Source organism: Quercus suber, unplaced genomic scaffold (assembly GCF_002906115.3).
Source record: "Quercus suber isolate HL8 unplaced genomic scaffold, Cork oak 2.0 scaffold_463, whole genome shotgun sequence".
Taxonomy (NCBI): Eukaryota; Viridiplantae; Streptophyta; class Magnoliopsida; order Fagales; family Fagaceae; genus Quercus; species Quercus suber.
The window spans coordinates 109,588-181,676 of NW_027069914.1; the positions used below are offsets into that span (position 1 = coordinate 109,588).

At 35.6% G+C, this 72,089-nt stretch overlaps 2 protein-coding genes, 2 long non-coding RNA genes and 1 pseudogene across 6 annotated transcripts in view; 2 read left to right on the plus strand and 3 right to left on the minus strand.

The window, feature by feature from the left end:
- Positions 1–1,087: 1,087 nt before the first annotated feature.
- On the plus strand, positions 1,088–29,126 carry LOC112007415 (B3 domain-containing protein Os07g0563300). 2 transcript variants are annotated; one of them, XM_065762551.1, is made up of 8 exons: positions 1,088–1,521; positions 11,671–11,752; positions 11,942–12,037; positions 26,348–26,483; positions 26,943–27,234; positions 27,434–27,485; positions 28,006–28,180; positions 28,956–29,126. In XM_065762551.1, exons 1-8 carry the CDS (start codon positions 1,361–1,363, stop codon positions 29,045–29,047), a joined length of 1,086 nt encoding a protein of 361 aa, XP_065618623.1. In that variant the 5' UTR covers positions 1,088–1,360; the 3' UTR covers positions 29,048–29,126. The 2 variants fall into 2 exon arrangements, with proteins under 2 accessions (XP_065618623.1, XP_065618622.1); XM_065762550.1 differs by having other exon boundaries at positions 27,386–27,485; positions 28,956–29,124.
- Positions 21,098–23,119, minus strand: LOC136062885 (uncharacterized). The gene is made up of 3 exons (XR_010624621.1): positions 22,875–23,119; positions 22,204–22,258; positions 21,098–21,636 (listed from the first exon to the last, which is right to left on the minus strand). It is a non-coding gene; the product is annotated as an uncharacterized LOC136062885 (long non-coding RNA).
- A 14,807-nt stretch (positions 29,127–43,933) lies between the features above and the next one.
- LOC136062881 (uncharacterized) overlaps positions 43,934–72,089 on the plus strand; it is a 72,754-nt gene continuing 44,598 nt past the window's right edge. The window contains exons 1-4 of one of the 2 annotated variants that reach the window (XR_010624617.1): positions 43,934–44,143; positions 44,256–44,854; positions 45,055–45,129; positions 45,964–46,735. This is a non-coding gene — a long non-coding RNA (uncharacterized LOC136062881). Of the gene's footprint in view, positions 44,144–44,255; positions 44,855–45,054; positions 45,130–45,963; positions 46,736–72,089 lie in introns of those variants that run through there. The other variant, XR_010624618.1, reaches the window with a different exon arrangement.
- Positions 65,095–65,525, minus strand: LOC136062886 (extracellular ribonuclease LE-like). The gene is made up of 3 exons (XM_065762554.1): positions 65,447–65,525; positions 65,297–65,340; positions 65,095–65,211 (listed from the first exon to the last, which is right to left on the minus strand). Exons 1-3 carry the CDS (start codon positions 65,523–65,525, stop codon positions 65,095–65,097), a joined length of 240 nt encoding a protein of 79 aa, XP_065618626.1.
- LOC111988625 (pentatricopeptide repeat-containing protein At2g02980, chloroplastic-like) lies at positions 66,095–68,284 on the minus strand (annotated as a pseudogene).

A 72,089-nucleotide genomic window follows, 5' to 3' on the forward strand; every position in this document is an offset into this window, starting at 1 on the left:
GTTAGTTCACTACAGTCCATTTAAATATACATTTCAATTAATTTGCTCTGTACGCATTTAGGAATTTGGACAATGACCACTTGCTACAAATTCATCTGTTATCATGAGTTGGCAGCCATGCATGTCATGGACCGAGTTTGGATGCCAAGCGACTTGCTCTTCATGCATGTAAGGACAAACAAGTGACTCACATGCCAATTTTGGGTGCCAATTCAAATACAATTTGACTAGATTTAAGACATTTAAATGCATTTACTCTCTCATTAAAGAACATTATATTGAAAAACAAAACATTATTACCTTTCCAAACATGGACAGGTAAGAGAATCACAATAGTTTTTAATAATAATGTCACAACATTATGACATCATTTATTATAGTTGTAACTGAACATAATATTAAGAGGAATACTGTCTGTACAACATTTTTACAGAGACATTTTTACAATAAATCTTATGTGGCAAGTTGTTATTTATTATTACTAGTAGACAAAAAAGTAATTTCAGTGATAGATTCAAATTAAGAACCTGTAATAACTTACTAATTAAGATTTGTTATGAAAGTGGTGTGAAGATGTTATGTACATAACACTTTTCTAAAATTAAACCACATGCCATACAATAATTCAACTTAAAAATTACAAAAACTTGTGGTAAATTTTTTCTAGTTCTCATCACTGCTCACCACTTAAATAACTTTTTTCTTACCAAAAATCGCTTACCACATTAATAGATCGTAAATTTTTTTGCAAAATAGTTTGTTGTTCTAGCATTTTCCTTTCAAAATTCTAGTAACTTGTTTATTGCATTTTCACTAAAGCAAATATAAGGTTTCTATTATATTTTAGGTAAAATTGCAAATTACTTCCTTAAAATTTAAGGGCATTTAAATGCATTTAAATATTACATATGAAGTTTCAAATTTTGAATTTTACTTAAAATTTTTAAAAGAATATTATTATTATTTGTGGGCTTTTACTTAATGGAGCGTGCACGGAACGCGACGATAGGAGAGTGAGAGCAGAATCTGAGGGCCGTTGAGAAATGAAACTGAAAGACCTGTTTGAACGAGGAAGAGGACTAAACGTCAGTCCTTCCTTTTTTGTTTCTCAAAAAGGTTCAAAACGTACCAAACCATATTTCCAAATTTCTCCAAATCCAACGGTCCCAAAACCCTAATTCCCCAAATGGAATTCACACATTGGTCCGAGCAATCACACAGTAGAGTACCACTCCGAATCCCCTTCGTTGTCAGTGTCATATATATCTCTCTCTGCCTTCACTTTCACTGTCTCTTTCACTATCGCTTTCGCTTTCGCTTTCGTTTTCGTTTTCTCTCTCTTCTCTCTGTGGCACTGTAGATGAGCTTCCTTTGTGCAATGGCTGCCCCTGCTTCTCCTCCGTCTGCGTCCTCGTCTTCTTCGCCATTACTCTGCTTCCATTGCAGGCAGGAGACCTCCGAGTTCAAGAAAGGCTGGAAGCTTCGCGCTGGTGGCTACGCTGGCCTATGCATTCGTTGCGGGTTAGCGCTATTCTCGTATTTTCATTACTCTCTCTTGTTTTCTTATAAATGCATGTTTCTCATTTTGAATGTCTAGTGTTTGTATGGTAATTTTGTTTGGATGAATATTTCTGTCTATGTTATGCTATTTTGCCTTTTATACATATAATTCATTTGTGGTGTTTTTATTTTTCTAGTTTTGATGATTTTGTAATTGTTTATTGGGTGTTTGAACTGTTTTTTGTTATATGCCACCATGTGATGTGATGGCAGAGACACTCACTCACTTGTGTGAGTGAGTGTCTCTGGCGCTATAATAGGGAGCAGAGACTATACATTATTGTCTTCTGGCCCTTGTAAGGCGGTTAATTAGATGTGGGGCCGGGTTTTGTGGGGGATTTTTGCGCTTGACTGTCCTTGTTGGCTTCACAATAATGGGACCGAACTGCACCGGTGGGAGGGAGAGGGGGAAGCTGAGCTGGGTTGGCATAGCTGGTTTTGTTGGTCCTCATTCACAAGCATGTCAGGCACAGCAAATCAATCAAACTTAAGCAGCAAAGAAACTCACTGCGGGATTGAGAGGTCATCACTCATCAGCGAAGGAGCCAAAATGGAGGGGCAAGGGGAGGTCTATGAGAGACAGCCATTGAGGTCATTGGTGAAGGCAAATGACTTGTTCTTCTTGGTCGTTGTCAGAGAAGAAGTCATTTAGATATGAGCAAATTATGCACTTCGTAAAGCGTCAATTGGGGGAGGAGTCAAAGGATACGAGATGGATAGGTGGCGAGGATGTGGGGGCTTTGGCCTTTTGCAGGTGAGATGGAGCAAGAAGGGGAAAAATTTGGTAGTGAGAAGAGGGGGGGGGGGGGGTTGTGGCGGTTTTAAAACCCCTTATTGACTAATGCACCAACTAACATCAGTTTATGGTGAAATGTCACTGATGACCGCCATCGAGCATGGCGGTGGCTGTGGTCGGTATGTCTCAACAACATTAGTTCTGATTGTTGACATGGGTGACATGAAACACACATAAAATCCTTTTTATTCAAATTATTTGAACAGAATGCAATCATTGGTCATAGCCTCAACAACATATCTTGCTATTAGGTATTTTATTTGATTTATTAGGCAATGTTGTCTTGCTAACATGCAATAGGATTGGAGGAGTTGATTATCTATCTATGAGGGTTTGCTTTTGATGGTGTCAAGTTCGCGATAATGTATTTAAACAAACTTTGTTCAGGTCTTTGTATGATTGAATGACTATCTTGGGGTAGCAAGCATTCCTTCATCCTCTTTTCTAGAATTTCTTGAAACTTAGTGTGCGTTTGGCTTCAGATTAAAGAGCTAACTTATTTTACTATTCAGCTTATTTTTGTTACTATTTATGAGCCCCACTACACTTTTTTGTATTATTCATGAGTCCCACCGTACTATTTCAGCTGGTTTTTACCTTTATTTACACTACTTTTAACAAAAAAATTTTAGTTTCAGCAAAATAAGCGGATCCCAAATAGACCCTTAGATTGTAATATTTTAGGAGTGATTTAAAAGCACACATTGTGTATTTGAAGTCTCTCCTCTCCTGAATAAAATTACTCTTTTTACAAAAAAAAGGAGAATATGAAATAGAATGAGTGATATTTATTGAATCTTTTCTAGTTGATATACCAAAAAAACAAAAAGATTTATCTCATTAATTTGTTTCCAGTTATCTCTGTATCTTATAAGTTATAATTAATCTGATCCAGTTTGACATTTTTGATAATGTTATATTATTTTATGTTTTCATTGATCTCAATTTCATTTTGTATTCAGTCTTTTATGATATGTAAATATTCCATTCTTTTGTTCCTTCTACCAAATGGCATCTTGCCTGACAAATGTTTTTTTCTTGAGTTTCATCTCTTTCTTTGTATTGTAATCTATGTTGTCTTTAGTTTATTTCTCAATAGATTAATCATCCTCATGGAGCTAATGATAGGGTCTTGGTTTGGGGAAATTTAGATTATGCTCTACATTTGTTGATGTCATCTTTTTTTCATTATTAGAATAAGATGAAGAAGAAAGGGGCAAGAAGTCTATGCTACTGCTCTTGTTGTAGCGCCTTTTCTACTTGTCTTTTCTTATTGTCATGGTGGCAAAAAAATGGATTTGGAGCTTTCAAGAAGTTTGAAAGAAGATGTAGCGCCTTTTCTACTTGTCTTTTCTAGTTGTCATAGTGACAACAAAATGGATTTGGAGCTTTCAAGAAGTTTGAAAGAAGATGAAATGAAACAATAGAAGCAAGGGTGATATAAGTCTATTATCATTTCAAAGAAGAATAGAAAGGAAGGAGAGTAAGGCTTTGTTGTCATATTTGTTGCTGGCAACACTTAATTCCAATTCTTTCATTTCAATTATTAATGGGGTTGTTGAAAGCTTTCATCATATTTCTTCATCTTCTCTATTCCAAATTTTCAATTATGTTATATCTTAATGCTTCAAATAGAGAAGGGATTATGTATGACTTAAAGAGACAAGAGACGATAGGAGCTTATATTTTGTTTTTTGGATAATAAAGGCTAAATAGATCTTCTTGGAGGTAAGAATCAACTATAGACTTCAAGAAATGTAAGATAAGTTAGAGAAGAACTCCATCCAATTTGGTTTAGGCAATGCTATTTTTCCACAACATGACCTGAGGGTCATCTTCTCTATTGATTTAACTTAGATTGCTTTAGCAGTATTTATAGGGTAATGAAAATACAATAGGAATATTGAGCATAGAATTTGGTTCAAAGAGTTTATTATGAAATCCATCCCATGGATCAAGCAATTAATCTTCAATTAGCTCTACTAATGACTTCAATTAATAGGGCTAATTAAATCATTGCAATAAATCTTCAAGTTGGTGACTTGATGATAGAGTAGTTGATGACTGAAGTCCTGGTGAACAACGATCGTAACTATAATTGTGCTATAGTAGCGAAATACCTTGTTGGGTAAGTTCTTACCTGCACAAAAGGCGTAATGAACTGGGCACTATCTTAGAGAGAGATCAATCAACAATAGAACATGATCCATTTTGCATTGTATCTAAGCCGAAGAAGTAATGTCATTTGATCATTATCAACTGAGCTTATTATATGCTTCAATTACAATCAATCCTACAAATAATACTACTTAAGAAAATACTTTAAATAACACATGTCATTGCTTGTTATATTCCTTAACACTTTCGCCTGTAATTGGTGTACAGAGAATATAATGCATCTCAACTTAACTAAACTTCAATCCTAATTAATTAACTATTTGAAGATTAAGATGATTTGATCAAATTGCTAGCTCCTGGAAGCAACATCTTTTTAAAGAATAGAGTTGCTTATGAATGAAGGCTTTAAAGTTCTCAGAAGACTTCAATGGTATGGAAGCAACATCTTGTTAAGCAATAGAGTTGCTTATGAATAAAGGTTTTAAAGTTCTCAAAAGACTTCAATGGTAGTGACTCATCTGAAGATTATCTTGGAGGCTAATTTGTGGGGGGTTTTGGAGCTTCAACTCACAATAACATCATGGGTCCGTTTGGATAGAACTTATTTTGCTGAAACTGAAAACTGAAAACTGAAAATGTTGTAGCAAAATAATTTTTAAATGTGAATAGTGTCGTGAGACCTATTTTTAATGAAAAAAGTTGTTAAAAAGTGAAGTTTGTGGGTCCCGTGAACAGTACATGGGACCCACTGATATGCTTAAAAAAACTGAAAAGTCAAAATTTCAGCTACTGTTCATGTAAAGTGCATGAACAGTAGCCTTTGTCTCTTGAAACAGGTGTGCAAAAAAAAAAAAAAGAAGGAAAACGCAAAGAGGAAAAACGCAAACGCAAGTTAATTGGTATCCAAACCCCACCCATATGTCTTTATTAGAAGGAAAAGTTAACATAATTCTTTGAATTATGTGAAAGGCACAACACAAGTGCGACACGTACATATTGTTTTCATGAAGGATTTATTGGAACGTTTTCTTTTAGACACATATTTCATATAGCTAATGAACAATAAATGTACTCAAGTTGAAGTAATAGCTTTGAGAATATTAAGAAATAACAATGGTTTTTGTTTTAATAGACAAAGTCAAAAGTCTAAAATGTGTACCTTTTTACAAGGTTAATTCCCTCATTTCGACTGATTAAGGGTTTGTTTTGGATAGAGGGATATGGAAGGAGAGGTGAGGGGATGATGGTCGTAACCTTCATCCAAACACTGGGTTAGCTACTTTTGGCTACCTAGACATTGTCCACATCTTTTTCTAAAAGAATCTTGAGCCATTTTTAGTACTCAAGAAGATCGTGGATTCGGAGCCTTCATCCATTTGTATAGAGTCCTTGGGACTAAATGCTTCAACTTCTTTACAAAATACTCTAATCCCCCCAACATGGAGCATTCCTTTCTCTCTAGATGCACCACATCAAGCATAGAGGAATTGCCTTCCAAACTTTGGTATCTCTTGTTTGCCAAATTGTCTTTTCCAACGTGCCAAGGGTGCAAACTCTGATCTTGACACCACCCATTGAACCCCAAACAAGAAAAATACCAAATTCCACATTTAGAGCAATAAATTAGTGTGGTTAATGGCATTTATTATTACTTATAGTAAAAAATCTTGAGCTAGTGCTAGCCCCGACAACAATTTTAATGGTGATACAATATTGGACATGAGAGAGAATCCACTCTACATCTTACATTGCTGCTAGTTGCCAAAATTTCTCAACTCAACTAGGACCTTTTTTGTGGTTATTTGGCTATTTTTGATAGGCAAATGGGAGGGGGGGGGGGGGTGGGGTTCAAAAACTTCAAACCCTTGTGCCTAATCACCATAAGAGGTGTTGGAACCACTAGGGTATCCCTCAAACCTCTATAAGACCTTTTCATAATGCACATTAATCTTCAAACTTAATTACTTTAGTCAAAGAAGAATTGCGAGGGAGATAGTTATTCCATATTAGTATCATAAAGAATTAGGAATCATCTATGAAAAGCATGTGAAAATCTATGCACCATGAGCTTGAATCTCCATTTAAAAATCATAAAGCAGTTGATCCTCCGACGCTCTTGAAATTATTCTACATAATGCATCCATGACCCGAATGAAGAAAAGTGATAAATGATCTCCTTGTTTGGGACCTTTTGAACCACCAAAAAAAGACTAGTTGAACAACAATTGACTAGAACAAAATATCTAATTGAGTAAGTACATGTGACGATCCATGCCCCCTCACTCATCCACTCTAACAAACAAAAAAGGAAACCCTGATGAGCATGAATGTAAGCACTTTTGATATTAGTGCACAATACTCATTGCTTTTGCGTGGTCCTAGAGAGGTGGTTGGTTTACAACCTTATCCTTAATTTTTGGAGAGGTTGATTCTTGGACTTAAGCCTAGATCACATTGCTTTGGCAGAGGGCACTTGATTGCAAATTGCATTAAAAAATTTATATGCAACCAAATTGAAACTAGAATTTATCTTCCTTAAAAAAAGGCGTTTAAAAATTTTCACTATTTTACCTAAAATAGTTTCTGATCTTGTCACCAACACCTTTGGCCCTAATTTTTGCATTGTTTTTTTGTGATATTAATACTTTAAGAAACAATTTTTTCGATTTGGAATGCTTTTATGATATTTTGAAACATATATAAATTATTTTTTTTGATAGGTAATCAAAGAAATATTATTAATCATATATAAATTATATTTATCTACAACAAAAGAGGAATGATATACAGAAACAAGAATCTATTAGAATCTTATAAAATAATTATAGGATTCAGGTAAATAGCAAGGCTAGTACAAAGATTAAAAATTTTGAGGCAAGTTTGTTAAAATTGCCATTATTAATCAATGCAACAACCAGCCAAATTGAGAATGATGTAAAGTCAATATGGTCCTTATTCCTTGGGTAACTTACATTTGCTGTAATAGTTTGGAGAGAGTATTATTTTCCAAGGAGGAGCTAATTGTAGAAAAATATATTCATTTAAATTCTATGTTGCAAACTTGCTTTCACGAAGCTAGAATAACTAGTTCTCACCATTCCACCATGCAACTATGGATTCATTATTGAGTCTTGAACACGTTGCCAATTATGCAATGCCAATTATACTATGGGATTGGCCATATGTTTTTTCCTAGCCCTTATTATGACATTGTTATGGTTTACAAAGTCTACAAGGGCCAATGGCCATTCCATGACCAGAACTTTAGCCAAAGTCGCTAATGACATGAAGGTAGAATTATGTGAAGTCATCACAAGGTAGTCATATTGAAAACTGCAACTAGTTTCCCTTTTTAAGCAGTGCTACTTCTTTTGGAAATGTATATTGGATTTACATGGCTTCACTTTGACCTTCACCCCTAAAAAAGAAACTTATTTTAACTTTAATGAGGAGGTATTTTATTATCTTTATCTTTTAAATTTCTTGATGTTGAAGTAGGATTGACATTTAAGCTTGTCATCCTAGGTTTGAAAAAGTTGATGGTATCCCATTTTAATGTTCTCATAGATAAAATCTAACTAAATGAAATTAATCAATTAACAATAATAATGAATTGGTTGATCTGTCATATCAACAGAGCTTTGCAAAATTACAAATAATACATGTTGTTTGATCATTATCCAATATTCTTTTGATTCTTCCCCAAGGAATAATATAGGAATGTAAGATTTTTTTTTTGTTTTGTTTTCCTTCCGCACATGTGGGAGGGGTGTTTGGAGTCAGGAGGAAGCTGAGCTTAGTAATATAGAACAGGTATGACAATGTCTCCATTTCTTAGGCTTTTGGTATGTTGTCGTTTCTCTCTAATGTCCAGATGATATACTTTATGCTTAAATTTAGAACAGGAGTCAGAGAGGAAAAGATTTCATTTTTTATTTTTATTTTAATTCTTGTAAGGGAAAAAAAAAAAATCATAATTCATAGGTCAAAAATCGACATATTGCGAGAGAATTAAAGGTTAGTAATCCTAATTATATGTTGAACATCATAGATGTATTTTTTTGATAAGACATCATAGATGTATTTAAATTCAATTATTGTACTCCAATTTTATGATGATCACTGTCTTTCAAATTCAATCTGGCATCAAAGGTGGCCAAAAATAATGTGCCAGCCAAATATTACTTAAGGGTGGTGTCAGCTCAGTGCTAGATGCCAATTTTTTGAGTGATATGTCTAGAATATATACCTAAAATTGACATCAGGGTATGCTTGTGCAATAATAATAATTAAAAGAAAGTTGAATGTTATAATTAAAAATTAGTTGTTTGCTCTTCATAGATGTGTCCTCAATTTTGAAATCTCTGTGGGGAAGACTTGGCATGGTATTTCTTCAACAAAAATGTGATGTAGCTTCACGCCCACATTATTGACATTCAATTTATTATGATTCCTAGGTTTCTCATGTTGGCATGCATTTAATTTAAAAAAACTTCATTTTTAAGACATCACCATCAATTTTAACAGCAGTTTCTTTGGACCAAAAGTTCTCTCAATATAGTTTGTTGCCATTTGGATTGAAGTCCTGGCTCCACAATTAGATTGCTATATAGGCATGTTTAATTAGTCTTGTTGTAGAATTGAAGTTCTTGCATCATTTCCTAATTAATGCATCAATTATTGAATTAATTGATTGCTGCTTTTGAAATGCATTTGTGGTAATGTATTGAACTATTTTGAAAATTTAATATGTCTCTATTATTTTTTAAAACAATCAAAGTCCTCATATTATGGTTTCATCATTATTCATGTATTAATCGAAGTGATTATTGCTTTCAGATTGAAAGTAATGGTGAATTATTGGATTTTGTTGAAATGTTAGTATTCATCGTTATTGATTATTATAGTCTATGTCCTTACATCATGAATTAATTATATACATCTATAATTAGATTGAGTTTTTACTGCTTTCATATCGACAATTATGGTAAAGTATGAAATTTTCTATGTTGGCATAGAGTAGATACTAATAGTTTGAATGTTCTTGATTGTTGTGACAAATGTATAGACATTAAAGCATATTTTAATCATCATGAAATATTTAAAAAACTTAGAAGAGCTGGAAACTTATTGAAAAATATACTTAATTGATGCAATTTATTAAGGGGATTTAGTGTTCTCCCCTTTTGTACTTGTTCCTTTCTTTTCTAAGGTTTTTTAATATTATTTATCAACAAGAAAATATGTTGCTTGATTGATGTAGTTGACGCTATGTTGAGTATGTTTATTGTATGCTCTTTTATGTGGGTTAGATGCAGGTCTGTGTATTTATTGAAGTTCTCATTCTAATTACTCTCTGTCTCTCAAGGATTTGACATCCAAGTTCTTGGACCTAGAAACTGTTAAACTCTCTTGGTCTTGCACTATGTAGTATATGATTAAATAAAGTGTTTTTACAAAGAATGGAACTTAGAATAAAATGTGGTTAAGGGATTGCAATGATGAATCTGAAATTTATTTGTAAAAAAGAACAATAATTAAAGGAGATTCTAAGTAATCTAATATATTTTTATGGAAACAGTGCATAATAAACCTATCCCTTTCTATATTATCCCATAGTATTATGATTCAAGTCATTACATTTGAATCATTGTCTAAAAAGTGTCTGTAAATATTTAAAGGAGAATTTCCCAGAGATGTAAGGCATTGCTTGAGAAAGAGATGTATCAGTGGCAGAGCTAATTTCTTTCTCAGGGGAGACCTACCATTGTAATGTCAATTTTATTCATTCAGGTCAAGACTGTGAGTTAGAGTCTGTTGCCTCCTTTATGGATTTACTGTATTATGGAGTCTAGAAAGAGGAAGGGATTGATGAGATGTGCTGGAAATCTTCTTGGGGGATTTTTGATGTTCGCTCTTACTATAAAGTGCTACAATCCCCTTCTCAATTGTCTTTCCCTTGGAAGACGGTGTAAAATTCAAAATTTCCTTCAAAGATTAATTTCTTCATATGGTTAGCTGTGTAGGATAGAATTTTTACTAACAAGAATTTGAGAAGCGTCAACTTGTTGTTATTAATTGGTGTTGTATGTGAAAGGAAGTGTCAACTTCTTGTTATTAATTGGTGTTGTATGTGTAAGAGGGGTGGGGAGACTACTAATCATTTACTCTTGCCTTGCCTTATAGCTAGAGAGTTGTGGAACATGGTGTTTGCACTTGTTAGAAGTATGCAGTTAAATGATTAAATTTACCATATCCTAATAGCTTCAACTTTTGGGAGAATTGGTAATTTAACATGGTATTAGAGCAGGAGGTCCTAAATTCGATTCCTGACTCCTCCACTTTACCTCCCATTTAAAATCTCACATGTTAGGTCTCACCTATTAAAAGGGAGTTTGAGCCTACATGTGAGGGGGAATGTTAGAAGTATGTAGTTAAATGATTAAATGTACCATATCCTTACGCTTTTGGGAGAATTTGTAATTTAACAATATTTTCTGGGGTTCTTTGGGTTATGCCTAAGGATGTTGTGGAGCTTCTAGCTAGCTGGCCTGAAAAATTTAGCAAGCATAGAAATGGGGTGATTTGGAACATGGTCCCTCATTGTTTTATGTGGGGTATTTGGCGGGAGAGGAATGCTGATTTTTGAAGGAACTAAAAGATGGATTCAAGACTTGAAGCTATCTTTATTTCAGAATTTTCTTCGGGAGAACAAATGCATCTGGTCTTTTCTTTTTCACTTCTTTGTCTGACTTGCTGACTTGCTTGATGAATTTGATTCCTATATTTCTTCGTTCTGTTTGTTTTCATTCTTACCTCAGTGCATGTCCTAGTGCTTTGTCTCTATGAATTAGCCTCTTCTCTATTAATGAAGTTTATTACTTATTTAAAAAGAGTTTCCTAAATATTCACTGTCTAGAATAAAAATGTTCCAGAAATGGAATTTAAGTTTAAATTCAGGTCTTTGTATTCATGTGGAGTCCTTAAAGTGGAATGAGCAGCTAAAAGTCCAGAATGGACATGAATAAGTTTATAAAACATCTACAAGTAAATTTGATTATAAATCACTCCTTAATTTATTTTTAGCTGTGCCTCTTAGGTTATGTTAAAACTTCAAGCGGATTACAATTATGATTACTCATCTGATTCTTCTCCATAGTTTATTTAAATACTGACTTAATCCTTTGCAAATCTAGTTCTGCTTATGAGGAGGGAAATTTCTGTGACATTTTTCATTTAGATGCTGATGGATGGAGGGACTGTGCTACTTGTGGAAAGGTGAGCTAAAAATTTGCAGATTTGCTTGGCTATATAGCAGTGGATCTATACTACCTTCTTTAAATTTTTTTTTTTTTTTTGAGGAAAATCTCACATAGGGTACTTATTTCTTAATGTATCTATTAATTTCTCTCTTATTATTATTATTATTATTAACTAATACACTATTATAACACCTTTCTTGCTTAGATGGTTCACTGTGGATGTATCATGTCGTTCCATGTCTATACGGTGTTGGATTTTGGTGGAGTTTGCTGCATAAAATGCTTTAAGAATTCCAATGTGGTAAGAATCATTATGTGGCTCTTGTCATATCTTATAGCTTAAACACCTTTTATGTTATTTTTTATTTATTTATTTTTATTTTTTGGGGTTTGATAAATGATAGAATTCATTAAAGAAAGAAAAGAAGAGAGAGAGAGAGAGAGAGAGAGAGAGAGATTAGTATTACACTGATCTAAAAGAAAAAGAAAAAGAAAAGAGAGGGTGTTTATTGAAGTAAATGCCTCTTAAGTGTAACTTTATTCTTATAGTAGTATCATTCCCTTGATGGAACACCAAATGAGAGTTATTGCTTGATGATATTAATATATATCTTGATGTTTTAGTGATGCTATTCTGAATATGAATGTGAGAAAAAGAAAGTAAGAATTCAAATTAGAGAGCCAGCTAGGAAGCATGGATACCTGGATTTGGGTGATGTACTCATATGTGGTATGAATTAGATTGTCTTGGAGGAGAGACAAAAAAGAGAGGAGGTAAAAGCTGAATTGGATTGTCTTATTTCCTTAGGAGAGATAACTTGGAGACACAAATCAAGAGCTACGTGGTTGAAAGAGGAAGATAAGAATACTAAATATGTTCACAAAATAGCTAATTTACATAGAAGATATAATCAATGGGGGTGATGGAGGTAGATGGATTAGTTTATGAAAAGGATGAGGAGGTGAGGAATTAGGTGGTTCAGTTTTATGAGTCTTTATGCCAAGAAACAGAAGGATGGAGGCCAAAGGTTGATGGGCTTAATTTTGCCAATATTGGGGAAGATGAATGCAATATGATTGAGAGGACATTTGAGGAGGAGATTACACAGGTAGTGAAGAAATTTTTAGGGTGAAAAATCTCTTGGCACTGATGCGTTCACCTTGGTTTTCTTTTTTCAGCATTGTTGGAGGGTGGTTGAATTTGGAAAGCCTTAATGCTTCATTTATAAGGTTAACCTTAAAAAGATAAATGCTATTAATATACGTGATTTTAGACCCAACTTGATTGGAAGTATTTATAAAATTTTGGCAAAGGTTCTGGGCTTCTGGCCAATAGATTGAAATGGGTCCTAGATAAACTTATCTCTGCACCTCAAAGTGCAGCTATGGGTGAGAGGCTGATTTTGAAACTGCATTGGATAAGGATGCTTCTGTGGAATCTTTGTAGGAGATACTGGAGGAGGGTGGGAGGAAGAGTTGGAGTGTGTGATTCATGAGAAATTTTAATGATTAGGATATTGATGTGGTGGCTTCATTCCTCCATTTGCTAGTATTTCATGTTCCCATTAGGGAGGGGGAAGATCGGCTGAGATGGAAACTGAGTAATGTGCATTCCATTGTGAGATCTTTTTATGAGATCTTACGGGGTTCATCTTCTATGTATTTTCCTTGGAAAGCAATATGAAGGGCTAAGGCTCCTCATACAGTTTCCTTTCTTGTGTGGATCATCTAAAAAACCTTGCCTATTAGTGGTCATATGACTGATTAGTTATAATTTAAAATTAAAAGACTTAACATAAGAAAATACTTAAGTTCAAGACACAAAATAGTAACAAAAAATCAACCAAGATTGATCATAATCAAACTTCTGGACGTCTAGACTTTCTTTTATTGTTCATCTTTGGATGACCAAGTGTTTGTAGAAAGTCCTCTTCCATATACTTTGCATCAGTCCCTCCAGGTGAAGGAGAACTCACCCTAGAGTTAGTGACACCCTCGCTTGTAGATTCTCAATGGTATGGAGTAAAGTGGATTACATTGAAAACATGAATAGTATTAATGTGACTAGGAACTAGGAAGCTTCAACATGTGGGAGTTGTCATTAATCCTCTCTAACACTACATAAGGACAAAATTTAGTCACACCCAGCTTATTGAATTCGCATGTTTGATACTCTTGAGTTAAAAAAGGCCACATAGTCACCAGTCACCAGCTTCTTTTTTTTTGATAGGTAATAACAGCTTTATTGATAAAAAAGCACAATGAATTTACGATAGTAAACTCACTGCATTGAAAAGAATACAAACCAATCAAAAAGAAAGACTAACATAATTAAGAAAGTCAAACAAAGAATGACAATGCGTAAACCCCCAAATCCGAGACCACTCAAACAAAGTCCTAAGTAGCAAAGACTTCACACAGTCTACAGGTCTCACAATTTCCTTAAAAGTACGGGAATTGCACTCCTTCCAAATTAACCACATAAGACATGCTAGAATCATATTCCACACTTTTGAAGTGTGACTCCCCAACCAATTCCACCATGCAGCAAGAAGAGAAACAACATTCTTTGGCATCACCCACTGAACCCCAAACAAACGGAGGACTTCACTCCACAAGATATGTGCATACTTACAATGAATCAATAAATGATCTACAGTTTCTTCTTCACATCGACAAAGGCAACACCAATTCACAAGAGGTAACTTCTTTTTAACAAGATTGTTTATAGTAAGAAGCCCACCCCTAGCAGCTGTCCATAAGAAGAAAGCCACCGTTTTAGGTACCTTAACACTCCAAATGCTCTTCCAAGGAAAAGACACCAGCAGGGCTCTAGCAAAGAAGTATAGAAAGAACGCACATAAAAAACATCACGACGATTCAATTGCCATATCATGGTATCATCACCCCCCCTAGGTAACTTGGAGGAGATATATGCAAAGAAATCATAAAAGATCCCAGTCTCCCAATCCTGAAATGCACGACGGAAACGTAAGTTCCAGCTTCTACCACCCCCATCCGGAGCATAATCAACCATTTCAGAAATCATAGCTTCCTTGTTCACAGCAATAGCAAACAGTGCCGGATATAAATCTTTCAAGGTAGTAGGGCTACTCCAAGGGTCATACCAAAATCTAATACGAAAACCCTCACCCGCCACATACAACACATGACCAAAGAAACTCTCAGCCCCCTTCCTGATGTTCTTCCACATACCACATCCATGTGTCCCTCTAACCACTCTAGAACACCATCCCCCACTGTCCTCCCCATATTTGGAAGCTATAACTTGCCTCCATAAATGTGTGACCTCATTCCCAAATCGCCAGAGCCACTTCCCAAGCAAAGCTTGGTTAAACAGCCCAATTTTCCGGATCCCCAAGCCACCAGACTCTACTGGCCATACAACTTTCTCCCATGCAACAAGAGAGAATTTAAAGACATCATTAGATCTCCCCCAAAGGAAATTCCTCTGAATTTTCTCTAATCTATCCGCCACATGTTGTGGAATAGTGAACAAAGATAAATAATAAGTAGGGAGACTTGATAAAGTATTCTTCAATAAAGTAAGTCTACTTCCTTTTGACAAATATAATTGCTTCCAACCTGCAAGCTTTTTTTCCATTCTTTCAATGATAGGGTTCCAGATTGAGGAATCCTTATAATGTGCCCCCAAGGGCATCCCCAGATAAGACATGGGTAAACAACCTACCTTACAACATAAAATTCGAGCTAAGGCCTCCAAGTTCCCAACCTCACCAACCGGTACAATCTCACTCTTACCAACATTTACTTTCAATCCTGTGATAGCTTCAAAGAAAATTAGGACCATACGAATATGTAATAATTGTTCCTTAGATGCATCACAAAAGATAATAGTATCATCAACAAACAAAAGATGAGAGATATGCAAACCTCCACGTGTATTGGGATTTGCTTGGAATCCACTAAGAAAGCCCCCATCTTCTGTCCTTTTCAACAATCTACTCAATACCTCCATTACCAATAAGAATAGGAGTGGAGATAAGGGATTCCCTTGGCGAAGGCCACGAGAGCTGCCAAAGAAACCAACTGGAGACCCATTAATAAGCACTGAGAAACGGGCAGTAGAAATACACATCTTCATCCATCTCCCCTACTTCTCCCCAAAACCCATCCTCTCCATAAGGTAAAATAAGGCACTCCAATTTACATGATCATAAGCCTTCTCAATATCCAATTTAATAATCACACCTGGAATACCACACTTTAATCTGCTATCCAAGCATTCATTTGCAATAAGAACAGAGTCAAGTATCTGTCTTCCCCCAACAAAAGAATTTTGGGAATTGGAAATAAGTTTATCCAAAACACAATGAAGTCTATGTGCCAATACCTTTGAAAGTAACTTGTACAAACTACCCACTAGGCTGATTGGGCAAAAATCTCTGATATTGACTGCACCAAGCTTCTTGGGAATTAAACATAAAAAGGTGGCATTGAGTGATTTTTCAAAGATACATTCTTTATGGAAGTCTGCAAAAAAAGCCAAGATCTCCTTCTCAAGAACACACCAGCATTTTTGAAAGAAAGCCATAGTAAAGCCATTTGGACCGGGAGCCTTATCACCCTTAGCCTCCCGTAGGGCTGCAATAATCTCCTTCTCAAACTCCCTTTCTAAAGCAATCCGATCGGTTTCATCCAAATTTGCAAATTCTAAACCATCAATAGTGGGCCTCTAAGATTCAGTCTCCTGATACAAGGATTTATAAAAACCCACCACTTGATCCTAAATAGCAGACTCATCCTCGTACAAAATGCCCTCAACCTCCACACCTCTCATAGTATTTGTACGTCTATGAGAATTAGCAAGCCTATGAAAAAATCTAGTATTATTATCCCCTTCTTTTAAGTACAAAGCCTTCGATTTCTGCCTCTAAGAAATCTCCTCCAAAGAAGCTAAGTACTCAATATCAGCCTTAATCTCTGCCCTTCTTGCACTATCTGCCGATGACAAAGTTTGCATCCCTTCTCTCAAATCTAGGTCCAAAAGCTCAGACAGCAAGAATTTTTTCTTAAAGGCCACATCCCCAAAAACATGTTTATTCCAATACTTCAAGTCACCCTTAAGAGCTTTCAATTTACAAGCTAGAACATAACTAGGAGACCCCATAAAATGGTATCCGTTTACCAACCTCTCACCAAATCCACAAAACCCTCCACCTTAAGCCACATGTTCTCAAATTTGAAAGAAGTATTTCCCCTCGACATTCCACCTGCCTCCACAAGAAGAGGGCAATGGTCCGAAATCACTCTAGGAAGAGGCCTTTGAGTCACATCCAAAAAATGTTCCTCCCAATCAGCAGATACCAACGCTCTATCAATTCTAGACATAGACGGGTTCTCTGAATCACGAAACCATGTGTACTCACCCCTCACCAAAGGTATATCAACCAAAAAATTCCTCTCAATAAAGTTCGAGAATTTGAACATGGCTGGACTGAAAGAAGAACAACCTAGGCGCTCTACTGGATATCTGATGACATTAAAGTCACCAAAAAGACACCAAGCACCATTCCACCTCCCTCTCACACTATCAAGTTCAGTCCACAAAGCATCCCTAAGACCATCAGCATTTGGACCATACACCCCTGTACATAACCAAGCAAAACCATTTGCCACACCCTTTAACACAACAGTGTCAGAAAAGCATCCAACCATGCAATCTATTTTCTTATACACCCTTGTATCCCAAGCTAGAATAACCCTCCCTGCTGTATGAATAGCATCCAAAGCCTCCCAATCAACAAAAGGGCTACTCCAAAGACTTTTCACAACAGCAGAATTGACAGAATCCAACTTGGTTTCTTGGAAACACACTACATCACACTTCCACTCCTTGAGTAAATTCTTCACCGTATCTCTCTTTTGAGGATTGTTTAATCCTCTCACATTCCAAGATAAGAGTTTCAAATTCATGGACAACTAACTGAGCCCACCCTACAGAAATTCTCAATCTCTCTGGTTTGTCGACCAGATTGCCCCTCATAGTTAACAGAAGAGACTAAATTCCTCAATTCCCTCATACCTTTTTTTGATGAAGATGCATTACGGCGCACACTACCTACCGTGACTTGTTTTTCCCACACTTTCTCTAGCTTTTGAAATAAGGCAATGCACTGCTGCTCACAAGAATCAATGGGAAAACCCACATATTTACTAAAGCCTTAGATCTTTCTCTTTACCCACCCTGGAGGTTCCAGAACCTCCCCCACAAGAAAATCATCCAGTGCAGCCTCCTCTGATACTAACTCCATACCCCCTTGAGGATCCCACTTAGACAAAGGCACACAATCTAAAACATTCCCACTATCCTCATCCTTCTCTGACCCCGTGGGGTTGACCCAGTCCAATGGCAAGATTTCATCGTTCTTTGAATCAAAACCCAGCTCAGAAAGAGGAGAGAAGCAATTTTGACCCACCATCTGATGGTAGCGGAGCATATCGGGAACTCCTGAAACCAAAAGAGGCGGGGAAGAGGAGGGTTCGACATAGACAGATTGCCCACCGGATGTAAAGACAACCACGGAGTTTGGGAAGTCCTCCGCTTGATCATCGGCAACCATTACACTGAAACCCATACCACCCACCTCAGTCCCGCTTGGGTTAGGGTCCTCTGGAAGGCCATCGACAACCCCAACCTTACTGCCGCACCCATTTGACCTTGTAAGGACATCACCCAACTCGCCGGTACCTGGAAACACCATCAGTGGCTTCTCGACTGAGCCGTGGGGGTCCAATCCTTCACTAATCTGGGTTACCTCCGAAGAAACATGAGTCTCAAACTCATCCACACACCCATCGGTCCTTGGGAGGTCCCCCTCTAACTCGCCGGTGCTCGGAGATAACTTCGGAATCTTCAGAATGTGTGACCCTGATCCTTCACCCACCTCCCATGAACTTCTTTCAGTCAACTGTAACATATTTTCAATGAACTCATTATGGGCTTTAGTGGGTTTAGCCCCCTGAGCTTGAACAGTAGACAACCTGGGCTCTAACAAAACAGGGCCCACCTTAGTTCCTTTTGGTTTGACAAAATGACTCCAACAGACCTTACGCTGAGTATTCCCATCTAAAGCAACAATAATTTTCAAGGAAAAGTGGGCCTGGGTCCATTTGGCTGAAGGGCCCCTTGCGTGCCTATTAATAGTATGTTTATTTAAATTTTGAAATCCCCCAAAACTCTCCTTCTGATTTAACTTCCCAGGAATATATGGAAACTGATTCTCCAGATATAACTCCCTTCCTGAAATCACGTTTCCATTAAGATTTTTCCAATCTTGATTCCTTGAGTTACTGGTGGACTTTTCAAGCCCGCCACCGCCAGCAGCCACCTCCTTCCCTGGCCTAGAAGTTGGTTTTCCCAAAAAGAATTCACGTAACTTCAATTCAAAGAAAGCCCAACCGCCCTTATTCCTCCCTTCCGGGACACACAAACAACCACGTCTTGCCCCATTATGATACTCAGAGATCTCCAAAAAAAGACCACTCTTGTTTGACCTACTAGAAAATTCCAAGATTTTATACTGCTCATGGAACCATTTGAAAAAGTGTTTCTTGCTAAAGTCCCACTGGCACAACTCTACCAAACAAGCAATGGTCCAATCCAATCCCGATCTACCAACTAGGATAGAGCCTTGATGCCTACCCCCTTTTTCAATGATGGAATAAGCATCCATACGACCCCCATCAAAAGCCAAGAGGTATGACTTTGAATCAATACGGAAAGAAAAAGAATGCTTCCCTTCAGGTATCCCTGGTTTGGTATAAAAAGGCTTGGTATTGGGTTTAGGTGGAGGCTGTGTAGGCCTAGGATTTGAGGGTAACGAAGGCTGGGTTTGGGTAAAACGAGGGATGTATTGACCAAAAACAAAAATTTCTATTTTCAAAAACAAATTTCTATTTTTGAGACTAAAAAACTTATTTGGCAGCCCAAAATGGATAAAAAACAAAAATTGTTCTCAAAACTCAATTTGTGGAGGAAACTGAAAACATGCAAAATGCTGTTTTCAGTTTTTAATTTTCAAAAGTCAATAAAAACACGCATCTAATTTAATGAATCGTCTCATTTAATGAGTTAGCATTAGAGTTCAAATCCTAGTAACAATATATTTTGAGAAATGATACGTCTACAACATTTCTACAACAAATCCTAAGTGGCAGGTTGTTACTGGTTATTATTGTTGGGGCAAAAAAGTAACCTCAGTGTTAGTTTCAAATTTGAACCAATAACAACTAACCACCTGTGATTTGTTGTAAAATTGTTGTAGACGTAGCATCTCTCATATATTTTAGTATTTTCTATTTTTTTCTTCAAAAAACTATTTTTTTAATTTCAACTAATCAAACATGTTTTTGATTTCAAAAAAACAAGAAAATTGTTTTTTCTTTATATTCCCAAAAACAAGTTTTTGAAAATAAAAAACAAAAACGATTACCTAAAATAACCTAAAATTTAAGGGCAACTCTTTTCCCAATTGGGGAGAATGATGCAACCATAGAAGATTAATTTGTTACTATGTAAATTTACCAATTCAAGACTTATTTTATGGGGGCTCACATGTGAATTCCAAATGAAGTAAAAGTCACGTGGCTTTTAAAATTCTAGTTATATGTGTCTTAGCGTTAAGAACAATTTTTTTATTATTTTTTATTTTTCTTTTTGTTTAATAAGTTATGGTTAATTTTATATTTAGTGGAAAATCTGTAATTTCAGCAATTTCAGCATATTATGGGTATTTTGGTAGTTTAGTTGAGTCTGAAATTTTCAATGAGATCCTGAATATTGTGGGTTTAATTTTCTTTGAATTAGGACATTTTTTTTCTTTCTCTTTTCCATAGGATAAGAATATATAACCAATACTAAAATCTCCACATTACAAGTTAGAGCTCTATAACATATTTATGGACAATAATAAAAAATCATGTGCCTCCGCATAATACATGAATATATTGCAAAACTCCAATTGGATTACACAAACTCACAATCTTACCAAGAATAAGAAACCTTAACATCGATTCTAGGCCTACCACACCTAAGGCTAACAAACCTCAAGCGACCAACCTCTAATAAAATTAATTAAGGCCTCGTTGAACATAGCAAGATTGAGTCACCAACCATTTATAGTAAAAGTCTCCAAATTTAACATAGCACTCCAATCATCACCAATGAAGTAAGCTCCATATTGAAGGTATAGCTAATTATTTTGAAAAACTGTTAGAGGGTGGGATGAGCTAAAGCCTAGTAAGTAGCATAATTAGGAAAATGCAAGTTTCATGATAATAATCATTTACAAAACATGCTATAATTTGGGAATCTCTATTTAAATTATGCAAAATAAATTTCATTAACAACATGACAAGAATGATAGAAATAATTTAGTATCAAGCTTCTAAAAATAACTATGAAACTACATATTATTTGTTGTGAGCTAGAAAATATTCAATATTATTTTAAAACCAAAAACCTTAACCAAGGTGCCATAAAGACAAAAATGTCACAAAGACATCATACCGCCACAAACAGGTCGAAACCCAAACACACTAGCATGATATGTTCCTTTTTTGGCATGTGGTCTATTGGCCCTACCTAGCCTCACCCACACTCTCAAGGATTTACCATCCCCCCATAGGCAGCAGGTGATAACGTGCCATGTAGTACCTCTTTTGCATATAGTCTCTTGGTCCTGCTTAGCATCACTCACACACTCAAAGATTTACCTTTTCTCCCCATGGGCAGCAAAGAATGATGTGTCATATAGTACCTCTTTTGCATATGGTCTTTTGGCCTAATAGGTAGTAGCCTCACCCACACACTCAAGGATTTACCCGTTTCATGCAAAGTGAGAGCCTCCAACCTGGCTTGTCGTCACGAAGACGGGGTAATCACATGTCACAAAGACGGAGTTAATCACACGTCACAAAGATGTCGTCACAAAAACGGGGTAATCACCAACATCATAGCACAAAGGAAAACTTACATCAAAAGCTCACAAGTTAAATGTATTTAAAATATATAATTTACTCCCAAGTATTTTTATAAGATATTTAAATTACCAAATATTCACAATATTCTCAAAGTCCTTAAAACCATTTATTGTCAAAAATATTTTGCATCAATTTCCCAAATAATACAATTTAAGACAAAACATCTTTAGTATTTCCAAATAATACCATAAATCCATGAAATCCATTGTCAAATGAATTCAAATATACTTTTCTTTTTTTATGCCAAATATTCATGCATTTCCCATATGCAAATACTAAACATGATGCGCTTTTCATATATGTTCATATATAGTAGGGTCACAACACAACTCTTTTTAAGAAACATAGTTTCAAGAATTATTTTCCAAAATGTGTTTAACCCAAAAACAACATTTATGCTATATGGTTATTTTCCAAAAATCCCATTAACAAGTTACTTACCTTGCAACCTGCAAAAAGCCTACTTTTCCAGGCTCCAAAGGAGATTGGCTAGAACCTAAATAATATCAAGCAAACCTATTACAATAAACATAAAACTTGAAATTGTATCTAGCTACAAATTAGGAATTGCCAAATAAACAATTAATTAGGTAAGCCTAGTATTTAACCTCATAAATAATGTATTCCACTCCCAAAGTTTTTCAATAATTTAATTTACAAGGTATAGACTCCAATTTATAAACTTAAATCATTCAACGCATTATCTCTAACATCAAAACCTCAACACTTTATAAGTAGTTTCCACAAGATTTATATAACATCATCAAGATACCCATAACACCAAAATCATAATATCCTCCAAAAGACACAATTTAAATCTTTAACTAGCTCCAAATAAACCCAATAGTAATGGAAAAATTAGATTTACTAACTATCACATGATATAACTCAAAACCCCTAAATTTCCACCATAAATAAGCCTTAGATAGCAACTATTGTAAAAACCATAAAGCCACTCATCAAATAATTCCACCAATACAAAACCCATACATTTAAACACATGAATATCACTTTCGAAACTCATAAATCACATGAATATTATTATCAAAGTTTTGATAAAAAGAACCTCAAGAAAAAGTGTAAAACCCACCAAAAAGATTATGAATTTTTACCTCAAATAATATAGATGTGTGAGCCTTGACTTATTACTATGGGGTTTTCCGGTAAACTTCGCCAGAAAAGATGGTGGAGGTGGTGAGGAGTGGGGTGCTGGTGGGAAAGTGAGGGAGTGTAAGAGAGAAGTGTTTTTATTTGTGTGAAAAAGAAAAAGAAAAGAGAATAAGGTGAAAGGGAGAGATGGCAGGTCAAAGAGGGAGGGAGATATTTGTGAATGTGTGGTGGGGAAATAAGGGGTAGGTGGGGGTCACATGGGTCTGTAAAAATCTGACCACATCATCTTTTATTTTATAACTTGGGGTGTTACACTAGTAGTACAAGAAAAGAGTGCTTTTATATATATATATATATATATTTGTGCTTAGTACTCAAAGACGAGATGAAGTTGGTTAATGAAAATATCAAGTGTTTTGAGAATTGTGGTATGTTGGCCTTCATGCGATGTTATCTCTCATTCTTTTCTTCTCTTTCTTTTGGTACCGTTTAAACACAATAAAATTCTTTCTTTTTCTTTTTCCTTAGAACCCTAAAGCAAGCTCCTTTTTTTCCTATCAAAATCCTAAAACCTTCATGCTTTATTCTACCAAATAGTCATCAAATAACTCATCAAATTACCTTTTTAGTCCTATCACAACCCATGACCCTTTCTTTAACAATTTTGTTTTTGATAAGTAAGAAATATGTATATATAACAAGCTACCTTATGCAAAGAGCACAATGCAGTCCAAAAAAGTACAATGAAAAGAAAAAAGAACAAAGAAGAAATTAATTACAAACAGAGAGAGAACTAAGGAACAAGGGGAGAAGAATAACTAGATTCTAGACCCTAAGCTCGAGACCGGTAAAATAAAGAACCACTAAAAAAAGCAAGCAGCTAGTCACTCAATCCATCCATGTCCTCAAAGTCCATTGATTACGCTCCTTTCATATACACCACATTAAGTACAATGGAACTAAATTCCAAATACTTGATGAGTGCTTCCCCAATCAATTCCACCAATTGAAGAGAATATTTGACACCATTCTTGGTAAAAACCATGAAACCCCAAAAGATTTAAAAGCAAAGCTCCACAATTGATGGGCTTTCTCTCAATGAAGTAGTAGATGATCCACTGTCTTCCTATAACAATGACACATAACATACCAGTCAACAAAATCAAAACCTCTACACCTCAAATTATCACCTGTAAGCTGGAATGCATGGACACAGCTCCAAAGGAGCCGCACCCGCGTCCGACTCGGTGGGACGTGGTGAAGCGGGAGGGACGCCACTGACCGCGCGTCCGTGCCGCGTCGGGCCGTGTCCTGCCACGTGGATTCCCTGACTCGTGCCGTTGCGGCTCAAATCGGGCTGACTCAGGCCATATTGGCCGAATATCGGTGTGTTTTGGCCCGAAAAAGGAAGTCGGCCGGTAAGAAGAAAAAAAGAAAAACTTGAAACCGAAAATACCGGTGGATTTGATACACTGTCTTCACCGGCTTAACCCCTTCCTTCTTCTTATTCTTCTTCTTTTTTGCTTCTTCGTCTTCTTCCAGCGTTGCGCCGTTGCTGTTCTGTTTCTTCTAGCGTTGCGCCGTTGCGTTTTGTAACTTCTGTTCTGTTTCTTTTTTTTTGTAAGTTTTGTTTTGTTTTTTTTTTTTTTTTGAAAAGGATTGTTAAATGCTAAGAGAGATTTTATTTTGTTTTTAGTGCCTCTCACGTGCTTTAGTGCCTAAAAAACAATCCTTTTTTGCTTTAGTGCCTCTCACGTGCTTTATTTTCATCTCAAAAATGGTGTAGTGCCACTTAAAGGTTTAATCTACTTCACTAGCCTTTGGGACGTGAGCCACTGAGCCACTAAACCTTTGGTCAGAGAGGCTTTATTTTGTACAGTACATTATTATTATATGAGTTTTTTTATTATTATTATATAAAAAAATATGCTTAGCAATATATAAAATATATAAATAAAAATATTTTTAATAATTTTTTAATTGCTGAGTCCCGCCGCACCCGCACGCACCTTTTTCAAAAATTGCTGAGTCCTACACCCAAGTCCCGAAACACACCCGTGCTACCTAGCCTGTAAGAATCTTATCCCAAACTGTATTTCAAATAAGAAAAGAAACTCGCCGAGGAGCCTTAACTTTCCAAATACCTTCCCAAGGGAAAATAACAGAGAAGGAGCCTCTCAATTCATTATAAAACAAACAAATGTCAAAATCCCCATCTTCTTCAACAATTCAAAATACTAGATCCACATCTTCTCCTAATCCTAAACCCACCACAAGAACATGTGTCCTATGTCACATGACTTATGACATAAAAATTAAAAGACTTAATATAAGAAAATACTCAAGTTCAATGCACAAAACTGCAACTATACCAACTATGGATGATAAAGTGTTTGATAAAAGTTCACATAATCAAACTATGGATGTTTAGGCTTCCTTATAGTGTTCCACTTCAGATGATCAAGTGTTTGTTAAAAGTTGTCGTTCCATATTCTATGCATCAGTTTCTATTCAGTAGGCATAACATTGTGTGTACGCTGACAAAGGATACCAATGATACACTGAGAGTTGTTTTAGCATTGCAGACATCTTCACAAAATTAAAATATCAGTCAAATTAATTATCTGTTCTTTCACATCCTGGATATAAAAGTAAGAGATTTTACATGCTACATGAATTCTAAAAACAAGTTCAGTATGGGCTACTTAAACATCAAGTTTTTGTGAATTGTTAACCATGTCTGGTTCACATACTTTCAAGCTTGGTTTTAGCCCTCTATTGGAAGCATCTGTTAAGTGCTCAATGTTTCAGTTTGGAAAAGGCCTTGCTCAGTCTTCTGTACATTTTGTTTAGATTGGGTTGGCAATTCAGATACCATATCTTAATGCATTTTCTTTGCTGAGGTAAGTTCTGTGGATTCACCTGAAATCCATTACATTTAGACGCTATACCTCATACTTCTTCTCTATTTCCCCAGGAGCTTCTCTTTTCTTCCTTCCTTCTTCAATTATATATTGTTTTTCCTTTTGGTTTTAGATAAAAGCAAAGGTGCATAATAGAACAGACTCTCTAAAGCCCTGTTAATGAGTACTTTCAGCAAGGTGAGCGGAGCAGCAAGGATGCACAGAAAACCTAAGTGACTGGTGTTCATTTAAGTATGAATGGAAAATGTTGGTGTTAGAAATATGTGGTTAAATGATTAAATTTTTTATCTCCTAAAAGCTTAAGCTTTTGGGATAATTGGTAATTTGACATGGTATTAGAGTAGGAGCTTTTAGGAGAATTGGTAATTTAACAGTTTGCAATTATGATTTCCATGGACTGTTATCTATGATTCCACCATTGCTATAACCACTACCTTTGAAGTTCTAGTAGGTTATTCTTGGATGTATTCTGTCCAGCAGTTTGCATGCTCTTTTCCTCAGTCTCTAAAGTTAGTGATCTACAATTTTACATCAAACCTATTCTTTTTCAGGCCCCAAATCAAGAGCCATCTCAGGCCCCAAGTCAAGAACCATCTCAGGCCCCAAATCAAGAGCCATCCTTTAATGCTACTCCTGAGATTTTGCAGAAGCAGAAATTGGGGGATCCCTTTGACAAAGTCATGACTGGTGATTATCCATCTTCCCTAACTATGGGATATAAGATTCACATGTTCAATGTCAGGCATCATTAAACTTTTGTTTTATGAGATATATTAAATAATATTGCTCCTATAGTTCTTGAATTAAAACATCGTGTAGGAAAAAATAGAAAATTTGTTTTCCTCCTTATGCAAGGAAAGAAGAGGAAAATTTTATTGGGGAAAAAAAAGGCTAGATACCAGTTAAAATCTACTTTTTATTATTTTCAGTACTTCAAATTCAACCAGACATGATGGGCCTGAATTAAAACAATTAAAACTTTCCTCACTGAACTAGACCATGGATAATTTATAAATCTTCCTCCTTTATTTTCTTCTTAACTAAACAAAGTGATGGCTTGTCTGCTGTTGTAAGTAAAATGATTGATCATGTGGAATGGGAGGAGTGTTTACCGTGTTTAGCATAGCCTGGCTACGTCTGTTGCAGGAATTGACTGTGGGGAAGATCCAACTGCATCACTTGGTTCTCCAGTGTGTCATGAATTACCTCAGGAGACAAATGTTAAATCGCTTGTATGTATCTCTCCATCTCAAAAACAAGATTCTCCAGCTCGCTTTACAGAACAGTTCAGCACAGATTCATCAAATGAAGGAGATACATCTTGTGAAACTCTAATAGACAGTGAAACATCTGAAGGGGATTCCTCTGGGAAAACCTGTTCATATTCTCAAAACTTGTCTGAAGAAAGTGATGATGAGGTTCAGGAAATCTTCAGACCGTATCCTATAATTTTTCATCTTGGTTTCTTAGATGTTCAGTGGAAGAAATTATCAGATGTATTGTAATTCATAGTTGTAGAAGTGGCACTACTTTCAGATGTCAATAAGATGGGCATGGTGATTATGTGTCAGTCCTTGACAATATCTAAGCTTAAACTCTGCTGTCATTCCTTTATTTGAGAAATTTTTGACTTCTAGTGATGCTGATCCCAAAATGGCTCGCCTGGTGATACCAAAGAAAAGTGCAGAGGTAAGTCCATATCCTTCCCAATTTAAGATTTAAATTTAATAATAACTCTCGTTAGTCTGGCAATGTGCTAAAATTTATAATGTGCATGGCTCTAACTGCCTTATAAAAGGTGCTGTCCAACAAAGCTTAAGGACTTTGTGAATTTCCTTGGGATTCATTCTAAAAATTATGCATGATATAATGCATTGAGAACTATTATTGCATCATTGTTTACACTTTCTTTGCTGCTGCAATCGCATATATTATTATTATTGTTATTATTATTATTATTATTATTATGATGATGATGATGATAATTACAAATACTGAGAAGATAAAGTTTATTTTTTTGTAAATCAAAACCCTTCTCACAGTGGTGGGTGGGATAATCCCTTTAAGTGTTGCTTTGAAATGAAGCTGCTAGGTCAATGATCAGTTTGGGGCTTTAAGATCTCATCAGACAAGGGCTTGACTATATTTACATATTTGTCTTTGGATTACTTTTTATTTTTTGTGTTTATTGACACTCACAATGAAACAGGCTTATTTTCCAAAGGTTACAGAGGCACATGGATTTCCCATTGTATTCCAGGATACACAGAGAAAGGAATGGGAATTTAACCTTCGTTTTTGGGTCAATTGTAACAGCAAGATGTACGTTCTAGAAGGGCTTAAAGAATACATGACCTTAATGCAGTGGCAAGCAGGTGACAAAGGTAAAGGAATTAAATTGGAGATAATTTGGCCAGTCTTTTTTTGTTTTTCATTTTTATTTCTGAATTATGATAAGTATGCATTGAGTGAGGGCCTATTTTCTTTTTCTTTTTTACTTTTGGAACAATTGGTTGATTGATTCTTTTGTCACTTTCTTATTAACTTTGGTGTAGGCTAACTAATAATCACCATCAAGTAGTAACTTGTATGCCTATTTAAGCACCTTGACTTTTCTATTGCTTTTAATCCTTCAAAGTTACATAAATTATTTTCTCTATGATTTCCGCATCATGTTCCTTTTCCATAAACCTTAATTTATCTCCATATGTTCTGATTGTGTACGACACTAAGACCAGCATGTGCCTTGATGTGCCATATAAGCATTATAAGGATGTGTAGAAAAAACTTTTACCACATTAGCAATTGTCATTTGAATATTAACAATAAGGTAGTGTAATGGTAACTTTGAGGTGTTTTTGAAATTTCAAGGTCTAGTTGAACCAATTGATAGTTCAAGGACCAAATTGGAATCTAACACAGTTCATGGCAAAACTTATATTTTTACCTCTATTTATTTTCCTGGATATTTTTCTATCTCTAAGCTGGGCATGTTGCCTGCAATGTTTGTGAGAGGTGTAGTTATTTGTTTATCATTGTGCTAAGCAGTGTGGGGTTTATTTGTTTACTTCCTATGCATGTAGCAAATGAGTTATACTCAAAGTCAAATATAACTAGAATTGGTGCTTTTTTGTTTTTGTTTTTGTTTTTCCTTTTCAGTAACATTTCATCGGATTGAACCAGAAGGAAAGTTTCTCATTGCAACGAAAAAGACTGTTAAACCGCCTCCGAAGGTAATACATGCTAAATGACCTAATTTTGTTAATTAATATATGAGATCAAACATATTGCTAGAATGCCCCATTCATGCATATTGTAGTTAGTGAAATAGAATATAGTGCTAGATGAAGTATGTAATGCAATTTTATTGAAAATCAAATATACGTTTTGGTGGCCAGTTTATTTATTTATATATTTTTTTGATAAGTAATGCAATTTTATTAAAAATCAAATATACATTATGTTTGCGATGATGAGCACAGAATGTCAAAAAAGTATAGAAGCTTTAAAGGAAAATCTAAGAGAAACTTGAAACGTTAAAATAGAAGAACAATGGGTGAAACCCCAAATCTGTGACCAGTCAAAAAGAGTATGAGCAAGCAAAGTTTTCAATTGATCCAAGGAGCTCTACATGTCTTCAAAAGTACATTTATTATGCTCCTTCCAGATAAGGCACATCAAACAAGCTAGTACCATGTTCCAAATATCTGAGTCATGTTTTCCAAACCAATTTCTCTAGGTTAGTTTCTTCATTTTGGACTATGTCGTTGGGAAAAATTTTGACTGTTGATAATTTGAGGAGGCGGCAAGTGGTTGTGGTACATTGGTGCTGTATGTGTAAGCTGAATGGGGAGACTATTGATCACTTACTCATACACTACCCTATAGCTCGAGAGTTGTGGAATATGGCATGTTCACTATTTGGGGTTCATTGGATCATGCGCGTGGTGTTGTGGAGCTTCTAGCTAGCGGGTTTGGTAAGTTCAACAGAAACAGAAGTATGGTGATTTGGAGTATGATCCCTCGTTGCCTCATGTGGGGTATTTGGAGGGAAAGGAACGTGTGTACCTTTGAAGGGAGTGAAAGGTCAATTCACGATTTGATGCTTTCTTTCTTTTAGACTCTGTTTGAGTGGGAAAATGCTTTAGGTGTTTTTACTTTGGATTCTTTGCATGATTTAATTGATTTTTGTACTTCTCTGCTAGTTAGTTTATATTTTCTGCTGATTCTTTAGCACACTGCCTGTGTGCCTTGTTTTTTATTTGTACTTTTTCTTTTATATCTCAATGAAGTTATTTACTTATCAGAAGAAGCAACATTCCTCGGCATAACCCACTAAATTCCAAACATCTGAAAAACATCTCCTCACAAAGCATAAGCATAGTGTCACAATGGATTAAAAGGTGATCCACAGTTTCCGCATTACTTCGGCACATACAACACCAATTAACCAATGAAAAACCTCTCTTTGTGAGGTTATCCAAAGTAAGAATCTTTCCCAATGTTGTTGTCCACAAAAAGAAAAACACCTTCTTGGGAACCTTCACGGACCAGATGCCTTTTGAAGGAAAAGGGACAGTAGTAGCACCCTAAATCTCCCTGTACAAAAACCAGGTTACAAAAATTCCATTCCCCTTGAGATACTGTTAGGCATCTATTGGTACAAGTGTATGTATGCATCTATGCAGGGGAATGTGTGTGTTTGTGCAGGGGTATGCGTGTATTTGTGCAAGGGTATGCATGTGAGTGTGCAAGTGGGTGCGCTTGCATAGTGTTATGGTGAGGTAGTGCATAATAGAAGTTAGTTAGTGTCAGTTAGATAGAGATGATTAGTTAGTTAGAGGCAGTTACATTTACTGGATGTATAAGATGATTGTAGATGGCTATTGTTCATTCATTAAAAAATAACATTTGGATTGACTCTCTCTCTCTCTCTCTCTCTCTCTCTTGGTCTTTCTTGTCATTCTTTGTCAATAGAGGCCTAGGTCCCCTTAAAGTGACCTACTCAAAATCCCATTACTTCATAAATCCTAACATTGGTATCAGAGCTAGATTGATCCCAATTCACCACCATGACTAAAACACGTTCTAATTCGCAGAATTCTGAGAAGATTGCAACTATGTCTAAGGTCCTCGACTGCCATGAACAGACATTACAAGAAATTCAGAATCAATTACAAACCATTAACTCGTTTATGTAGAGAATAGCAGAAATAAGGAGAAGCGTCTCCATTCCCCCATTAATGGGTCACGAGCTCTTCAAATTGGAAATGCTAATAATTTAGAATCTTCATCATCGAGTTCCATCAAGAATCTGAAATTAGAATTCCCTCTATTCCAAGGTGAGGATCCAACTTGCTGGGTTTATAAAACCAGTCAATTCTTTTCATACCATAACACCCCTGAGCATCAAAAGGTGATCATGGCTTCATATCACCTTGATGGGGAGGCTCTGATTTGGTTCCAAGATGCTGAACAAGCAGGTGGCTTTGCTAGCTAGGAGGTCTTCATCAGAGCTCTGCAAACTCGTTTTGGTACAACGGCCTATGATGATCCAATGGAAGCACTCACTAGGCTTAAACAAACTACTACTGTGGTATCATACAAAGGTAACTTCAAAATTCTCTCTAATAGAATTAAGGGGTCATCTGAATCCCATAAATTGAGTTGCTTTTTGAGTGGTTTAAAGGATGAAATTAGATTGCCAGTAAGGATGTTAGTTCCTAAGTCCCTTAATGATAATTTTGGGTTAGCTAAGATTCAAGAAGAATACTTAATGAGTAGTAAGAAGACTTTCAAACCTGTATCAGATATTAGTAAACCTTCTATCTTGGGATTACCTAAGTTAGAGGGCAAAACTGATTCAAAGGTTAAGCTTCCATTGCATAAGCTAACTAATGCTCAAATGGAGGAGAGAAGAAAACAAGGACTGTGTTATAACTGTGATGAGAAATGGCATTTAGGTCATAAATGTAAAAGGGCAAAACTGTTTTTACTGGAGAGTTGGGATGGGGAAGCTGAGCCTAAGTCTGGTGTCCAATTGGTGGAGTTAGAGGAAGATGGGGTGGTGTTGGGATCTCAAGAGGGTGTGCAATTATCTGAAAGTACAGGTTCACTTGCTGAAATCACCTTGTATGCTTTGGTGGGCAATCCATTTGCTCAGACTATGAGGGTGAAGGGGATGATAAGGAATCATGACATGGTGTCTCTCATTGACTCTGGGAGCACACATAACTTTTTGGATGCTGCTGAGTTGCCTACTCTAAAATTACCACTTGATACTTCTCAAGTTTTAGAAGTTAAGGTGGTTGATGGAAGCATTATCAAAACATTCGAGGTTTGTCATGGAGTTACAGTCCTTATCCAAGGGTATAAGTTTGTAGTGGATTTCAATGTGTTGCATTTGGGGGGTGTGCAATGGTCCTTAGCACTCAGTGGCTGTGTACATTGGGTGAAATTATTTGTGATTTCAAGCTATTGACCATGAGGTTTTGTTACTTGGGTAAAGAAGTGTTCTTGCAAGGCTTGCACATGTCACCTTCAACCTTTTCAGAGGCTGACAAGTTGTTTTCTAGTTCTGAAAAGAAGGATTTGGTTCTCCAAATTGTAGTTGTCAACAATGTTGGTTCTGATGATCAGCCCCTGTTACCTGTTGCCTTGTTTGACTTGCTGGATTAGTTTTCCAAAGTGTTTGAAGTTGCTCCAAAGGTCCTGTTTCTTAAATGTGACATTGCCAAACTCAGTCTCATTCACTTTTTTAAATCCAATTTCAAGGCAGCCAACTTCTTAGCTAGAATAAAACTTGGGGTTCCTTGGAACAAATAGGATGCCCACCACTTCTTCACTTTATTGACAAAATTTTCCACCCCCAACCACATATTTTCAAAATGGAAGGAATTCTACCTCTTCGCTGACTCCCACCCTCCAACAAAATAGGAAAATGGTTAGAAAGTACTCTAGACATCCTTTTTTGGGTGAACTGTGTGAAGTGATCTACCAAAAGTAGGGAGAAAAGGAACCGATCTAGCCGAGAAGCTAAGGATGTATTGGACAAGGTGTAAAGGCCCCTTCCATATGTATATCCATCAACCCATGCAAAGAAACAAAGTCAGAAAATCCATACATAGCCCAAGAGTAGCTAGCAGCCCCCAATCGCTCTGATGGGAAACAGATTATGTTAAAGTCCCGTCCGAGGCACCAAGGAAAATCCCACCAACTGATCAGCCCGGTTAGTTCCTCCCACATCAACCTACGCCTTTTGTTCAAATTTGGCCCATATACTCCTGTAAAAGCCCACTCAAATTGGCCGCCTACATTTTTAAACTTGCATGAAATCGAAAAATGCCCCACCGCTTCCTCCCCCTTTTCCACAACACGTCTATCCCACATCAATAAAATACCTCCAGAAGCACCATCTAAACCCAGGTACAACCAATCTACATAAGGACAACTCCATATACTTCAAACAATACCTCTAGTAATCCACTCTAGTTTGGTCTCTTGCAAACACACAATATCAGCCTTCCAGGATTGCAACAAGTTACGAATCTGAAGCCTCTTGTCAACTTCATTCAGCCCTCTGACATTCCAGGAAAGAAGCTTCAAATTCATTGAGCAACCCTATTAATACCACTTCGCCTAGCAAATGTAGAGCCATAATTATAGAACTAAACAACCCTTTGAACTCTCTTAAACCTTTCACCCCCGAACCTTTTAAACCACATGTTTTCTTGTTCACCTCAGGCCTCCAATTTAATTCAGCTTCAACAGCCAATAAAGATTCTGTTGCTTGATCTTCCAAACCCTCAAAAGACATGCCAAGGAAGGCTATTGAAATTATTGAATCTCTTTTGAAACTAATCGGAATAAGGTTCCTGAGACTCTGAAGTATCCACACCCAAAAACTTTCCACATCCACAAGTGACTGCTCTGCCATGGCCAAAGGTAGAGAAAAAGCAATTGGTTCAACATCTAGGGGCTGATCAGCTTCCTCCAAGTAGGTATCTGAAATCCAATCCTCGACCAATACTTCATCCTCTTCGATAAGAGCCGATGACACATTCATAACGTCAGAAGACTCCAACAGAACTAAGGCCAGCTAATTTTGCTTTTCCAATACCTCTGTAGCTTCACACCGAGGCAAAGAGATCTGAATCAGAATAGTAACCATCCTCCGTCTCGTAATTCAAGTACCCACAGCTTCGAATTCCCCCAATTCTTGACTATATTGCCAGAATGCTCCTCGAGAATCAGTCGGAGGTCACGCTCTAAGCTCTAGTCACCATCTCTAGTACATGCCGACCCATTCTTGGCCTCCTCGAACTCATCAGAGCCGAAAAGCTTAGACTCGACTACATCGGAGACTTGATTCTAGTCAATCGAGTCAATCAGTGCCGATAACTCATACTTGGCTTCATCGATCTTATCGGAGTTGAGAAATTGAGCAGCGGCGACATCAGCGGCATTATTGATGGACACAACGAAGACTGGTTGGTCTTTTGCATGGACACAAGGAAGACTTCCCTGGAGGTTGGGTCTCTTGCATCGGGAAAGACCTGGTGGTCAGTTCTTTTCTTTTGGGTTGCCAGACCAAAGAGGGCTTGGGCTTAAATTTGTGGACATGAGGTGGGTTAAGTGGAATAGCTTCAGCAAGTGCATTGGGCCTAAAGACAGCTTGTGTGGGCCTAACACCAGAAGGACTTACACAACCCACTACCTTAATGTTGGAGCACTTAATTTCCCACTTACCATTCAGCCCACGCTCCAAACTTAAAGAAACTTCTAGCGACAAAGGAGATTTAGCACCATTAAGAGTGTCGTCCTTTATTACAAGCGTGAATTTAGCCTTAGGAAACGCGCTTACCTGCCCAGCACCTCTATCGCGCGAATCCTGGTTCAGACTGCTCAAGCTTGATTTGATTGAATTTTAAATTTTGGGCATTAAATGCTTTCCTTTTCCGCTTCCACCATTTTTTTCCCGATCACCGTCCACTGTTGTCGACAAAAAGGATTTTTGTTGTTTGAACTTTTGCACTGTCGGGATCAGGACAGATTGAGATGGCAGTTTGATGACAAGTGTGTCGAGAACAATAGCCTTACGAAGATGAAATCCAAATCCTCTCCACCCACTACCCAGCTTTCCTTCTGGTACAATGATGAGGCCCTTCCGACGACCATGAACAAGTTTAGAGATCATAAGAAAGCTTCTATGTGCATTGAATCCCAGTTGTAAAATAAAAACCTTATTACCATCCCTGAAGGTTCTAGCAAAATTTTCAGGAGGTGTATTTGACATGAGATCCTCTACATAAGTTAGCAAACGTTTAGCACTCTCTTTACCCATGAAAACCAACCGGAGAGAATCCTTATTTCTTTCATATATACGTAACATGTAGTAAGTACCTCGCTCCTCCGCTAAAAATTCAAACGTTTTGGATTCAACAAAAAAGAAAATGGAACCTCCCATGATAACCAAGAAAATGAAAAAACCAGAGAATTATGTGACTAATCTGAGGTAGCCAGTCCTCAATACTGAATTGCAAATGTACTAATACTCCCGTGAAAATGAAGTTTTAATATTCATCCATTATGCATTGGAGGTACCATATATCATACATAGTTGTTAATATTATCATCAATCACATATATTGTCTAACTTCTCTTATCACAGATATTTCAGATTTTATGGGGGGAAAATTAAAAGAGAAAATGTGTGTGTGTGTGTGTTTTTTTTATAATAAATTTAGAAAGAGCTACAACAGCGACCTTCTCGGTTGGACCATGTTGTCCTTTATTTTAAGGTTGTAGTCAATGAAATCAACACTAAGCAATCATTCTCAAAAAAAAAATCAACACTAAGCAAGCAAGAATTTTAGTTCAAGTTGATCAAATGATGCATGTGAAGAGCGGCAGAAAAACATCTTTGAATGTAAAATAGGATTCCACTCATCATATCATAACTTAAAGATTACTTCCAAAAAGCACTGTTACGTTAGTGAAGTTAGCAACAGAAAGCATAGCGATGTGAAGGTCTATTGGCATATTAGAGACTTGCAGTAGAATTTAACTTGCTATTTTCTTTATGCCTAACATCATAAAGAGAAAAACATGACTTAATATACAAAGAAAATAGAAACTTGGAAAGAGAACAACTTTTTGATAAAATAGTATTAAAATTACTACAACTTGAATCCACCTAAAAATTACACCCATGACAAACTAAACACTTTACAATTGAACAGATACAACATAGCCTCCTCTAATAATACTTTGCCACTCATTTTTCTAAATCCAAATATATATATATATATATATATATATAGAGGCAGCCCAAGCCAACTTGAATAATGAGGAATTACATTTAGGATGTAACCAACTGAGATTTGAGGGCTAATTTGTACATGAGTTTTGACATCTAACATGATTTATATCTATTTATAAACCAACAACCCACAGATTGGAAAAAGAATCTTAAAAATTATTAATTTCAAGAAAATTTCTAAAATTAGAATGTAGCATAAAACCAAGAATGCACAACCCAAACATAAATCAAAAGGTGTGGGAATAAACACATTAGATAGTCCAAAAAATTATATTTTCACTATTCAAAACCAAGACAGCGTATCCCTAGTTTGCATGATGCAAAAATGCACACCTCAGGTACAATGTCTAAGATATTTATGATTATTGTGATAAATAAAAGTAAATAAACATAAATACAGAACTTAGTGTGCCATCATCAAATAGTTCATGACAGTTCATCTAAACTATAATTCCAACATCTGCATAGGCTTGTAAACTAACATGAGTGCAAAAATATCAAGTAAAACCAGTTGCTCTTAGAGGCCTTTTGTTGAACACCTAGCAGATATAACCAAGAAATAGAACTTGGTTAATCTAGAGGTGTTGTAATAGAGGGAAGCAATATTTCCAGTACCTAAAGAATATTTAGAATAATAGAATCTACAAATTAGAAACATATTGATATCTTCTATTAGAAGCAATAAGATTTTGATCTTAACTATTTACATCAAAAGAAGAATTGCTAAGCATGAAAAGCCATAAAATGTTGGCTTCAAGAAGATTTATATGCTTACACAACAATGGTGGTGAACAACAAAAAAGGCTAACCATTATAATAGTACTTTTTTTTGCTTTGCTTCTGCTTCTCTATTTCATCAATAGACATGATCTCTATTTCAAGTAATTCAGCCTCAACATTGCAAGTGAAGGCTGTGGCCAACCCTAGAAGTATATTTCTATAGGGAGTAAGGAAATCAATTAAGATAGCCCATTCAGTTGCACACTCTAATTGTCTCTGCATCTTTATACTACATCAACCCCTCTAATTCACAAAGCCTGAAATTGTCTTTCAAAATTATATACCAAATGGCTAGGACAAATACTCAAGCAAATCAGTAAAAATCTCCAAGATATGACCTTACATTCACATACCACAGTTCATTTCCAAATTTATGCTCAAGAACACCAAGCCACCTCTAAATTAGACCCAAATTCATTCTCAATGAAAAATTTTAAATTTGTAGAGAAATTCCCAAACTCCTATGTTAATGCACAAACCCACCATAAATGAATCATAAAAAAATCATACCTATTTCTTAGTTTTCCCTAAACTTTCAAATACACTTGAAATCCCTAATGGAACCCAATAAAAATTATTATCTAAAACTTCCTATCGAATTTTGAATTTATCCGTAAATCAAAGGCTCACAAATCAGTGCCTACATAGAAACCTTAAAAAAAAAAAAGAATCCAAATTTACAAAGGGAAGGAAACCACATTAAAATTGCAATAATATAACAACAAAAACCACTATCAGAAATTGAACTGGGAAATTTTAGGGCAACACTCACTTGGATGTAAGGAAACTGGAGAGGGACTTTCCCATTGATCCAGGATGGTTTGTTCTTGAAGAGGTATTGTGAGGCAGCCTAGAGAGAAGAAGGTTAGAGAGAGAAGGTTGATGATTAAATTTGGGTTCCAAGGGAGGCGAGAAGAGAAGGTTTTAGGGAAGGTTTTAGGGAAGTGTCGGTTTTATAGAAGAGAGAGGAGAAGAAGATGGCGTTAGGGATTCTTTTCAGAGTTGTTTTGGGGAGAAGGGTAGAGAAATAGAGAGAGAGGATTCAGAGTTGGGTTTGTGGAAAAATTTGACTACGTATAGAGAGAGATAGAGAGGGTATCGGGTTTGCTTTCCACGATAGTGGAAAAAATTTTGGGCTGCTTATTATTATTATTATTATTTTTAATTTAATTAATGCTGACGTGGAAAATTGTGGGAGTTTTAGAGGTTTCGGTTATATATATATATATATATATAGAGAGAGAGAGAGAGAGAGAGAGAGAGAGAGAGAGAGATTACATAAACAATTACATTAGATTTGTGAGGATTCATGATCGATGTCAATTGTTGGTGTATACATGTTAGCTTACTGGGCTTGGGCCCAATAAAGTATTAAATTTGCCCTACATTCTTATAGCTTATACTACAAAAAAGATACGTCTATATAAAGGCTCACTTTTCCATTTTTTTTTATCCAAAATAATATACAGACAAAATTACACAAAATAATAGCTCATTTATATAGGTTAAATTACAATTCATGCTCAGTGATATTTGGTTTTGTTATTTTGAAAAATTTTAATTAAAAAAATTATAAATCAGGGAAAAAATTATTTATCTTTTCTTTTCCAAATTGGAGGAAAAAAAAGGGAAAGGAAATTTTTTTAAAATCACCCCTAGAATACATAAATACAACAAAAATTTATACATATCTAACCCCCAAAAAAAAAAAAAAAAAATCCAACAAATTTTCTATACAATATTTTTTCCGAAACAACTTTTCTTTACCTTTCCATAATTTTCTCAACAAACAAACAGCTTCCACATATTACGCCCTTCTCCGTCACCAACAATTTGTTTGTGGCGCAAGGGATGCAAGTCACCCCCGGAGCAAAACTCCATGACAATGCAACAGAGATGCGAGGCTTCAAACTTGGCATGGAGCTTAGGCAAAAAAGGATGGATGGTCCAGCATCTTCCTCTCCATCTTTGCTCTCTACACCTTCTTCTTCTTCTTCTTCACCAAGGCCTCTTTGTCCACCACCTTCATCATGTAGATGTCACCTACATTTTTAAAAGTTTGTATTAGTTTTTTAGATTTTTTAATTTAAAAAAAATGCTTTTGGGGACAATAACAATATGATCTTAAGCACTCGTTTAGAAGAATGAAATAAAATTAAGTGGAAATGAATACAAAAATAATTTTAGAATATTCTTTCCTTCCTTTATTTGAGAGAGTTTTAATGGAGGGAATGTAACCATTCTAATCTTTTACTAAAACTCTCAAAATACTCCTATATATTCAGCCATTTATTTTAAAATAGGGGTCTAATGGTAATATTTTCATAAAGTGATTTCGTTTCTTTCCTTCTATGTTACTCCTAAACAAGGTTACTTACATTTCATTCATTTCCATTCATTTATTTTAAAACATCCAAACAAGGTTAATTCAATTTCATTCCTTTCATTTCCATTCCTTTCTCATACTTAAATACATTCCATTGACATCCATTTCTTTATGATTATTCATTTTCATTCCATTCCATTCTCTTATGAACTCCCAAATGAAGCCTAGTTGAAGACCTTAATTGAATAAATTTGAAAATTTAAAATTTAGAGGACTCGATTAAATGGAAGTGAAGATAGAGAACTGAATTGAATCTTGGTTGAAGTTAGATGATGCAAATTGTAATTTAGTCTTCTTTTATAATATGACAAATAGTGAATTTTCATTTATTGAATTTTCATCGATAAATGTTTAATTGGATTGTAGGGTTTAGAAAATGTTTAACTCTTGTAAAACCATATAACATGTAATTTGAACCCATCCTTTTTATATATTATTTTACTAGACTTGGCAAATGAGGTGGGTTGATCAGGTTTGGGTTCAACCTAGTTGAGTTTGGGTCAAATTGGTTTCGGGTTAGAAATAGTTGTCCTAGACGGGTCACAAAACCTATGGCTCTAACCCAATCTTTTGAGGGCTGGGTCGACCCGATATCACACATATCTTTTCACATTAAAAAATATATATAAAATAAAAAAAATCAATCATTCTATCTTCTCTTCCTTTTATAACAAATAAGAGAACTTATAAACAAAATCACTTAAAAATAAATGTTGAATAATACATAAAATCATAAATGAACGTAGTCCAAATTAAATAATACATAAATATTTAAAGTTATATGGTCCAAAGTTGTCTACTAATCTTATCATCATCACACAAGAATAGAAAAACAAAAAATAGAATTTGGACCATATCACATTAACAACCTTATCAGGTGCACCTATTGCATCCAAAATATAAATAAACTTAGATTATCTTCAAAGATAACTAAATATATAAAATGTCACGAATAAAATATAACATATTGGGGAAAAGAAAAATAAGTAAATAATTGATATGAATTACATCTCAATTTACTTGAGAATTGTACACCAAGTTGGTGAGTAATATTGTCAATATTTTCAACTCCAATATAAAATTTTAATATAAATTAGTATTCAGTAAACACATGTCAATAAAGAACTGAAAGCTCGAAAATGTGTTGAAAACACAAGAGCTGTTTAGACTCCCAAATTAAAGTTACGGTTCGATAGATTTTACACTAACTTAATACTAAATGCGGAATAGTGTAAATGCGAGCGGATAAACAAACAAGCTACTCTAATCCATAATCAAGACAACACAGCAGTAAAATGGAATGTAAAAGAGTAGGGAAGAGAGATGCAAACACAAGATAACATGCCGATGTGTTATCGAAGAGGAAGCCGAAGAACTCGGCGAAAAACCTCTCCGCCGCCCTCCAAGTGGTAATCAATCCACTAGACAATCAGTTGGGATACATGGGTTAGCAAGAGACCCTCCAAGCCTAATCTACCTGATGTACCTAAGCCCTCCAAGCTCCTACTCTAACAAGGCTTCTCGGAACTATGTCTTGTCTAGCTCTCCGGATCCCGCAACAAGCTCCATGTTGCATCTGCCATCCTTGGCTTCTTCCAATGCTTCCCAGTAGCACCAAAACCTCACTTGACACTCTGAAAGGTTGTGGTAAGTATTTGGGCTATCAACCTCTCAATGGTATGGAAATGGAGAGGTAGGAGTTGAGGAAAATTCACAAGCAATTGTGTAGAGAAATGTGGGTATAACAATCTCTAACTCTCAAGGTTTGTGGTTAGGGTTTTCTCTCAGAAGCACTCCTCAACATTTGTGGGTAATGTGGGTATATATAGTGTGGGTACAGAAAGTGTGTATCAGATAGCACAGTCTGGCAAAACAGAATGTTTCGCGGGTGTCTCGCGGGAAGACCTTACCCGCGAGCTACTCGCAAAACACAGCTGTCTCCATCTTGTCCTGACTCTTCGCATTCCAGCATGTGCAAGTCACATGGATCACTTCGCGGGATGCTTAGTCGCGAGCTACCCGCGAAAATTCTTCAGTCTTCAATTGCTTGATTCTTCACACTCTCTCTCTCTCTATCACACAACCCTTACAGTTAAATCCCACAATTAATACAGGGTTCAAAAGATTGAATAAAAATTACAATCAAATTTGGCACGGAATAAAAGCCAACAAAACATATAGTTGTAAATTACAACTTTACAAGAACTATATTTTTTTATAACTATGACTATTCTATAAAGGAAATGAAATAAGTAGAAGTGACAAAAAAAAAAAAAAAAATGGAAGAAAAGAACAAAAAAGGACTCAAAATGAAAAGTTCATGTGATGTTAAAAAATGGTCAACCTGCAAGTCGACTTGACCTGGACTTTCATAAGATTGAATTGACTCGTCTTTTTATGTGTCTAAAAAAACCCGACACATATTCATATTTTTTTTTTTTCAAGTTTAATCAGGTTAATGAGCTCAAGTCCCATTTTGCCTGGTCTAATTTTGACATGTTGTGATGAAAAAATCCAAGATTAGCTGCACTTATATATTCAATTTCAAAAGCTATATTGAAGGTTATTAATTTCATATTTAAAGATGTTGGCATATTTTAACCATTCTCACCCAATACACCATGTAGATTTTTTTTTATGAGACCACTACTCAGATCACTTATATGTGTGCGTGTGTGTAGAAATGCTTTGATAGGCAAGGACAACTGATTTGCTGAATCTTTTCTCTATATGGCCTTTGCTAACTCAACAAATTATTGTCCTATGTTTGTTGCAGACATGAGGCAAACATTGTTGAAGAAATAGTTAGAAAGATATCTAATAAATTGATTTCTACGTACTCAATTGTCCACAAGGATTTTGTTGGAATAAACTCTCATATGGAGGAACTGATGAATTTATTAGGCATGGGGTTGAATGATGTTTGCTTTATAGGGATTTGGGGAATGGGGGGATTGGGCAAAACAACTCTAGCACGTGTTGTTTATGATATATTTTGTAATTATTTTGGTGGCGGTAGCTTTCTTGCCAATGTTAGAGAAGAATGTGGAAAACATGTTTAGTTCATTTACAGAAACAGCTTCTCTCTGATATTTTGATCGAAAGAAATATTGATTTTTCAGATGTTCAATGGGGAAGTAATGTGATAGAGAAAAGATTATGTTATAAAAGTGTTCTTATCATTCTTGATGATGTGGATCAACTTGATCAATTAGAAGCGTTAGCAAGCGAGTGAGTTTGGTTTGGTCGAGGGAGTAGAGTCATTATAACAACAAGAGATCAACATATATTGATCAAACATGATGTGGCTAGAGCTGAAATATACAAGGCTAAGGAATTGAATTGTGATGAAGCTCTTTAGATCGTTAGTCGAAAGGCCTTCAAGAAAGACCATCCTTTAGAAGGTTATGTGGAGTTGTCCAAGAAAGTGATATGTTATGCTCAAGACCTTCCTTTGGCTCTTAATGTTTTGGGTCCCTTCTTGAAACATAGAAGCCCTGATGCATGGGAAAGTGCCCTAGATAGACTAGAAGAAACTCCTCCAAAAAAAGTTTTGGATACACTCAAGATAAGTTTTGATGGCTTGGAAGAAATAGAGAAAAAAATATTTTTAGATATTGCTTGTTTCTTCAAAGGAGTAGATAAAGATTGTGTAACAAATATACTACAAACTCCCCGTTACAAGCCAAGCATTGATATAGATGTTCTTGTGGAAAAATCTCTCATAACCATCTTCGGGGGATATTTGTGGATGCATGATTTACTGCAAGAATTAGGTCGGCAAATTGTTCATAGCGAGTCCCCTGAACAGCCTGGTAGTCGTAGTAGGTTGTGGCTCAAGGATGATGTCCTTCATGTACTGAAAAATAACACAGTAAGTTGATTATGTAGAATTTTTCTCTTTATTTTTTTTTCTTTTTCACTAGGTAGATGTATTTTAATTTTTCTTCCATATTTTTTTATATCATTTTATAAAATATTAGTTCATCAGTATTATTTTTGCTTAAAATTTTAAAATCATTATACATTTGGAAAATTCTATTATGAGTTGACTTGATGCTTCTCCAATTAGGGATCAAAAAAAAAAATTTGAGGCATAATGTTGCATTCGCCCCAACCGGTAAAAGTGCAATTACACACGGAAGCTTTCAAAAAGATGGAAAATCTCAAATTTCTAATAGTTGAGAATGTACATATTTTTAAACCACTTGAATTTCTTCTCAACAAGTTAATACTTCTTAAGTGGCCCCATTATCCTTTTCACTGGCCATCCGAATATTTTCCTGAACAACTTGTTGCTATTGAGATGCCACATAGTCTCATTAGATTGTCAAAACTAATCAAGCAGGTATGATTATGTATATTTTTAAATTGGGATTTTTGTTAAATTTTTTATTTCAAATTTTGTTGTAGCTAACTTTTGATTTTTTTTTTCCCCCACAGAAGCATCAGTTAGAAAATTGGACATATGTCAATCTCAGTGGTTGTGAATTTATAAAGAAATAACCTATATTAAGGGTCCCAAATTTAAAGAAGTTGAACCTCTCTTGTTGTAAAAACGTAGTTAAATTACGTAAATTATGGGCCCTAAATTTAGAGGATTTGAACCTCTCTTATTGTAAAAAATTATTTAAATTACCTAAATTATGGGCCCCAAATTTAGAGGATTTGTACCTCTCTTTTTGTAAAAATTTAGTTAAATTTCCTAAATTATGGGCCCCAAATTTAGAGTATTTGGGCCTCTCTGGTTGTGAAAATTTAGTTGAGATTGATGAATGCTTTGGATTGCACAATCGATAAGTTGATGTGGGGAATTGCATGTTGTTGGATATCCAATCACCAAGCAGGCTATGGAATCAGGTCTCTCTCTTTCTTTAAGATATATATAAAGAAACAATTTTTGTTACTTTCTTTAAATACTTTACGATATTTGGTAAATGAAAAATATCTTAAATTTTCTGATTGCATGCAGTTCTCCAATAATTTCCCATCTGAAACTGAGGGCGTTGAATATGAAGATCGGGACGTTGATCGTACTATTTATTTTTGGGGAACTGAGATGCCAAAATGGTTTAATCATCAAAGTGTTGATAATTCCATATTTTTCTTTGTTGGTCGCAAATTTCCAAAATTGGCCGTCTGTTTTTTTTCCTGGACGAGAGGACTTTCGTGGCTTTCTTGACATTTCTATCATGTCTATTAATCTATTTGGAAATGAACTACATTTATTTTCTCCAACTCAACAGTCTTTGCAGAGACATTTGAATGAATCAAATCCAACTGACCAGAATCTTGTTGAGGTTTCAATTACATATGAGTCAGATGACACCTGTTATTCTATAAAAAGGTGGGAGGTTCACGTAGAATGCACCTGTCCTCCTCAAGAATTTGCTAATGCACCTATTGGTATTCTATAAAATGGTTGGGGGTCCAAGTAGATGATGCTGTTGATTACTTGCCAACTTCGAAGAAACTGAGGACATTTTGATGAACTCTGAAGAAATATGCCTCACATTGAAACTGCTTCTCCTCTGTCGTTTTGGTCTGGTTTCTTTTGCATTTGATGCCAAGGTATGTTTCCCTTTTTAGTAGCACTGTTTCATTTGTGTCTTTTACCCAACGGCAACGGATATCATATCAACTTATAAGTATTTATTGTGTTTCTGTAAAAAAAAAAAAAAAAAAAAAAAACTTTCTGACCTTAAAAATTGTTATTTATAAAATAATTATTTCAATTCGGTTAATTGGTCTTATTCTTTTTGTTAATGCAGTTGACTGCAATGGTTGCGGTTGAAGTCACTGGTAGGCCCCAGATTTCCTTTTGCCTTGGATGTGAGCTCAGTCTGGTATGATTTTGTGTTTTATTGATCTGATTTTTCAAATTGAGATGCATAATTTCTGCTTAGCTTACCATGTGGCCTTACCATGGTGAAGAAAGATCTTGCAATTGTTTCCTAGTTTTATTCATTCGTTTGGACTTAATTGGTTTCTTGATTTAAAAAATTATGTACACCAGTCGCTTAGAATCCTGACTATTGTAGAAAATGTGTATCATTTTGAATTTAGAAGCTACATCAAATTTGTTGGCTGTGTACAAGATTGTTTGAGATAAATCGTAAATGATTTGCATTACAGCATCACTCCTAAATGGTCTATAATAATTTACTAGGTTAGCTGGTCATTTAAGACATGCTAACCAAAAATTAGAAAGGCTATGCATTTTAATGTCTTTGGTTTGATCTCTGGAAGAATTTAGTTCGTGTTTAACTGGTTGAAGAGCTGATTTTCAAAGATATAATCTAAAAGCATAGGTCTTTAATATTTTTTGTTCTCTCTCTATTAATTAGGAATATTTGATATAGTGAGGATCACAGGGCCACGATTTCTTTATTGTTGGCATAGCAACAGTAGCGGCTATTATAACTCTTTTATTCCTTTAAGTTTTTGCATCTAAAATGATCTTTCTATCCTTTAGGATCCTTTGTCCACATTTTACAGACAATTCTCTAATGGTCAAACTAAATTTTCAAAGTAGTTCGAGTCACCCTATTGCCATTAGAATACAAGACAAGCATTAATGGGAAATCTTTAATTTCAAGGCAGTCTTATGCAAGTAGAAAAGATAGTTGGAAAATGAAAATCAGCATTTAATAGGTTAACCTAGTTTCTGAATTCTGTAGAAGGTTATGAGCTATAAGCATCTCAAACTTCATGGCATACTGTGAACTGAAGACAAGGGCAGTCTAGCAAATTTTGTGTGGAACCTTTAAAAAAAAATCCTTTGATGAGACCTCTACACTGAGGTAAATTTGAAGCTTGTTCTCTGCACATTGATGAAGTCACTTAGACCTAGACTCGGCTTAATCCTGCATTACAAATGCAGGATGAGACACACTGTTTCCTTCAAGTTGGAGGAAATGAAAAACCTTTCAAGTACTCAAAGAATTGTCTCTTGGCATGCTTGTCCTCAAGTAAATAATATCCATAGACATTTGTCCATTTAAGAACTTGCCTCAATTCAACTTTCTGCATAAACAACATATTTGATGAGAACAAGAAGTATACCTTCTGTAATCCAATGCAAAAGTTCCGATTTACCCTTTGCCAGATTTTTGTTATGAATTTTGGCTGTAATTCAGGTTGGTAAACACTCTTCACAATTTAGAGAAACAAAAATTAATTATAAGAAAACTAGTAGTACCCATCCCAATACTCTAATTAAGTGGGGAAAAAAAGATCGATTGTCTTGACAATAAAAATTCTGTTCAAGATTCATAAAATGTGTGATATTCTAACATAAATACCCCAATACCAATCCCCTCCCCCACAAAGTCCTAAACAATGTGGGTTTAGGACTTGCTTGATATTGCATTCAGATCATGTTTATCCATGATACGTACGTACGTACGTACATACATACATACATACATACATACATATATATATATGTTCTCATAAAACTGGATGAGGGTGTATTTTAAGAATTAATTTTAATAGATGAAAAGTAATTGTTGAAAGCTTTCTGTTTCTCTTTTTTTTTTTTTTTTTTTTTTTTGGTGGGGGCTGTAAAGGAGCTGAAGGACTGAGAGTCTTTCATAGCATCATTCAAATTAGTTCAAGAGAGTTCACAAACAATAAACTTGACTACACATGCCCAAGAGAAATTTTATTTGTTATTAAGGACTTCAAAACCCTGAAAACAAAGTGTCACAAGGTGCACCCCTGTTCAAGTTCTAAATTAGACAGGTCATTCACTAACTCCCAAAGCCCAACTTCACTTCATAAACAACTTTTCTTTACATGTCAAAAGACAAAAAAAGGCTTTTAAAAATTGTATATATGTATTATGCATCGAACTTAAAATTATAATATTGATACAATGACTTCTTACCAACCCATGGAAATCGGAAACAAATTACTATAACATCTTGAAACAGAGGTTGGGTGCAGATTCACACTACTTTCTAGGAAGTTTTCATGTATATAAGAAGTGAAAAGAAAATTGTACTTGAGTCAGGTTTGTGTACTGGGGTAGCAACTTTCTTAATTTTTAATGAAATTATATATCTATTAAAAAAAAAGCAATGGGATTATCTGTTCTTACAGAAGCTGAATGGCTGGTAAGAAATGGGAACTCAATTCCTAATAACTCTAACTTTTGGCTTAATGTAAGATCTAATGTGTCTTTGGGAAATTATCCACATATTACAAGGGCTTTTTATTTTTTTGACCAAGCTACCACACAATGAAATTGTGCATTAGTGAGGAATTGATATGCATTTCATGTAGCCAACTCTATCATTTAGAAGGAGCTAACTCCTAGGTTGGGAGGTGCATTTAAGACTGATTAGGCCCAATGAATCAGTCAGGTCTTTTTACTGTCAACCAAGCCTACTAGCTTCTCTATAGTGAAAGCTTATATGGAAGGAGCAAAACTATGAAATATAGTTCTTAAATGTGGGCTGACCGATGGAAGCTTAAATCCATTCTTAAAGTGCTTATTTTCCTCTGGAAAGTGTTGATTGATAGTCTTCAGTAAGAAGAGAGTTTACAACGTGGAATCTAATCACTAATGCTCTTTATCCTTATTGTGATTTATAAGAGGAATCCTTCTTGTTTTTTTACTTTTTTTATTAATTGTTTTAGATGGATATCTGTAATTTTTTTTTTTTTTTTTATCTTCTATACGTTGGCTAAATGTTCTCCTTGGTTTGACTCTTCTCATCTAGATTGTCTATATTATCCTATGTCATGACCATGAATATCTTAGATATGTTTTGCTTCGTTTTTAGGTGCAATGTCCATTTTCTATACTTTTATCTAGCAAAACCCTGACAGATTTTTTCACTTTGTGTCATTGTAAACACATCGACTATCAGCTTTGTAGGGATGTGGCAAATGCATCAAGTATGAAAAATTACATGCCTTTTCATGATCTTATAATTCATTTGCAATATAGTTTTTCAGGGAATTTGTGCCCTTAAACATGCGAGGAATTGCAATGTCTAGATTTTCACTCCTATGCCTTAGCCTGCCCAAATTTATTAATAGCTTTATGCATTATCTGAAATTTGTGGTCAGTATTTCCTGTTCGCTCCCAAATGTTGTTTTCCACACTTTGTCAAGATGTTTCCATATTGCTAATGCTTTGTAATGAGTCCCTTTGCCTTAACCCCAAGGTACCTATGATGAAAAAATATTACATCAGGTGGTGCACTACAGGACCCTTAAAGATAGTGGAAAACACTTTTGGAGCAATTGAATATAATATTTAGACCTAGAACTATTTGTATCTTAAGTTTATTTGTACTCCTGTTCCTTTTTTCCTGCTATGGGTGAGCATTAGTGCTAATCTTTGTTTTTTAACTCTCTCTCTCTCTCTCTCTCTCTCTCTGTTTTTCTCCTGCTTCCAGACACTGAATGTTGCCTGCACTTGCAATTTCTATTAGCAATTTAGGAATGGAAATCTACATAATTATTATTGGACTACTAAAAATCATGTTGGGGAAGTTTATTTTATGAAATAGGTTATCTAGCACCATTATTTTTTCCTTGATAAGTGTCTCATAAAATGTATGCTTTTCTGCAAAAACAGTCGAAGGTTAGTACTGTTGTTTATAAACAATGCTCAAGTGCTACTGCAGCTTCCTTTTGAAAAGTAGGGGTAAGATGTTGGATAGAGAGATCTGATTTAAAAGTGAGAACAAGAAAACTTGTGAAGATTCAGCTCACTTTTGTAGTTTGTATGCATTCCCTGAAGACTACATATCAAAGTTAAAAGAAATGTGGAGGTAAAAGAAATCATTTTGTACATTTTTAAAAATTCAAGCCATTCAAAAATCTTAGTTTGTTCTCATTATCTATAAATACTATAAAGCTGAAGTGTCTGAATTTTTGTTGATCTTCTACAATTATGCCACGTAAGCTTTAGAGGTCTCACAAATTTACACGTCACCATTATTAATTACTAATTTTTTAATGCTTTATTTTTAAAACCCAACCATTCGACTACCACCTAGGGGTGGCAAATGGGCGGGTTGGGTCATAAATGGGTTGGGTGTGTAATTACCCATTTATCTATTTATGACCCGTTTATATATAAATTAATTATCTATTACCCGCCCTACCCATTTAATTAGTAACCCGTCCATTTAACCCAATATGATCCAAATACCTCTAAAACTAGTTGAATACCCTATTGACTTCCAAAATTACCAAAATACCCTTAAATACCCAAAATGACCCAAATAACCCCTACACTTTCAAAATTACCAATATACCCTTGGACATCCAAAATTACCAAAATACCCCTAGAATGATAAATCTAAGCTTTTAGAAAAACCATTGGATTGATGAAATTGCCCATGCCCAGTAAGACACCTATCAGTAATTTAGTTTAATTTTTGACATTTTTTTAAAAATTAATTTCCTTTAATTAGTGTCCTATTTTTATCCAAATGAAAATGAGTGTATGTTTACTGGTAGAGATGCATGAGACAATCCTAGAACTGGACATCACTGAGTCAAAGTACAACTTTTGGTATGACTTAATCAAATTATGGGTTAACACAATCCATTAACGTGACTCCAAGAATAGTGAGTACTGACTGAAGAAATTTTTTTATAACATTAATCATTGTGATCAGGGAAAGTTTGAAAGAAAAAGGATGGATAATAGTTATTAGAAAACTGAAAAAGGAAAATAATTGAATATTTTTACATGTCTAAATTAGGATTAAAGTGTGTATTGACCCAAAAGAGCTAGGACAAAACAATAAGTTTAATAAGCTCAACGAATAAAGTCCAGTTAACTCCACAATGAAAACCACTGAAAATTTGAAGCCAAAGATGGTTGCACCTAAACAATTCCAAAATTGGCTGTCATGTGCTTTAAAGAATCAAATGTGGAGGAATCCCAGGATTTCATCAAATATAGTTTTAGTACAAACAAGGCAAATGGAGAAGAAACTAATCAGCAAAGAACATAATTATAGTTTTAATACAACAAGGCAGATGAAACAATTTCTGAGATGGGAAATGTTGTATATATGGTGAGGGGAAAAAATCAAGCTGTTCCCTTGAGTTTCTTTGAAATGCCGGCAAAATACTTTCCCTAGTGGAAAGCTAAGTCCAACTCTAGCTCAGAAGGCTGTCTTGATCCAAAGATGAAGTCTTGGAAGGCAGATAGTGATAATTGCAGAGTCATCAGTAGAAACTATTAAATTGAGAACAAAAGAGAAAAACAGTAACTTCATGCACTTGATACAACCCAGTTCAAAGAAAGCAAAAATTTACTTTTACATCATTCTTCAGGTATACTTGTCTCACCAAACCACCGCGGAGGATCAAATCCAGAACCACCAGACAAAGTACCTAGAAAATTCATTCTTATTACAATATACATACATACACATATTATACCTATAAAAATGAAAACAGAGAGATATACTAATTTATAACCATCATTACCAAGGGGATTGCAACGACATAGACGCCAAGCAGTTAAGACAGTACCCTTAGCAATATTGTAAGGTTGAAATTTATCAACCATTTTGTTGGCTTTATTCCATGCCAATTTGCTTGTAATTTAAGCACTTAGTAACCTTGTATTTAGGTGGGATCATTGTAAGGGTAGTGTATGAGAAGATGTGAAGAAAAGCTCAAGTATGTGCAAGAAGGCAGAGTTTCGCGGCTAAGACTCGCGGCTAACTAGCGACTTACAAGCCGCCAAATGCTGGCACGTGAGATGCACACAGGGGAGCTGAAGGGTCGCGCCAACTGTCGTACAATAGGACAAAAGTCCCAGGCTGGCCAGGCCGTTATATCGCGACTTGGACAAACCGCGAGGTCAAGCTGCCAATCAACCCTGTTTGGCAAAAACTGACTCTTCGTATTCCAAACACACACCACTATATATAGACCCTTATACCCACTAAATTTAGAAAGCTGCTAGAGATAATTTTGGGAGAGAAACCCTAGAGAAAAACAAGATTGCCTCATCCCCAATCTTTACCTTAGAGACTCTACAAATTCCTCTACTCTCTTCCTCTCCATTGTCACATCCTTGAGAGGTCATTGACCAAATCCTTATCTCACCACACCCACGTCTGTGAGAAGGTTCATTTGGTGCTAAGGGAAGCAGTTTGGAAGGAACCAATATACATTAGTTGATGTTATGGTATAGTAGCGGAATCCGGGAAGCTAAAGAAGAAATAGGCTCGGCGTGACCTCGTTGGAGCAAGAAGCTTGGAGGGCTTAGGTACTTGGGTAGATTAGGCTTAGAGGGTCTTTTGCTATTCATGTATCCCAACTACATTCTTTAGTGGATTATTTACCGCTTGGAGGGTGGCGGAGAGGTTTTACGCTGAGGACTTCAATTTCCTCTTCGATAACACATCGTGTGTTGTCCATGTGTTTGCATCTTCCTTCCTTTATCTTTGCCTTATATTTACTGCTGTGGATGTGTTTATATTTGGCTTAGATTAGTTATCTATTCTGTGATTGGCTTATGTTCATGTTCCGCACATTAATTGTTTGATTATAAGCTTGAATTGATATTTTATAATTTGGGGTCCAAACGTTCAAGGGTGTTTTATACACATTTTGAACTTTCATTTGGTATCAGAGCGGGTACATTTGTTGTGGTTTTAATACCTGAGTGTGATCCTTGACCCCTTGTTGAGATGGATAGGTCTCAATCTTTCAATGTTCCACCATTTTTTGATGGTAATAATTATGCCTTCTGGAAAGTTAGAATGAGGGCATTTCTATGCTCTATTGATGACACCATGTGGGATGCGGTTGAAATAGGTTGGACCAGGCCAGAGGCTGAAAAATCCACCTGGGATAAGGCAGCTCTTGCAGCAGCCAATGCTAATAGTAAAGCGTTAAATGCTATTTTTTGTGGTGTGTCTCCTGATGAATTCCACAAGATCTCTCATATGACGGTAGCCAAGGAAGCTTGGGAGATTTTGGAGACTACATATGAGGGGACTAAGAAGGTGAAGGACACAAAACTCCAAATGCTTACCACCAAGTTTGAAGAGCTCACAATGGGTGAAGATGAATCGTTTGATTCATTCTATGGGAAGCTCAATGAAATTGTCATTGCTAAGCTCAATCTTAGAGAGAAGATTGAAGATACTAAGGTGGTGAAAAAAATCTTGAGGTCCTTGCCTGAAAGCTTTAGAGCAAAAGTCATAGCCATAGAAGAGAGCAAAGACATGGATGAGATCAAAATTCAGGAGCTGATTGGGTCTCTCCAAACATATGAACTGGGACTGCCTTCCCACAAGATGAGTAAATCACTTGCTCTCAAAACCATCACCGAAAGAAAGGATGATCCTTCCGAAGAAGATGGAGTGGAGAAGGAAGTAGCGTACCTTGCGAAAAACTTCCGAAAATTTCTGAAAATGAAGAATAGTGGGAAACCATTCAACAGAGGGAAATTCACATCTTCAAGAGGTGATAGGAAAGAGTTTACGAGGAAAGAAGGGAAGGATGTTCAATCTCCTTCGGACATTGTGTGTTTTGAATGCAATGGTCATGGACATCATAAGAAGGAGTGTCCCAATTTCTTGAGAGGGAAAGGCAAGGCGTATGCCACAACTTTGAGTGATACAGACTCTTCCAATTCTAATTCTGAAGAGAGCTATGACGGAGAAGGAAACTACTTCGCATTCATGACCATTGCACATGTGGAATCCTCGGATGATTTGGGTTCACTTGTGAAGGAACTTGGCGAATATTTTGATTGGGAGTCTATTGGGATTGTTGATGAATCAGAGGCTGAAGAAGAAGAAGATACATCTAGTCTTCAAAAGAATTGCTCCTTACTTCTTGAAAAATCAGGTGAGTACACCAAGGTGGCAAAGGCAGCTGTGAAGAAAATGAAGAGAGCTGAGGAAGATTACAAAAGCCTGCTGGTTAGATACAAGGAGGCAAAGTGTGAGATTGAAGCCCTTAAAGGTGAGCTATCAGAAGCTTACACAAAGGTGAGATTTCTTGAGCAAGAGGTAGTGCAAGCTCATGCCAAGATAGATAGGGTCTCCTCCAGGAAATTAGATGATGTTATTTCATCTCAAAAACATGCCTCAGATAAATCCGGATTAGGATATACCGGAGGAAGTAGCTCATCAGCAAATGTCACCAAAGAAGTGAAGTTTGTAAGGGCCAAAGAGACGGCTATGGATAAGCCTATTCCTGAGAAAGTTAAGACTGAAAGGAAGAAGAATGTGGCTGATCAACGGGTGCTAAATAAGTCCCGTAATCAATCAGAATCCAGATATGGAGCTAGAGGGAGATCAGTTCCAAGATCACAACAGGGTCCTAGAACAGATTATGTTTGTCACTATTGCGGACTGCAAGGACATACCAGACCAAATTGTCAAAAGTTGAGATCAGACAACAATGCAAGCGCACCTCGGCCACGAGGAAGGAGAAATGACATGAGGTCTTAGGGTGGTGAGCAACCAAGAAGTCAAAACCGTGATCCAGGAATGATGGATGTGATGAAGATGATCGATGCCTTCAACAACTGCCTGGAAAGCTTCACATGAAGGTTTGACAGTCCTAACTCTCGTACCCAATCCGTTAAGGATATCACCTCAAACGCACGTGACGTGTGGGTGACGAAGGGTACTTATGCATAAGCATTACAACATGTCCATGCATCAATACTTCCCATGTTTGTGAATATGCCTGGTTGTGTGCTTCTTGCCAGTATTTAGGTTGTTATTTTGTGTGTGTGGTTGTCTTTGATTCAAATGTTTTTACATTTTTTATTATGTTTTTTATCAACCTTTTACTGCTCTTGTGTCAAAAATCCAAAAACATATAAAAAGTAGAAAATCCAAAAAGTTTGATCGGCTTTGTTGAGTTTTGTCTCAAAGCATGTTTTGCCTTGTACCTTTGTACTAATGGCCTTGTGCATTTAACGAGCGTAGCTTGTCCCTTATGCACTCATATCATTGTGGAAGAAATTCTGAAATCTATGTGACTGTTGTAAATAGATCTTCAACCTTGTCATGAATGATTAGTGAATGGTTTTGTTGATCTTGAGACATGCATAGACTCATGCCTATATATCTTCCCACTTTTTATTTTTATGAGTTAAAGAGCTCTCTAAATGTAACTCTCCAAATGAAAAGAGATATAGAGTTGCAAAAGCCTGTCGCACATACTAGTATTCCACTAGGAAAAAGGGAAAGCGACCAAAATAAAATGTTTGATCCCCAAAAAGCCAAAGGCTATCTCATCAATTGAAATATCAAAAATTTCAAGCATCTATCTCAAAATGAGATTTTCTTTGCTCAAAAAGTGCAAATGATATGTTAAATATGAAGCCAAATGAAAAGCTTCAAAGAATTGTTATCAAGTGCTTGTGGGAAGTCATATATGCATGTTTCTATAATTGAGATAGGTCTCATTATCTGGTGCTAGTTGTGTATGCCTTGATTGAATTGATCATTGAAACTTTACATTAGACTAAGGACTATCTCATTTTTGATATCCACACACAACACACAAGTCTATGTTCAATGAATGCCATATTCATTTGTGTGATTGTACTTGATTAAATGTGTTTTCACATACTCAATCTTTATTGATCAAACACAAAAAGATTTTGGAGTGTTTTAGTTTGTTTTTGGAAAGTGTTTTGTTTTACCAAAATAGTCAAAAATTTCAAAAACAGTGTTGCCCTGCTTTGGCGACTAAATCACAGGTTGGCCTAGTTGCATAATCCAGTCGCGAAGCTCACTCCGAGAGTTTTCGCGGGTCACTGGCAAGTCAAGGCTGCAGTCGCGAAAAAGACTTGGAAAGTTTTTCAAATTTTGTGTTTTTGCATATTTCGCGGCTCAGTATGGCGACTTGTTCACGGTTGGAAGGTCCTGTCGCGAGAGACACACAGAGATTTTCGCGGCTCAGCTTGCGACTCTCTCGCGGGTAGATCTTCCAGTCGCGAAAAACACTTAGAAGATTTTTCTAGAATCTTTGTCTCACAGTGTTTCGCGACTTACCCTGGCGACTTACTGGCGACTTGATCCAGTCGCGAAAAACGCGTGTTTTGCGTTTTGAAGACAGTTTTTTAAATGGATTTTCAGTTTTTCCCTCGAATATCAGTGACTGTTCATTGTCTTCTTTATTTCTCACTCAAACACTTCGAGTCTCACTGAAAAAGATTCCATTTTTGCATTATGTCTTCCTCAAACACCAAGAAAAAGGTATGATTTTTCCTTCCAATACTTTGTTCTTAATGTTCTGGTGTTTAGTTTCTTGGTTTGTATGTTGCATTTGTGTTCTACAATATACTTTGTTCAAACATGGGTTTGCCCAAAAAATGTTGGGTTTGATTGTTTGGGAAATGTTTTTGTCCTGTTGATAAGTTAACTATGTACTTTGTTAATGCTTCTGATTGCTTGTTTATGTCCTGAGCATTGTCTTTGATAGAGTCATTTCTCTTTAGGCATATGGGTCTTGGGGTTTTATGTGGGTTTCTCTGAATGTGACTGTTGGGTTGTTTCAGTTTACATGAGTAATGTGGGGTTAGCATTGGGGTGTTCATGCTCATTTCCTACTCATCATATCGTGTTTCTTTGTCTTTTGGTATATTCTGGGTGCATTTTCCTTTAACTGAATTATAACTGAAACTAATCAATCTAATGTTTGCTTCTTGTGGTATTGTATTTGGTTCGTTTCTGTGTGTCTATTTTGGTGCAGTTAACTCGTTGTTCATCCAGAGGAAAAGGCATTGTAACTGATGATCCATCAACCCTAGTTGCTAAACGGACACGATTATCGTCTAAGTCATCCAGGGAATCTACCATTGAGAAATTCAGGACTCCTACTGACTCACAGACTTACACAGACATATTCAAAGAGTTTACTCTCATTGTGGAACGAGTCGTCAAGTTTGATACCCTAGGGGCAACTTTTATCCCTCACATTTTTGAAGGAAAAGATTGGGCTGACCTTTTTGGGAACTTTGAGGATCCTATTGAAGAATTGGTCAAGGAATTCTACTCCAATGCCAGATTCACAAGTGTAGAGTTAAAATGCTGGGTACGAGGAACAGAATTTTCCCTAAATGCAGACTACATTGCTAGGGTACTAAGCATCTCCAGACCAAATAATGTGGATCAAACTCCATACGATGACAGAGTACTTCAGGTACAAGACATCCTTCAAGTTCTTGGGAAAGAGCATGAAGTGGGAAGCACAGGGTTGTCTATAAGCACTGCATTGTTTTCGCCCGAACTGACAACTCTAAAGCTGATCATGTTCTCCAATCTCTACCCTCTGTCAAATACTACCTTCATCAATCTTGGAAGGGCTAAATTTCTGTGTGACCTCATTACTGGTGCTCCAATTGACATTTGTGCTCATATATTCCAAATCATTGGGAAAACATCAGCTCGTTCAGCAACACGAACAATCCTTCCATTCTGCAGTCTGGTCATGAAGATTGTTCTTCGTGAAGGTGTTAGCCCTTCATCAAATGAGAAGTTCGTGTCTCGTCCTTGACCAATATCTCAGTACTCTCTACAAGCAAGCCAGAGTCACTCCTCCCAGAAACCTAAGAGTGAGCCAGTCATTCATGCTTCTCCAGCTGCTCATACTACTGCTACTTATGTACAATCAACCAGCACCCCATTTGTTCCTCCTGGATTCCAAATTCCAAGGCAAAGTTACTTCACTGAAAACGTACTCCAGCGGATCTCTGATTTGGAACGGCTTATCAACTCCTTTCACAGTCAAACTCAAATGCGTCTCGAAACCATTGAGTTACAGTTAGATAACATACAAAAGAAGCTAGAAGATAGCCTTTAGCTATTCGTGCCAAAAAGGGGGAGAGCAGCACAGTAAGGGGGAGCGAAGGAGCGAAGCTTAAACAGGAAAAGGAGGGTGCATACTGAAAGGGGGAGTGTTTTTATAGATGTTATTCATACTTTGTTGTTTTAGAGCTTTTATCTTTATTAATATGGTTTTATACTTTATATTTTGGAAATCTTGTGGGTTTTCTGGTACAGTTAGTTAAGCATATATTGATGATGTTTATTCAGTTTATTCAGCATATGTTTTGTTTAAGTCTTTGTACTCATGTTGCTTTTGTAAGCTTTAAGGGTTTGGTTTTATGCACTCTTGTAGGCTTTTGTGGTTTGTGCCATGCTTTATGCAGCCTTTGTGCTTTGATTAAATCAATACTTCTAACCTAATGCTATGCATTCTTTTTGAAATATTGTCTCTCTTGTGCCCATGTAGGATTTTTCCTAGATGCACATACTTCATGTATTGTGCATTGGTTGAGTGTTGGTCATTCAAGTGATTTACCTTGTGTTTGTCAACTTGAATGTCTGGATGTTCATTCCAAGTGTGAATGAGCATTGTGATCACTTGCTTATAAGTGATTGCATGTTTTGGTCTTGCCATGGTTTATTGCTTTACTCCGTTGTGCTTGATCACATTATGCTTGCTCCATTTGCATTACAAGTTTTTCTGCATACAATGAACTTATTGTGTTGTTATGTTTCAGGAGTTCTTGTTCTTATGGTTCTAAAGCTTCACAGATTCTAGAGTTAGGTGTGAGTGAGTTTTCTAACTGTTCCCAACTCACGCGTTAAGTCTAGAGTTTGTTTTAGGGTTTTGTCACGGAATAGCCAAAGGGGGAGATTGTAAAGTTGAAATTTATCAACCATCTTGTTAGCTTTATTCCGTGCCAATTTGCTTGTAATTTAAGCATTTAGTAACCCTGTATTTAGGTGGGATTATTGTAAGAGTAGTGTGTGAAAATATGTGAAGAAAAGCTCAAGTATGTGCAAGAAGGCAGAGTTTCGCGGCTAGAACTCGCGGCTAACTCGCGGCTTGCAAGCCGCTAAATGTTGGCACGTGAGATGCACACAGGGGAGCTGAAGGGTCGCACCAGCTGTCGCACTACAGGACAAAAGTCCTAGGCTGGCCAGGCCGTTACGTCGCGACTTGGACAAGCCGTGAGGTCAAGCCGCCAATCAGCCTTGTTTGGCAAAAATTGACTCTTCGTATTCCAAACACACACCACTATATATAGACCCTTATACCCACTAAATTTAGAGAGCTTCCAGAGAGAATTTTGTGAGAGAAACCCTAGAGAAAAACAAGATTGCCTCATCCCCAATCTTTACCTTAGAGACTCTACAAATTCCTCTACTCTCTTCCTCTCCATTGTCACATCCTTGAGAGGTCATTGACCAAATCCTTATCTCACCACACCCACGTCTATGAGAAGGTTCATTTGGTGCTAAAGGAAGCAGTTTGGAAGGAACTAATATACATTGGTTGATGCTATGGTATAGTAGCAGAATTCGGGAAGCTAAAGAAGAAATAGGTTCGGCGTAATCTCGTTGGAGCAAGAAGCTTGGAGGGCTTAGGTACTTGGGTAGATTAGGCTTGGAGGGTCTTCTGCTATTCATATATCCCAACTACATTCTTTAGTAGATTATTTACCGCTTGGAGGGCGGCAGAGAGGTTTTACGCCGAGGACTTCGGTTTCCTCTTCGATAACACATCGTATGTTGTCCGTGTGTTTGCATCTTCCTTCCTTTATCTTTGCCTTATATTTACTGCTGTGGATGTGTTTATATTTGGCTTAGATTAGTTATCAATTCTGTGATTGGCTTATGTTCATGTTCCACACATTAATTGTTTGATTATAAGCTTGAATTGATATTTTATAATTTGGGGTCCAAACGTTCAAGGGTGTTTTATACGCATTTTGAACTTTCAAATACCTAGTATTCAAAAATTAAAAAACCCAATAATAATCATTGGAAAATGAAAATTCAAAGTAACCAGGGTGCTTGCTCATTGTCATGAATTAATATACGGGTTGTAACATAAACTTTGCATAGATTGTCATTTTGCTAGATAATTCAACAGAATTATATTTGATACAAACTAATCTTCAATTTAGAACGGTTTCTTCAAAATTGTGACACTAGACTTGTAAAACCACTCTTTACTTAGCAAATGTCAAGAACCACAGGTCCACAACTATCATGGTCTGATGACTACACCACAGAACTTACAATTAGGGAACCAAGTATACATCATATAATCAGGCTTTTAATTAGAAATATATTAAAAACAATAAATAGTCCAGAAAATAATACTTGGCATTTAATTAGAACTAATTGAGCTGGAATTATTAAAATTACCTAATCCTCATCATTATATGTAATGTGTCCAGAAATGCATAGGTGTTCAAAATCCTCCACAAGGTGCTCGTCATCATGATCAGGTATAACTAGCAAAGTAAAAAAACTAGTAAGTAAATATAAAAAGGGAGAATGCATAATTTAATAAAAATTACAAGTATATGAAAAAGATATTTACCCTACCCACCAAACAACCAGCTACTGGAACATAACAAAGCCTCTGCATTTTGTGGCAATAGACAATTGCGGTACTTATCAAGAATTCGACCACCAATGCTAAACGCAGACTCCGAGGCAACAGTAGTGATAGGAATACTCATAATGTCACGAGCCATTAGTGAAAGTTCTGGAAAGCGACCACAATGTGATTCCCAATATTCAAGAATATCCAAGTCCATATGAGTGTTATGGTCAAACCGAGCCTTTTCCAAATACACATCCACTTGTGACTTACTATTGATTGAACCAAAAATTTGACTCTCAAATGTATCAAAACCCAGCAATATCAGCATCTCTTACCTTCTCATTAGCACCACTACTAGATGCATTTTCAACCATATTGTGTGCTTCATAATTAGTGGTGCGTAAATATCCTTCGAAAAGGGAATATAACCTGTCACGAAGATCCATCACCATTTGTGTCCCATTAGTGCCATAAAGTCACCTATAACTGAACTCTACAAACTGCAACTTCTACTGAGGATCTAAAATTACAGCAAATGATAGCACAATGCTATAACAATCCCAGTATTTATCAAATTTTTCTTTCATGCTTTTTGCCATGTCACTAATTACTATATCATCATCTTCCATCTCTTCTAAAATACGCAAATGAATTTTCCATACACCATGAAAGTATAAGTTGGCAGTAGGGTATTGAGTGCCTGAAAAGAGAGTGGTGATGTCATAAAATGGCTTCAAAAACTTTGCTATCTTCCCGGCCTTATCCCATTCATCATCTGAGGGACAAGTGCGAAAGCCTCCATCAACAATGCTCAAATTGTGAAATGCATCCCGAAATATAAGAGCTGTCTCAATCATTAAATATGTCGAGTTCCATCTTGTTGGCATATCTTGTCGCACTTTCTTACTAGTTAAGTTAGGGAGTTCTTGAAGACATTCGGCAAATCTTAACTTCCTCATATCATTGCCTCTCACATATTTAACACTTTCATGTATGTTGTGCACAGCATGCTCTATAATTTTCAAACCTTCTTGTACAATAAGGTTTAAAATATGAGCACCACAACGAACACGAAAGAACTCACCACTACATGGCAAAGATGATCTAAAAGAAGGGTTTTTCTTCAAACTATTCACCAAGGTATCATTGTGAGAAGCATTGTCTAAAGTGATTGTAAATACTTTTTTCTCAATGCCCCATTCTTTTAGAATGTTAAACAATCTCTCTCCCAAAATCTTACCACTACGAGGAGGTGGCGTATGAGAAAAACATAAAACCCTCATTTGCAACTCCTAATTTGCATCAATGTAGTGTGCAATAAGAACCATGTACTCATCAGTTGTGGAAGATTTCCACAAATCTGAAGTTAAGCAAATCTTGCCCGGGACTAACTCTAAAGCACGTTTGAGATTTTCTCTCTCTCTTATAGATTTTCAAAACATCTGACTTTGCTGTATTCCTACATATTGGCTTAACATCAGGATTTAGAAAGATATGAAGCTCTCTATTAACCTCATGCTCCGCAAATGAAAATGAGTAATTATGCCTAATAATTGCCATTGCAATCTTTTCATGATACATATCTTGATCAAGGGGAGGACGGTGAGGCACACTATCATTTTCTTGATGACATTTCTTAGCATGACGGCATAAATTACTAGTCCCATTGTCCTTATCTGCTGTTAAAATATTAGTACATTTTCTGCACTTGACTTTTCGATGGCCATCTTCATATAAAGGTAATATTTCAAAATCATTCCACACTTCAAAAGTCCTACTCCTACTTCTTTTGCTACCACTTGAAACTATTTGTTCAACTTCATCCATCCCCTCGGTTACAAACATGATTCACCTTAAAAGATAAGACAATCAAAATGACAATTTCTACAAATATATATTTCAAATCAACCAAAATCACAAAAGGCAGAAACATAGGTGACAATTTGAACAGAACCCAAAAGGTAAAAGTGGATAGATGCAAATCATCAAACACCCAGAAAAGAAAAAGACATTAACTTAGAACTCAAAACCCAATTGAGAGAGGGATCTTAATCTTACCTTGAAAATCTTAACGAGTCCAAAGCCACCTTCACCGAGCTTGTGAGTTTGTCTACACTAACAGAACAAAGTAAACTATTACTAGTAGTTTTTTTTTTTTTTCAATCATTATACAAACAATCAGTTTAGAATGCTAGAGTAAAAGTACTACCTAAACAACTAGTTGCTGACTTATAACCCAAATCCCATTTCTCCATTTCAATTCGACACAAACAAAGAGAGCATTATCTTCTACTAAGCATTTCATCCAACACATAATTTACATTTCAAACCCACAAACAAAAACAGAAAATAAAGACAAAACCCACAAACGAACAAAAAAATCAAATGAAGAAGAAGAAGAGTTGAGAGAGAGACAAACCTGAACGGTGTTGGCGCGATTGGAAGAGAGCGAGAGAGATATCCCAAATTCAAGCATTCACATCAACCTTTGTCCACAACCACCACCACCACCACCGAGCACAACCACTGAGCACAGCAAATGCCAAAATCCACTCAATAAGGTCGGTTACCTAATTGTAAAATTGAACCACCGATGAAATGATTCAACGGCCACTGCAGTATTGTGTTCCGATTGTGAATCGAAGATTAGGGATTGAATCGGGAAGCTTCAGAGAGAGAAACAGGTGTACACGCAACGCAACGCAAGAGAGAGAGAGAGAGAGAGATAAGGAATGTTATTTTTTTTTTTTTGTAATTACTTTTGTTTGGTTACTGAGAAAATCTGATGGAATGTTTTGACTTAGAAAATCTGAGGGAAAGGGAAAGTGTCTAAGATTATACTGTTTATGTAAGTTTTAGATTTTAGAAGGGTTGGGTATTTGTGGGTTTATTTAATTTTAAAATTTAAATAGGATTAGTGAGTATTAGTGGATTTATCCATTTAGACCCATTTAATTAAATAACCAAATGGATCTTTACCCATTTAATCAAAATATTAAATGGGTTAGGTTAAGAATTATCCAAATAAGGTGGGTAATGGGCGGGTTCATGGATATGGATAAAAATTGTCACCCCTAATTACCACTTGATAATTGCTCTTCACAGTTTTCTCTCTTTACTCCAGTGTAGACTCTCTCCTCGATTAAGTCGCAGAGCCAAGAGTGTTATGAATATTCAAAGTGAAGGGTCTGTCAATCGCAGGCGACGAAACTTGCATAAGCTTTCATACTCTCAATTTGGATTTCAATATTATTGGTTGATGTCCCCAGCAAGCTATACTGTAATACTTCCTCTGCACAACCACATGATCCACATTATGAGTATCCGTTCTGTGTTATTCTTACTTTCTCTTTGTTTTTCCTGCTATTGGTATTGGAATTTTCTTTATATTTCACGTTCTTATTTATATTGGTGGTGTTGGAGTTGTTTAATTTGGTTTAGCATGCAATATTCTGTATTGGGTCAGCTCGAGTGTGTGATAATTTAGAGTGCTTAGATGGTAAATACTTGGTAACTATTTATGTAATTTCTGTTTTCTTTTACTGGGTTTAAGATATACTGGTGTGATGATTTGGAGTGTTGTGTAACTTTGTGGATTTGTGGAGCACAATTATTGTTTTGGTACTGGTTTTCAATGAATTTGGAATTGAAATTCGAAGAATTATTTATTGTTTAAAGTTGTACTACAAGTTGAAGATTTAGGTTAGTGGCATGTGTTATCTGCTCCCTCAAAGTGTTTGTGAGAATGCTTAAACCAAACTCTCCATCACTTAGGATTTAGGAAGTACAAGGTAAAAAAATCTTATAAAAAACTTCCCATCCTTACTGAAAGTTATTTTGAATCTTAACTTTGATGTGAATCCACCAATTATATCTTAACTGGAAATTGTGTCCCAAGCATTGTTTATGTTATATAGAAAACTGATATAGGTTTATCATACTTTATCGTTGAATCTACCTTTTTTATCTAATTGTTACTCTCTCTCTCTCTCTCTCTCTCTCTCTCTCTCTCAAGTTCTTCACGTTTTGTCCTACTCTGCTGTGATCTCTAGAAAGGACTTGCAATTTTCTGTTGAGGTTAATAGAACCATGTTTCCTTAGTGAAAGTTATTTTGTATCCAAACTTCTATCTGAATCCATGAATGATAGATACCTTAACTAGAAATCGTGCCCAAGCATTGTTTATGTGAAATAGCAAACTGAGAGAACCAGGAAACAATATCAACATTTTTTTTCTTTTTCTTAAATCATTGATTGTGTTCTAATGCTTAGCCAGATTAAAATTTGATTGTACATACCCCGTGTAATGCAATTTAGAAGGATAAGTATTAAATAAACTTTACAAACTAAACAACAGAAGGTATGGAAAATAATAAACGTACCATTATTCACTGTAATTGCAATAGAAATACAAATTTGCTATAATCATTACCATTACATGGGTATGGGTTGCATTTGATTTCCTCTAGGCTTCACTAAAAATTTTTTAGACAAGCTTTGGCTTTGAGGAAGAAATTTCCTATTAAAATAGTAGTCCTATTGGTAAGTGCTTTGCTTATGTTCCTTTTGGAGATTAATATATACTTTATGGGGATGTATAGATTTTCTTAGGAATTTTGATTCATGTGGACTGCTTTTGTTAAGGTGGCAATGTTGTTACTAAAGAGGAAAAGGATGTTTATAAGAAGCCTAAATATGCGATAAAGAAAGGGTATTTCTTTCCCATTGTTAGCAAGTTAAAATATGCAAAATAATGATAACCTAAATTGCTTCTTACATACCAAATACAGTGATTGATAATCTAAATTGCTTCTTACTTCCCAAAAATGCAAAAAGTAACTGTTCTTGCACCTGAACTTGGGACCTTTCTGCCTTGAATTGTTTAAAAACTTTGTATCTCTGAATTAGTTTAGTAATAATTTTATACATTTTTTAATCCAACTTGGTTTCTTAAGATAGGTTTTTCATCTATCGTTTGTTTGCCAATATGGAAATATCTGCTTCCTTCTAATGGTCAAGGTTTCAGTAACTACTTCTTTGCATTATCAATGTTAAAATTGTTCTCTATATACAGGAGCTGAAGGTATTACTGTGGCAGTTGCTTCTAAAGATAGCACCCTAAAGGCTATAGATGAAGGTAATTGGAAAAAGCCAATAAGCTGTAACTCAAATGGCAAAGAAGGAAAGCAACTAAATTGAAGTAATAGGATGAACCCCTTGTGCATAATTTTTATTTTTATTTTTATTTTTGTTTGGACGTGTATGCCTAAGTTTTTGTTGGCTTGGTTCCTTATTTCTATTCCATGGTCAAACATTCTCTTTATTTTTGTACCATGCTCCCAAAGGTCGTAACAATCAACCAGTTAGGATTTTCTATTTAACAAAGATTCTTGGAGAAATTCTAATAAAAACTGCAAAGCACCTCATTCAATATAAAATCATTGATGGTAAGTCCCATGTTTCTCCCATTCATGTGACCAAAATGAGGAACCAGTGCTGCTTGGGCAGGTCAGTGTTAGCCAACTTACTTGCATTCTGCTAATTAGGTCTGAAATCTATAGAATGGTATACAATGAACTTTATTAGTGATGGAATTTAAGTACTTATGTTGTCGATGTAGCACCAATTACCTTTTCAAGCTAGTTTATAAGTTTCATATGGTAAAATTGATAACAACTTTAACACTTCCCTAATGAGAAATTGGTACCTTGGATTTCACGAAAGGGCTGTTAGGATTGCAGTTGGATGGGTATGAGCCATCATTGTAATTAGGCTAAAGCCATTAAATGCTGAAATCAATTTTGGGTTTTCCCGCTGTTGGATAGCAACAACTTTGTTTTGTGTCATAGTATTTTCCAGGCCACCACATTATAGATTTAGAGTGGTGAAATCAAGAAAAAAGTTCTGATGTTATGACAACAACAAATAAGAGTAATTAGCATTCAAAAGGATGATCTCTCTCTTAAATAATCCCACTCACTTGTCGTACAAGGTGGAAATCGAAACTCGGTGAAACACAGCCAATTGCTAGGCATTGTACTAGTAAAAGCTTGATGAAGATTGCACAATTGGGTTTCATACTTTAATCTCTGTGTGTGTGTGTTTGCATAATTGGGTTTCATACTTTCATCTGTGTGTGTGTGTTTGTTTTTGGACTTAGGGTGATAGTTTCATGATGTGAATGGCGGTATTTATAGGCAAAAACGTAGGTGTGGACAGAATATTTGGTGCAGCATATGCTTACTGCTATTACTATTAATTTATCACCTGTGTTGTGTGAAACAAATGCCCCTGATTAGCCATTGGGAGTTTGGGACAAAATTATTGACTTATTTCCACAACTTCATTGGTTTTGTCTGTATTTTTGTGCAAAAAAATAAATTTAATAAAATTATTATTTACTTATCATATTGAAACAGCTAACTTTGACTTCTTTTTTTCCGTGCTACATAAAAAGTTACAGAAAACCAAACACAAAAAATAGCAACAAAAAGACACTCAGACCTGTAAAATGTCCTCATTGAGAGTAGGAAAAACTTCTGCCACATCATTTTCCTTTGCCTTCTGTTTAAAAGTTGACTCTATTAAGTAATTGATTTGCCTAAATTACAAAAGGCTTTATTCCACTTTTTGGAACCAATTTTTTATCTGTACAAATCAACAAAAGTCTTTATTCCACTCTTTGGAACCAATTTTGTACAAATAGATTCCAAAGATGCACATTCTTGCATCATACATTAGCCGAAACCCAGAAGCTGGTACGGATCATCAACTTGCTAGATTTATATAATTCATTACTCATTGTTGATTATGACTTGTACAATTTGCTGTATAGACAATCCCCACATAGATTCTTCACCACCCGAATTTTTGTACGAGGGGGAGAGTTTAGAAGCCCAAAAGCAATAGCCTATTTCTCACTATGATATCTTAGAGTAATTTCTTTGTCCTCATCTTCCAAGTCTTCATGAAAAACTAAAGAAATATCAGGAACATACCCAACCAACTTCAATTCCTTGACTAACTTGTCAAGTGCCTGGAGCAAATCTGTAGAAATAGATTGCACTCCCTCCCCAGAGAAGAATTCATGCACTACATTGTTCAGCTCCACTGAACTACACCCAGGTACCTTCACCACCCCCTTGTCTTTCATCAGTTTCCTCAAATAATTCACATCGTCCCATCTTCCAGCCCTTGTGCACAAGCTCGATAAGATCACAGTCTCCTCCATGAGAGTCATCCAGTTCAAAAATTTATCTAATCACTCACTTTGCCAATTCTACATTGCCATGGCTGCTACAAGCTGATACCAAGGTTTGCCAAAGTATGGGAATGGGCTAAATTGGTAATCCATCGATGAACTTATAAGCCTCATCTAAGCGACCAGCTCGACTAATCAAATCCACCATACATCCATAGTGCTTGATACCCGGAATAATCCCGTACTTGTCACTCATGCTATAGAAATACTCACAACCTTCCCTTACTAAGCCAGTGTGGCTGCAAGCCTTTAAAAGACCCAAAAATGTAATCTCATCAGGTTGCACTCTTGCCCTCTTCATTCTTCAAACAATGATATGTTTTTTGGAACCATGCCCATCAGTTGCACATGCCATAACCATGGCTGACCAAGCCTGTGTATCTCTTACAGACATGTTCGCAAACTGCATCATGCCATCATCCAAGTTTCCACTCTTTGCATACATATCTCAAGAGCAGTTTTGACCTTTGCATATTTATCAAAACCATGTATCTTCACATACTCATGTATCCACCTCCCTAAGTCTAATGCTCCTAACAAAGCACAAGATGAAAGTATGCTAAGCAGTGTTACATCAGTAGGCTTGAGATCACTCGCTTGCAATTTGCGAAACAATGACAACGCCTCATTGGGCCGACTACTTCGAGCATATCCTGTGATTATTGCATTATAACAAACAACAGCCGTGTTCGCATCATTGCACTCAGTATACATATTTATCAATGTGGGACATACATATATGTTATGGTCGAGACCAAGTTTGGTATCAAGGCCATGCAATTGTTTACCTTCTTGCAATGCCTTAGAGCTTGCACATGCCTTGAGAAGAGAAGGGAAGGTATAGTCATCAGGGACAATGCCAGAGCATAGGATATCAGAAAATAGCAAAATGGCCTGAAGAGGGGCATTGGAGCGGGAGTATCCACAGGCCATGGAGTTGAAGACCACAATGTCTGGCTGGAGAATTTGGTCGAACAGTTGGTGGGCATGGTCCATAAAGGTAGCAGAAGGATGGAAAGCACAGCAACTGATGAGCTTGGTGAGGACAGTGACGTCATTTTGGAGGTGGGTTTTGAAGGTAAAGGCTTGGATTTGCTTGAGCCCTCTGAGAGAAGTGCTTGAGCCCTCTGAGAGAAGTACAATGGGGTTAGAGAGACAGAGGAGGAGAGGTTATTATTGTGTTGGGTTTTGGAGGAGAAGAAGAAAATGGGCTGATTTGGAGAGCGTTAGCTGCTGCCATATGTGTTGGTTGTGTTGTGTTTGTGTGACAGTGAGGTTGTGCAGGGAAAGATTTGTCAAGTTCACATGGTAATCACGTCCATGTAATTATTGGGCGAAAATACAATATTAGTCCCTAAAGTTTACTTACTGAGCGTTTTTTGTCTTTGAAGTTTCAAGTAAGCGTTGTTAGTCTCTAAAGTTTATAAAATGAGCATTGTTAGCCCCTCCTTCAACTTCCATTAGTGGAGTGGTGACGTGTCAATTTTTTAAATGATGCGGCAACAATTTTATTATTAACAAATTACATGTCAGCAATCCCCCATGCTCTCTGTCATCCCAAGTTTTTCTTTTTTGCCCTCAAGTCTGCCGTTATCTTAGACACCACAGATGGCTCCGGTCTGTACTTCACTCCCTCTTCTTGGTTCTGCTCCCAACCCCTCCTCCTCATCACCAATATCAGCGACGACCTCAAACAAACTCAACGGCCATGAAAAGCAACCAAATGAATACCCTAGATTCTAATTTAGTCCATATTTTAAATCGCCCCTTGTGTTTTTGAGGTCTTGTGAGCATAAACTTGTTCTCTAACAGACCCAATTTTTTTAATTATGGCTGAGCTTGTTTCCAAAGAGACCCACTTCAAGATTTATAGCCAGATTTAATTTGTCGTAGCTGGGTTATTGGTTTTCTTAAGAGATGTTTTGTAATGGGTTGCGTAATTCAAGCTTAGATCTTGGGTTGATCTTCGTCTAATATGGTTTTGTTGCTCTTTACGCAAGTTCAGTTTGTTTCATGGAGGTTAAATTTGTTGCACTGGTGAATGGCGTACATGAGGCACTGGCCATTGGGATCGGAAGAGAAAACTTGGGATGGGTGGTGGGTTTGCCACATCATGTAATTTGTTAATAATAAAAATCATTGCCACGTTGTAACAAAATAACACATCACTATTTTGATAGACACATAAGTAATAAAATTTAACAGAAGTTGATGGAAGGACCAATTGAGGTCATTTTTTAAATTTTAGAGGCTAATAGCGCTCATTTAAAATTTTAGGGACTAAAAGCACTCACTAAGTAAAATTTAGAGACTAATAATGTATTTTCACCTAATTATTGCTTACTGTTTGTGACTACAGGGATCTTATCTACAAAACCAACAGGGTCATTGATCATCTTCTACAGCATTTACGGGAATACGTTAGTTCCTTCACTTCCTTGCTTTGTCACGGGCACAGTGCAAGTGTACTTAAGATCGACCATTTCAATAGATATATTCACCGTCCAAATTTTCACATCTTAAGAGCATTTATATAAGTTTATGTATAATAGAAAAATATGTAAAATTTATACAATTTTTTCTAAAAATGACTCATATCAGTTTATATATAACTGTGTAAATTTACAAATTTGCTAATTGTGTAAATTTATACTGATACTATTCATTTTGTATTTAGTTATTTATTATTTCATTATGTATCTCAACAATGAAGGAAGAGAGTAAATAGTAGTTGTTGCGAATGTAGTAAGAGAAACAATTAAAAAATTAATAAAAATTGATATTTTAATGAGATGTAGTATAAAATAGATAATTTGAAGTGGGGTTTTTTAAAAAGTGAGTATGTAAAAAAAAAAAAAAATTTATTCTAAAATAGATAGAAATTTTTGCACAAGTTGATGAGTATGCTCTTTCTTATCTATCAAATTATATAACAAAGTTGGAAAAAGATAAATTAAACAAATAAGAAGAATATTGCATAAAACTATAGTTTTATTTTTTATTACAATGATTTGATCATTGCAATAGTAGGAGGCGGAATTTGAATAATAATTATCTTGATAAAGGAGAAAAGGTGATATTACTTTAGTACAAAACTCTTGGTGAAAAAATTTTCCGTTTTAAAGCTAATTTGAAATGAATATCATAATCTCCAATATAACTCTACGCTACTGCTAAGCTTTATGCCAATTCAAAAAGTACGATTGTTTGCTTAAATTTTAAATTTTAAAAAATTACATACGTAATCAGTGACCAAAACCATAATCAACCAAGGGTGCTAATACACACAGTATATATATATATAATAATATGTGAAACTGAGAGAAACTTAAATTAAAATTTCAAATTAGAGTTTCAATTTTGCGCCATGTGTCCTAAATTATTTATTCTTAAAGAATTTTATTTTTTAATTTTAGAATCAAGTGTGGGACCATATCATAAATATTCATTCAAGTGAGTTATTAAGTACAAAAACCAAAGAATCTAGAATAAATGAATCGTAAAAAAAAAAAATGCTTCATAATAATTAAAAAAAATGACAATTTACATTTTATACCTAATAATGTCTTTTAAATTTTTTTTTTTAAAGAATTAACAAAATATAAAAATGACTATCAATAGTATTTAAATTATATATAAAGGAATTATATTATGTATCTTATTATATATCTTTAACTGTATCCATACATGTGCATGGAGTTACAAGCTAGTTAGTTTAATTGAGGTGTTTATTACTATAATTTTCTTTAAATTTTAGGATGTAAATTATAGATTAAGGATTGTTAGTGATTAGCCAAAAGTCTTAAAACTTAATTGATACATTTCCATGCACAAAATATTTGGTGGTCGAAAGGAGAAAGGGTTCACTAAATGAAATAGACTAAATTACAAATTAGAGTCTCTAACTTTGATACATTTTCAATTCAATTCTTCACATTTAATTTTTCCTTTCATTTCAATTTTTGAACTTTCATTATTTTTTCAGAAAAATTCTAAGACCACAACTTTTGCCACAAGAAATTCTATGGCAGATTTTTTATACACACACGCATGCATAAATACAGCTCATACACTCTTCAAGATTGAACCCATGATCACTGGCAAAATTGTAAGAGAGTCTCAAAAATAGGGGAAGGAGATATCATTCTGTCTAAAGACCATTGGAAAGATCCTATGCAGATTCACAAAATTAGCTTTTATGTTAATAGCATTATCATATTAACAAAGGAAATATATATATATATGTATGTATGTATATGTATATGTATCAACCAAAAGAACAATTAGCATAAATTCCTAAAAGATCCCATGATTATCATTATATAAAAATAAAAAATTAAATTAAAAAATGTATTAAAAAAATGTACATTAGTTTTATTCCTACATTTCAATTTTATCACCAATTTGACTTTTATCATTATATAAAAATTAAAAATTAAAAAAATGTTCATTAGTTTTGTTCCCACATTTCAATTTTGAAACTTATCGTTATCCCCAAAAAAGTAATCTGCACATTACTTTTTTATAGAATAATCATTTTTTTTTTAAATCTCAAAGTAAAAATGGTCTCCCAAACATTATTTTTTTCAATATTTTGAAAATTGTTTGTAAATGTAGGAGCCAAACACATATAATGTAAAAATTATTATCTGAAAACTAGTTTCACATTCAATTTTTTGAAAATTATATTCATACTTTTTTTTAAAAACAAAAACAAAAATCCTCCTACCAAACAAACCCTTATTTATTATATGAAACTCATTCATATATTAAACAAGGTAGATTTTCTTGATATATTTAAATTAACCTTTTGTTTTTAAAATATCAAATGTGTAGAGCTTTAGGAATTATCTTTTTCTTTTATGGGAACTTTAGGCATTATATTAGAATTTTCTTTAAATTTTTACAATTCATGAAAAACTCCTTGTAAGGATACTAGTTAATTGAGCATGCAAATTGCTCATCATGTATTATTCCCTCTTGATAAGAAAAAGAATGTAGAAGTAGCTTATTGAACTACTCTATTAATATGCTTAGTTTTTACTTCACAATTTAAATTTTGTTATTATGATACAGTTGATTTTGATAAAATTTTTCTTTTATTTTAAAAAAAAAAAGTTTCTAAAATTGATTCTGTAAGGTCTGTTTTTGTAGCCCAAGCCCAAAAGAAAA

Coding starts and splice junctions, on each gene's coding strand:
- LOC112007415 (XM_065762550.1), top strand. CDS start 1,361: ATGAGCTTCCTTTGTGCAATGGCTGCCCCTGCTTCTCCTCCGTCTGCG. Junction 27,486..28,005: donor TACCAAAGAAAAGTGCAGAG/GTAAGTCCATAT, acceptor ACAATGAAACAG/GCTTATTTTCCAAAGGTTAC. Junction 28,181..28,955: donor GTGGCAAGCAGGTGACAAAG/GTAAAGGAATTA, acceptor TTTCCTTTTCAG/TAACATTTCATCGGATTGAA.
- LOC136062886 (XM_065762554.1), bottom strand. CDS start 65,525: ATGTGGTGGCCTGGAAAATACTATGACACAAAACAAAGTTGTTGCTAT. Junction 65,341..65,446: donor AAAACCCAAAATTGATTTCA/GCATTTAATGGC, acceptor TCATTAGGGAAG/TGTTAAAGTTGTTATCAATT. Junction 65,212..65,296: donor CATATGAAACTTATAAACTA/GCTTGAAAAGGT, acceptor ACCATTCTATAG/ATTTCAGACCTAATTAGCAG.